The 70,766-nt window shown below is 52.8% G+C and overlaps 1 protein-coding gene and 1 long non-coding RNA gene across 2 annotated transcripts; both read right to left on the bottom strand.

Moving 5' to 3' along the window:
* Nucleotides 1-11,430: 11,430 nt before the first annotated feature.
* On the bottom strand, nt 11,431-63,482 carry LOC131278915 (disks large homolog 5-like). The gene is given in 36 exon segments (XM_058299552.1): nt 11,431-12,665; nt 14,143-14,252; nt 14,906-15,015; nt 16,030-16,157; nt 16,446-16,582; nt 23,476-23,679; nt 24,319-24,489; nt 25,306-25,454; nt 26,027-26,210; nt 26,775-26,921; nt 27,604-27,737; nt 28,038-28,200; nt 31,354-31,504; nt 31,779-31,868; nt 32,538-32,650; nt 33,905-33,941; nt 33,944-34,045; nt 34,443-34,566; nt 35,281-35,418; nt 35,421-36,139; nt 36,142-36,298; nt 37,104-37,196; nt 40,807-40,910; nt 41,227-41,252; nt 41,254-41,397; nt 43,310-43,437; nt 43,740-43,872; nt 51,067-51,192; nt 52,028-52,172; nt 52,175-52,211; nt 56,124-56,433; nt 57,739-58,079; nt 59,100-59,264; nt 59,594-59,664; nt 60,981-61,166; nt 63,386-63,482. Coding segments are annotated over 36 exon segments (5,523 nt in total). The 3' UTR covers nt 11,431-12,516.
* Nucleotides 45,391-49,952, bottom strand: LOC131278781 (uncharacterized). The gene is made up of 2 exons (XR_009186215.2): nt 48,540-49,952; nt 45,391-46,604 (listed from the first exon to the last, which is right to left on the bottom strand). It is a non-coding gene; the product is annotated as an uncharacterized lncRNA (long non-coding RNA).
* Nucleotides 63,483-70,766: the final 7,284 nt, after the last annotated feature.

The following is a 70,766-nucleotide window of genomic DNA, read 5'->3' as shown; positions in this document are numbered from 1 at the left end:
TGTGTCCTCTGGCCTCGAGAGGCTCAGGCTGGCCCTACAAACCCCGCAGGCCCCCTGGAAGTCGGGGAGGTGGGGAGACAACTTCTAAACAGATGCAGAAGCCCCTCGAGGGGCTCTGAGTCCTTGGGCCAACTCCCTTGGTCTCTGTAAGTCTCATTTTCTTTATCCCTACCTCGGAAGGCTGGAAGCACATGATCTCCCGTTTTCATTCCTTTAAGCTCTCACAGTTTAGGATCTGCCTTATGCTGAAAGGTCTCTGAGTAACCTGTGGATTTTAGAATGCACAGAACCTAAATTCAGGGACTGTGGAAGATACCCGATAGATATGGATTACTGTGGGAAGGCAAAACCTGCACTAATTAAAATCAGCATCATAAAAGGGCTGGTTTTCCAGATAGCTAACCTTCACTTTTCTAAAGCACCAAAACTTGGAACTCATTACAAAGGAAGACAGCGTGAATGTTTTCAGCATCTACTCTCTCCCATCCAACCCCCCCTTAAGGGAAATTTTCAGAGAAACCAAGTTACAAACTGAATTTTAAAAAGCTGTAAGTGGAGAGAGAATACTGAGGTGCATATGGAAGGGGCTTGTGCGGGGCTGCTTGACACAAACCCTGGGTACTCTCGTATGCTCACTTTATGATTTATTGGTTGTACAGTTGTATTCCCTCCATCCCCATGGTTCCTTCATCTGTCTGCTCATTGTGCCTGCTTTTGTCTGTTCTTTTTTTTTTTTTTTGTCCCTGCTCCATGTGCCCACTTATCTTCTTTAGGAGACACTGGGAACTGAACCCGGGACCTCCCATGTGGGAGGCAGGTTCCCAACTGCTTGAGCCACATCCGCTCCCTACAGTTGTATTTCTGTACATTACTATGCATATAATTCTTCCCAGTAGTAAAAGACTCAAAAGAGCAGCAAATAGGTTACTTGGGCAGTTTTGATAGCCATTGTTTGGTATAAAATACTTGGTGTGTGCAAAGTAGCACTGCTTGAAAGCCACTGACCTGGCCCCACCCTTGTTTAGCCAATATGTCGTGGTGGACAGGCCTTCTTCAAGAGCACAGATGGACAGCCCCCAGCTCCTGCCCCGGTTGTGTCCAGGCAATGACTGGGCATGCGGAGGTGGCAGCACCGGCCGCTTCCTGCCAGACACCAGACCCTTCTAAAGAGCTATTTGTGCTCAGGGCCTCCCCATTGGCCTGGGTGCCATTTTCTCAGAACTGCGCTGCAATCGAGGCTCTTCCTAGTCCGTCTGTCCTTCCCTCTCTCTCCCTTTGCAGGAGCCTGATATGGCTCCAGTGTCAAGCCTTCCTGGCTGTCTCTACCATTCACAGGCCGTGCTCCCAATAAACCTCTCATATGTCTAATCCCATCTTGGCATCTGCTTCTCAGAGGACCTGAATGGACTCCTTTGTGAATGTCAAGGTTTTTTCCCTATGCATATTTTTTTAAATTGAGACCATCCTGGTGTGTATTTTCATATAACATTTTGAGCATTTTCCATACTATTAAACATTCTTCAATATAGGCTTATAAAACTGGCTTAATATATGTTATGAATGCACCATTATTTATTCTTCCTATTTGGGACATTTAGATTTGTGGTGTACACATGTTGTGCTTGAAGCTGCCCAGCATCCTCTGAACATGTTCCTCCATTTGGGAAGTTTCCCACATTAACAGGCCTTGCCTCCCTACCTAGCAGCCCAAATTTGCTTTCCCAGACTCCTTTGCAGCTAGAGTGCAGAAACACGACTCTACCAGACATGCCTGCAGGGACCCTGAGTAAGAAGGAGAGCAGTGAGCTGGGAGTGGGGTGGCTTTTGTTGATGGTGGCAAACAGAGATGCGTGGCTTTCCAGGGCAGCAGTCCCTGTTTGTTCTTCATCCTTCAAAGTCACCATCTTATTGGTTGTCAGAAAGTAGCAGCCCCCTTTATAAAAAAAGAAAGTAAAATTTGAGGAGATAATTAAGGGTTCAAAGTGACCCAACCATTGTGAGCGAATCCAAACCAGTACTGAAGTCCTCTGACTCCTGACCAAGTGTCCTAAAATTATACACAAGGTGACTGATTAGTCTCTGGGAGGCTAAAAAGGCCAAAGAGGGGACACTAGAGGAGGCATCGGGTTTATGAGAACGGTTTGGCAACATGGTATTAAAAAAAAAAGATCCCATGGTTCTAGAAGCAACACGGTGCAGGCTTCAGACCTGTCTCTTCTCTTGGCTGTCTTTGGTCAAGGCACCGGCTCAGTTCCCTTTACCACCTCTCCATGGTTTCTTTGAGAATAAAATTAGATTATGCTTCTCATAGCAGAAAAGCTAAAAACCAACCAACCAACAAAAGCTAAGTCATTAATATAGAACTGACTAAACGACAAATTCATCCAAACAAGAACCGTGCACAGTTGTTTAAAAGAAAGAGGTAGAGCCACATGCTCTGATACAGGAAAACCTCCATGGCTTTGGGTGGGGACGAAATTATCAAGTAGGTTAACTATGATTTTGGTAGGCAAAAATATTGGGGGAGGCATTACACAAGTTTGTTTTTTTCCCCTTGCGTAGGCATAAAACTATAACAGTGATTACTTCACAATTGGAGCACAATAGACTCTTCCCTGAGCTTTACTATAAAACAGTCTAGTCTGATATTTTTTTGAAATGGAAACCTAGATCAAAAACTGACATTTTGCCAAGTCATATTTCCATTTTTGGCTGACCCGTTTCAAAGGAAATGGCATTAGCCAGTCCATCTCTGAAGAGTTGAGCACGCATCGCCACAAGGTATTCCCTACACAATTCCATAAGCACCCGAACATAGCAACCCCCTCGTATAACACCTAGTGTAGTACATAGTCAACTTCCCCCTCTTGTCCCCCGAACGTCCTCTGCAACTTTTCTCTTGTATTTGGTTATTAGTCTTTCAGGACTTTTCCAGTCAGGCACCAGTGGTGAAGAGCTTGCGCCTGCACCCGCGTGCCCTCCAAGGGCACACTGCATTCTGGGCGGGTCTCAGGAGGCAAGGAGACAGCTGCACTCGTGGCACCCTGCACACGGGGCAACAGCTTCCTTCCGCTCGACACACTCCTTTTTTTTTATCCATACCACTGAAGAGACCAGGTCACTGGTTTGTAGAACCTGTATTTTAGATTTGCCTGATTGTTTCTTCATGGCATCTGTAGTATCCTGTTCTTCTATTTCCTTAATTTCCTGTAAACGGGCAGTTGGACTTAAAGGTCTGGTGAGGGCCAGGTGATGGATTTTTTGCGGGAACACATTGTCTCATCTGATGCCACACCCCCCGGTGATTTCGTTATTACTGATGCGGGATGATCACAGGCAGGTGGAAAGCGCCAGACCGCTCACATTGTCAAAGATTAGGGCCTCCTTTACTTTTCATTTCAAACTCTGCTATACTGTTTGTGTTTTTGCCATGTGCCTATATTAATATTTGCCATAAAAGGATGATTTCCTTTTTAATCAGAAGTTTTTAATCTAGAATTTATTTTAACCTGAAATAAGTGCTCCCAAGGATGTAATTTTAAGTCGCGTTTTGAATACCTGGCTTGATAGATCAAAACAACCTTGTTTTAAAATGACAAGGTTTGGCCTTCTTCTCATTGTTCATTACATTTTGGTTTGAATAAAAGAATAGTATAAACGAATACTGATCATTAAAAAATTTTTTTAACCATGGGGAGATTTCTAGTATATGAAAGTCACCTAGTAAGTGGCACACAGTAGGCGTCTTACAAACTAGAGTCCATTCTCTTGGCAGTGCATACCCCACAAGACGGCCACTCAGGTTACATTTGGTTACGACCAGGTGTCCTAACGCCACCCCCCCACACACACACAGCCGTGGCATTGCTGAGCTGCCGTCAACTTGTCCCAGTCCTCGGTGGCATCGGCGCCACCATCGTCCTCCTTTTGCGGCCATCATACACCCTTTCCCTTTGAGAAGGAACACTTGGCGTCCCTTTCTCCAAGCCTCTTCCTGTCTCGAGGTCTCTCTGGCAGCTCCAGTTGCCAGCACAGCAGTGAACACAATGCTGGGGCAAAAGCCACCCCCAATATTTTGGTATTTTGTGTTATTGTGAAAAAATTAAAACACAAAACACCGAATGCTACCTCCGGGGTGGGAATTCATATTTGACTTGGCTTTGTACACACCAAGCAGCAAGAGGAGTGAAGAAACTGATTTTAAAATGTGTAACTTTCTGGGATGCAGGGTGGAAGAGAATCCTCTTTCACTGCTCATTTTTCCACATCTTTTTTCACTTTTGCCGCAACCCCTGCCCTTCCCCCCACCTACCCCCCCCCAAACCCTTCAGGGAGGTCTGACCACGAAATCCTTCCAGAGAGAGGTGTCCTAAGCCAAGGCGCAAGCCCCTCTCAGCTTGCCTGCTGAAATCGTGAGGGCCTCGATTCACCTCGCCACCGCTCCCCCCTGCCCGTGGCCGAGGGTGAAGGGAGACAGGACGGAGAAGGCCGCCCGCGTGCCTGGGCCTGGGGAACCAGCGAGGCCTGCCGTGGAGAAGCCATGACAAAGAACTCCAGAAGCCTTTCCTCCCAGCACCTCCCACAGGGGCCACGGGCTCCCCCGCGGCCCCCACAAGGGGACACGCACCTCCCCGCGGTCCCCTCCAGCTCTCCCTCGTCTCTGCATTTTTAAGGACGAATTACCCGAAGTAAGGAACCTGGCTTCTCATCTTCGAGGGTCGGCGCAAGGACACACACCTTCTAGATTCAACTCTCAGCGTTCTGGTTTTAAACAAATGAAGAGCCCCTCAAGCAGCAGCCTGCTGGAGGGTCCTGGGCATGGCCCATGCAGTCCAAAGATTTAATACACTCACGGGAAAGTTACAAAAAAATGCAATTTTCAGGGAAAGTTACAAAAAATGCAATTTTCAAAAACGCACTGGTTTTATGAAGAAGGAAATTGTTCAGAAGGCATCAACTATGTTAGTGAAAGTAAATGGTTAATATATACTTCAAACACAAAAATGTAAAACCATGTCACTGAACCTCAAGTTAAATAAATGTAAACTGAGGCAGCGGACTTGGCCCAGCAGTTAGGGCGTCTGTCTACCACATGGGAGGTCCGCGGTTCAAACCCCGGGCCTCCTTGACCCGTGTGGAGCTGGCCCATGCGCAGTGCTGATGTGCAGGGGTGTCCCCCACATAGGGGAGACCCACACGCAAGGAATGTGCCCCATAAGGAGAGCTGCCAGCACAAAAGAAAGTGCAGCCTGCCCAGGAATGGTGCTGCCCACACGGAGAGCTGACACAACAAGATGATGCAACAAAAAGCAACACAGATTCCTGGTGCCACTGATAAGGATAGAAGTGGTCACAGAGGCACACACAGTGAATGGACAAGGAGAACAGACAACCGGGGTGAGGGGGGGAAGGGGAGAGAAATAAATAAATCTTAAAAAAAAATGTAAACTTGCAAAATGCAAAAGTTAAACAATATTCTCTTTGTTCTAATTATTGAAGATAATTTTCCAAAACATGTTAGTTAAAAAACACACTGTCCCTTCCAGTCAAACATCTGACAATTTTAGTTTTATCATTTTTATATTTCCGTGGAGAACCAATACCAGCACACATTGTTGCTCAACTCAAAGCAGCTCTGGTTCTGTTCTTTAAAGAAAAAAAACTAAAAAGATCATTCCGTGCTCAGAGGGGCAGGGGATGTCAGCCATGACTCGAGATGTGCTGGGGGAAGGGGGACCCGGGCCCTTCATCCCACTGCTTGACGGCAGTCACAGAGTTCCCAGCATCTCTGTGCACCTTTACTTGTCTTAAATGGTGTGCATAAAAATAGCTAAGGTGGTTTACTTCCTCAGAGCAGCTGATGACTGCTGCTACGATTTTCTTGCAAGGATCAGCATCTGAGAGGGGCCAAAGAGGCCCACTCCAAAGCAAGCACACATTTTCTCTCCTCCCTAAAGGTGCCAGTACATCACGAAAAGGGCTTAGGAAATCTACCCTGACTGCTCAAAGCCTTGGCGTGCTTGTCTATGAACTCCTCGCAAAGTTTAAATTTAAATAAGTCCATCAACACAAAAACCACTTGATCCCAGTGCCTGTTTGTTGGGAACAGTGAAGTTGCTAAACCCAGGTGACGGCTGCTGGACGTGGGCCTTGCCAGGATCCAGTGCCCAGGTCCTCAGGCGCCAGGCTAGGGGGTGGTGGGGAGGCGCTGCGCAGTGTCGCTGGAGCCCCTCACCAGCAGACTCGGGGTAAGCGAGCATCCTGGATAACCTCGGTGAGCCCGATGCAACCAGGCGAAAGGCCTTCCGCGCAGCAGGGGGATCCCCGGGAGGAAGAAGTTCCACCCGGGGACAACAGCCTCGGCTGTGCCTGTGGGGCCCCACGTGGCTTGTGATCTGCCTTTTCTGACATCCTGCAGACAACAGCTTTGGCCAGCGCCCAAGAGCGCCACCCTGCCCGTCACCCTCCTCGCCTTGCCTGCCAACCCTCGGGGCTTAGGAGCAGCTTAGCCAGCACCCACACTCACGCAGGCCAAGTCCTCCAAGAAATCCACACGCATAGCTTATCTATGCTGTACAGGTTCTTACTGGTTCTCCTTCTCTGGTTGAACCTGACTGACACACCTTCCAACTGCAACAGGATGCTGCTGTTAAAGGAATGAGGCGTGCCTTCCAGCTCTGTCTAAGACCCCAGTAAACGATGAGCAAAGTAAATAATAAAGGAATATAAAGAAATACAAAACTTACTTATGGGTTAAGGAAGCAGATTGATACATAAACTTAATTTTGTGCCTCCTAAAACTCTATGAAAACACAGAAATACAGTAAAAGAACTGCTTTTAAAGAGACAAACCTAGAAATATGAAGACGGCTGGGGAGGCAATGACTGCAAAATCATTTCAGAAACTGAAAAGTAGATGGGCCAGTGATGAATTACTCAGCAGATCGGAGAATGCCAAATCCCAAGTCTGCAGAGGGCAAGGAACTGTTGCGTGGTTACTTCTAGAACTTGGGGGAAGAAATGAGGAAGAGCTGGGTGGGAAACAGACCCAGATTCCAAGCTACAGGGCTCCTGGGTCCCCCTCAACTGGGCAGAAGCATGGAGGGTTCTCCTTGGAGTGAGAGAGGCTTTCTGCAGTAGGGCGCCAGGCACAGCTGGCAGCGTGGGTACCACACTGAACAACAGGACTGTGACCGCACGCACCCCACTGAGCGCTGACTGCAAAGTGCCCACTGGGCTCACAGAACGCTGCCAGCCTGATCCTCCAGTCAGGAGCGGAAAGACTCCTCTGGGGAAACTGACAAACTCCAGAAGAAAAACCTAGAGAGACCTTCACTGAGATTCCCCAACCAACAGTGCAGCCAGGTCCTTAGCGTGAAAGGCAGAGACGACAACCCTACCGTGCGTTCTGGAGCTTCCCTCTCTCCTGCTTATCAACCAAGGCAACCCAGGAGTACCAGATACCTGAGGTTAAAGCTTCTAATAAAGAAACGAGCAATTAAGAAAGAAAACAACCTCGGAGGAATTAGAAATATGGTGGGAAGAGGAAGGAAACTAAACTATGCTCAGATGAGAACATGCCATAATTGAAACAATTACAAGATGCTAGAAAAATGGATATTCAGAAAATGAAAGAGTTCTTGGAAAATAAAAATGATAGCAAAACCAAAAAACCAACTGAAGGATTCAAAAGATGAAAAGTTGAGGGAATCTCTCTGAAAGAATACCGTAAAGACAAAACCTAGGGGACGGGAAAATGCGGGGACCAGTCCAGGGTCTCCAACACAAGCAATCAAAGCTCCAGATCCAGGGGCAGCTCCCCAGGGGTTGGCACCGAGGCCCTCGGTAGCCCGGGGGGGCCTGTGCGTCCTCTCCAGGGCTTCCCAATGCCCACGTACATACTGTAGACAATGGCAAACACTTGGCGCTGCTTTCTTCTTGGCCCAGAGCTTTCCCAGAAAACAGTCCTGGGAGTAATCACCGTTCCGTGGAGAAGGAATTTGGATCTGCGTTAACCTTTTGTCTTCACACATGATGCAGGCAACAGGAGTGTGACAAAGAAGAGCAAGAAGGGAAAATCAGAAACAGATGGTGAAAATTCCCAGTAAATTCTCAGGAAGTGGGGAGAAGTACCAGGCTGACAGCTGGCACCAAACCCGGAAGACAAACTAGCCAGTTTGGGGCAGGGCCTCAAGCCAGGATGTCCCGAGCTGCCTGCACCGTGGCCCCTGCAGCCTGGGTGTCTGCTTAGCATCAACGGTGAGGCGGCCGCAGCCCAGTTCTGGACTTCTACCATGTTGGCCTTGACAGTGGGCTGATGAACTCCCTGCTCTCTAAATAAATCAGCTGCAGGTCCTCCTCTCCTCCCACAGGAGAAACCTACAGGGTGGTTGTAGCAGGTGTAAAAACAAACAAAAGCAGCCCACTCCCTCTGACCATCTTTCTGCCAGACAACCAGTACCTGGTCTGGGGACTGTGCTGGTACCCGCCCCAACAGTGGTGGCCTTTTGTTCCCAGGGCCCACTCAATCCCCCGCTCACTGACTTCTCCGTTAGCAGCTCTTGTCAATTACCAGGGAAGCTGAAGTCCACTGTGACCCTGAGATCCCCTTGCCTTCTCTGGCAGACTTCATCCAATGGTGCCAACTAGGGCATTGTCCCCACATAGCTGGGTTCGTGCCTGAAGCTCAGTTTTCAAAACTGAGCAATATACTGCTCCAAGATAGCTCCACAGGGGTGTAGATGATACCCCTAAGTCAGGGCGGGGCTTGCTTTGGTGGAGAAGGCGGGAGGGCTCCCGAGGCAGTGACGGTGTTCCACCCCCTCACCTAAGGTGTTGGGTGCCCTGTTCGTTTCCTTCTTCGTGCAACTGCCCGTTTGGATTGTAAATGCTCTTCTGCACGCATGAGAATATCAGTTGGGGGGGTTCAGATCAAAAGGCATAGACCTGTACTAGCAAGAACTGAAGGGGAAGGTCTGACAGCAAGAGGCCAGAGAGGAAATCCCAGAGGGTGCGAGCAGGTGAGCGAGCACATGGGCTAAATACGCTGAGGAAACCCGCGGCAGGGGAGCCAGGGCCGGCAAGCAGCGACACGGGTCCACCCTGCTCCCAGGATCCTCTTTGCACGCCCCTGCCCCGAGAGGACTGTCATTCCAGCGCCAGGCCCTGCTCCGACTTTGAATCCATGCTTGCTCTGGCCCCACCCTGCCCTGCCTACCTCTCTCCAGCCTTGGCTCCCCTGGCCCAGGTGGCCCCCTGCACTGTCAACCCCCAAGGAGGCGCAGCTCGGCTTCCCAGTGCCGATCTCTGGGCTGGTCGGCTGCCGTTTGGCCTCAGTCAGGCCTTCATCTTAGTGGCCGCTCCTCAGCGTTAGGTATGTTGGCGTCTCCTCCACCTCACAAGAAAAAGTCAGGTGAGTCAAGGCTGCCGGGGTTTTCCTCAGCCTCTGCAAGTCCACTGCTGCCTCCCCGTACCACAGAGTCTGCTCGGATCAGCAGAAGGCAGAGACGCGGAGGCGCCGTTCGTCCAAGGCCTCGTGGTTAGAGCCGATCATCAGCTCTGCCTCTCCGACTTCTTGGCTGGGCCCTTCTAGAATGATCTAGAATGACGGTGTTCACCTAAGGCACACACCAACTTGGGGCAGGGCCAATCTGGCTGTGGAACCAGCACCCACCAAGTGCAGTGTCTGGGGGGTTCAGAGACGAGCCTCTCACATGGGTGAGGCAAACCCCTCCTCTCAGCACTGCCCGGCAGGGCCCCTGGCAAGGCCTCAGTGGGCCCAGGTGAACGACCTGTGATCTCAGTGATGTAACGGGCCCTCCATTTTAAAAAGCTGAGCATCTTTCCCCTTGCAATTATAAAATAAAACCAAGTTTACTGCAGAAAATTTGGAAAATACAGAAAAGTCTAAAGAAAATAAAATCTCATCCGCTGCTAAGGTTTTGGCGTTGTAACCGAGCCCTTCCTAAACAAGTAGCCATGCCCCCTCCCCCTGCACTACCCCCCACCCCCTAGCCCCATTTGCTGGGGGGGGGCTTAAAATCCGTGGAGCAGCTGCCCACTCTGAGGTTGGCCCTGGGTCATGGCAGTGCAGGGCCAGGCCCCACGGCCGAGGACACCCGGGCAAATGCAGGGGCTGAGGATTTGCCCCAGCTCCCACCCGCTCAAGAGCAGAGCCCAGCTCAGTTCTGTAGCTCCCGTAGCCCCCGGGGGGCCAAGGCTGCAGGTCCACAGTGGAGGGAGGGACGAGGGAGGTACCAAAACCAAATCTGCCCCCATGGGCCCAGCCACCACGCCAGCAGGTGGTTTTTCTAGAACATTCTGCCCTCAAGCCCCTCCAAGCCCAAAGAGCAGGGAAGGCGGCCTCTGCTCTGCCTCAGGCCTCTGTCCATCTGAGGCCAGTGCTGGCCTCCCAGGGAACATTCTGCCCTCAAGCCCCTCCAAGCCCAAAGAGCAGGGAAGGCGGCCTCTGCTCTGCCTCAGGCCTCTGTCCATCTGAGGCCAGTGCTGGCCTCCCAGGGGCCTCCCCACCACCCCGGAGCAGGGGCTTTTGGGTCCAGGTGGCTGGAAGCCCTGCTGACCCTGCCTGGCAGGCTGGGTGTGGCCTGGGCCTGGTCCCCTGCAGATGAAGCGCTGACTGGACAGCAGGACCTTGGCATCCTGCAGGGCCCCCAAGCACTCAGCTCACTGCCCCCTTTCCATTTTACCCACCCCACCCCCCCAAGCCCACACCTGCAGGCCAGAGGGCAGGCTCTAAGGCCCCAAATGCGCTGCCTGGGGCAACAGTGGCCTCGGCCACCATGCCTATTCAATGCTGGACAGAGGGGAAGGATGACACAGGCTGAGGACGCAGGTCCGAGGGCCTCCTGATCGTCCTGAGCTGGGAAGAACGTCGCCCAGCAGCCACGCTCTGCAGGGGAAGGAAACTCTGGCAAGTTTTAGGAAACCAGCGAAGCTGAGGGCGCAGGAAGGCACGAAACCAAGGGAAACACAGGTGTCTGCACACACAAGTTATAGAAATTGACCTTTATTTGTCGTACTAAAGTCTGTTTAACTTTTGATACAAAGTAACATTTTAGTACAGAAAATCCCAGTCTGCCAGAACAGTACCTGTCTGCTCCCGTGTACCACCCTCACAGCCCGAGGCAGCCCGAGGCTCTGAGAATCCACCCCCGGGGGGCCTGAAGGTAACACAGCGAGACCTAGTCTACAGTTTTTCTTAATTGCGTGAGCTAGAAAACTTGTACCTATAAAACAAAGGACAGCATTGAGGACTGAAACTTCTTTTTGAACAACTGTGCAAGAAAATATATCCCTTTTTTTTTTAAAAAAAAGTCAGTAATGGCTAAACTACAATCTAATGTCCAGAATTACAAATAAAATGAAATAGGATTTCTTGCTAGGAAAATGAAATTGTTAGGAACAGATGAAAAGGCAGGGCACGCTCCCACAGAGCCCCATACAGTACCTGGGAAAAGGACGCACAGCTTCAGGAGATACCTCAACCCTTCCGCCCGAGACACCCGGCATGGGCAGCGCAAACCAGGCCCAAATGGAGACACCTCCACAGGGCCCGGTGCAGGCAGGGACGGCTGCCACCTAGACTGGAGAGGCCCCCGCTTCAGTTTTAGTTTCAGCGTAGAACGCGCCAATGCACTCGCCACACTCTAGAATGTAATAGCTTACGAGGCACCCCGCAAAATCTCCACTGGTCAAGGCTGTTGCCAACTACAGAACCTAAAAAGGACCCAACGGTACACAGTGGCCCTAGCTGAACAGAACCTGTCACCGGGAGTCTATGAAGCTCCAAGGGACCAAATGCTTAAAGGATAAACCCAGATGGAGGAAAAAACGAGAGGCTGTGGAAGGCAGGAGAGGAGGAGAGAGGCAAGTTTACTGGACTGCTAAAGCAGTCTTCCCTCCCCAGGGGGGGACGCTGCCGCTGGCGAGGCGACTCCACAAAGGCACTGGATCTGCCACCTCAAATGGCCTGAGCACCTGCGGTCACGGGGCCCTCCCTGGACAGGAGGAAGGCTGCCACAGCTCTGGTCCCACCGAGAACCTCCCGGAGCAAAGCAGCCGCTAGTGAGGTTCCAGAGTCGTTTCGCTGAAAGCAGGAAAAGAAACAGATGGGGCAGAAAGATGGAGGGGAGGCGGGGCAGGGGCTCGGCACCAACAACGTGAAGCCGTTCAAGTAAACAGAAACCACCAAATACTTAGAAGAGGCTTGTAAACTTGTGATCTGGAAGGTTCCCTTTGCAGCATCTCTGATTGGCTGGAGAAAGAAAGGTTGGTGTTGAACCCCTCTGTCGAAAGTCTTTTGTGTGTTTTTGTTCAGTCGAGTCTTAAGCACACAGGTGGGAGGAGCGCGGTCCGCTGCCCAGGCCTGGATCCATTTGGCCGCCACCCTCCATCACCCGGGCGGGAGCTTCTGGAGCCTGTGCTCGTGGGAGCCTCCCCTTCACGCTCCCACGCAGTTTTCTGGTTTTAGTCACTAAAGAGAGCTGAGCCACGCATTCATGCGGGCAGAACATGTGCAGTCTCTTCACAGGACGAGGTTTCCCTACAACGGGAAGGCTGGGATCCACAGGATTTATTTTGTTCTTGATTGACTGTTGCCAGGATTTGCGTGCAGATGCTTGAGAGGGCTCCTCCCTGGACGACCCCTGCAAAAGAGCCCCCCAAACACACATTCAGCTCAGAGGGAGGGCCTGGGGTCTTAAGGCCCCTTTTGCCGCCTGCTCTGAGCCTCTGCGGCACCCCTGCCCCCCGCCCACCCCACTCTCCTCCACCAGGCAAGAAGGTGGGGAGGAGAAATAATCATAAAAAAATAAATAAAAAGATAAAAGACAAAAAAATAGAAGAGTGGAGCGCACATCAGTTCCACGTCCCCCCTGTCCCTCCAGCGGCATCTGGTCGGCTCTTCAGCAGGCGGCTGGAAACACGGGCTCCAGCAAGGCTGGGCTGGGCCCCAGTTTACCCTGCAACCCGGGCGGCCAGGGCCTGGCCCCGCACACACACTGCCCACTGCCCCAATAACTCCCCGGGCTGGGGGATCCCAGCACATGGAAAGCCGCTTAGGGGAGGAAGGGTGGGTGTTGTGTGGCCCAGTCGGAAGAGGGATTCTAAAGGGAACTAGCATGAGTTTAAGGGGTCAGGCTTCCAGGCCCAGAGAAGATTCCAGCAAAGCCAATGAAATGCATTCCACTCTGGCCCAGCTCTGCCCTGCAGCCTTCAAACACCACAGATTCGGTGGATGCGAATCGGGCGATGCACCTCCAAGCTCTGCAGAACAGCGCTGGCCACAAGTGGGCCCCGGCTGCCAGAGGTGAGAGTGGAAGCGGACAGCGTGCAGAAACCGCCAGAGCCTGGCAGGGCAACTTTGTGTCAATCGAATGCAATAAAAAAGAGAGCCTGCATTTTCCAAGTCTGGGGGATTTTTAAGGTTTGTCTCTAGTAACTTGCTTTTAATGTGTTTGACAAAAGGACTGGTCTGTGATGGACTGGAAATTAAAACACATGGATGCACCCCTGACCACGGGGGGGCAAGAGAAGGAAGCCCTGTTCTAGATCACAACACACTCCACGATGTAAGTTCACTGCCCCTTTCTTCCCACGACCAAAACTTTAACCCCCTACGAGTGTCTGATTTTACTGAAGAGGCTGAAAACCAGGAAGGAAAAAGGCAGCAGGTAAGTTGGAGCCATGGTTTTTTTTGTTTTGTTTCAGAGCCCAGAGATGGGTTTTCTTCACACAACCCCGTGGCCGAAACTGACCACTGGGGGGACAGACGACCACGGCGCACACGCTGCCTGCTCGCCAGGGAGTGCTCGGATCCGGGGCCGCAGGGACCCAGGAGCTGCGCTATGTGGTTCCCAGGCCCCGAGATGGACCCACGGCTGCCCACTAAGAAGGTGGGTGAGAAAGACCAGCTGGTGACCAGGTGCACAGCTCAGAGAACTTTACATTTTCATCTTAAAACGCCTGGTGTCGCCAAGCGATGGAAACTCCAACACCTCAGCTGCGGTGAGAGGTGCCTGCAACCAGGCCCGGGAGGCGGCCCATGAGCCCGGACTCCTCCCGCTCTCAGGAAAGATGCCCTGGTGAAGCCTCTGACTCCTCCTCGCCGCGCCTGGCACCTACCTGTGAAGTACCTGCCGTACTCCTGCTCGATCTTCTGCGCCGCCTCAAACTGCTCTTTGGAATGCCTCTAAGTCACCTTGTCCCTCAGGTAGATGGGGTCCCTCTGCTCCCTGGTGGGACATCCAGCATAGGCTGAGCCTCTCCCCTCCCAGGCCCTCTTTTTCCTCTCCTCATCCAGGGGAAGGGCATCCCCCAGGCTGTGGGGCACCCCAGGAGCGCCTCGCAAAGCAGGGCAACAGCCCGCGGGTCCTGTCGGGGCTCTAGGCAGAGGGAACAGTGGGGGGCCCAGTGCGTGCACAGAGAGCAACAACCAGCTGGCCCCCAATGTGTGGGAGCCCAGGAAGGTAAAAGGAGAAGCAGCCTTGGCGGGCTGAGGACACCCCGAGGAAAAGGCACCTCAGCGAGAGCAGAGCCGGCCTGAGGCCGATCCGGGTCGGCCTGGCTCTGCCGGCCCTTTGTGTCCTCTGAGCCCCAAAGTGAGCAGAAGAGGAAAGGGGGGCGGAGAGGTGGGAAGGGGCTGTGCAGACAAAGCTGGGTGTGCGAAGGCACTGTGCGGCCCCCGAGCAGGGCTGAGGGGCTGCCTGGAGGAGGAGGGGACACAGTTAAAACGGCCTGGCTGAGATGGGATGGGCCCATGAGGGGCAGGGCCCCTCCCTTCCTCCTCCAAGCACCTCCTGCCTCTCCTTCGCTGCCCGCCCGCAACCAGGGCCACCGGCCCCCAGCCCTCACCGTCCAGGCCGAGCCCTGGGGCGGCGGCACCTACTTGATCTGCTTTGCGCTCTTGTAGTGGATGAAGATGACGATGGGGTAGATGTGCATGTTGTGCAGCCACTCGATGGCGTGGGGCGCGATGTCCAGGAGGCAGTGCCGGTTCTGGGGGAGGAGGGAGGGTGAGCACCACGGGCAGGGGCGAGGGGAGGGCGGCGCAGCCCAATCCAGACTTCCTTCCCTGCCTTCGCCCAGGTGTGGGGAACTTCTGGGATCCCTACCACACCACCAGCCCGGAGGCCTTATTTCTGCCAGACCCAGCAAATGAAGAGCTGGAGCATCCTGGAGGGGAGTGTGGCTTTGCGTGGCTGTGACTGACGCGTTCCCCGGGTCCCCTGAGCCTCCAGGCCGAATGGGGGACAATGAAAGGCCACAGGCTTGTGCCTGGGCCGCCCGCCCCAAACACCCCTGAAGCTGCACCGGGGAGTCCCGCCGAGCCCAGGGCACCCCTGGCGGAGGTCTTCCGCCCCCACAGGGCAGTGTGCACTTAGAGCCGCAAGAGGCCAACTCCTTCAACAGGAGGAACCAACCCAAAGAGGCGGACTGGCCAGCCCCAGTCGCAGAGACTGAGAAGGACAAGTCCTAAGGGGACCCCGAGTCCCCTGCTCTGCCGGGGTCTTTCCAACACGCCTTGCAGAGCCACCAGTCTTTTTCTCGGGCTTCCCGACAAATGGACCTGAGGGCTTCAAATGCATACAGAGCTAGATAGCAACGGTATGGAGGCAGGGCCCCCCAGGCGGCCGTGCTGGAAGCTGCGCACCAGCCTCCAGATGAGGCACACAAACCTAAGAGTCTGCTCACAGGTTCAGCAGAATCTGTTTCAGAATTCCCTGCAGGAGGCTCTTCCCTGGAGTTCAAAGTTCTCATCCACCACCTTGGAGGGGGAGCGGCCACAAGCTTGCCCTGGCGCCAAGAGCCAACGAGGGCAGGCGGCAGGTAGGTGGATTCTGCCAGAGAGCATGTGGATGAGCTCCGTGAAGGTGTGGGAAGAGCTGGGGGTGGGGAGCTCTAGAGACACGCAGGGCAGGGATGCACAGGCAAAGGGCCCTGACGCAGCCAGGGGCGCCCAATCCCGACACACAGTTGGGCCTCTTCCCTGCGGCCTAACGCGGGGGATACCTTTTCTGTGATTTCTTTTATTGAAGCCACCGTGGTGACGTCGAAATGCCCGCTTCTCCGCTTGTAGTCGACAAACAGGCAGTCTTTGACGCCCCACTCAATGGCCTGCTGGGAGGCCTTCATCACCTCTGCAAGGCAGGCACGTGGCATCAGGACTCTGCACCCCGAGGCCCCTTCCAGGTAGTGGGCACTGTTAGCCCTCACAGCCTCCCCCGGCCCCGAAGGGGCAAAGAAGCCGGCTGTGCACCAGCGCTTCAGGGACACGCCACTGCCCTCGCCCCGGGGGAGGCAGGGCCGGGGCCGCACACTGATCTGACCCAGTCTGTGGTCGCCTGTCCTCTAGGGAGGGCTCTGGAACAGCCTGCTCTGGCTGACTCAGGGACAGACGTGCCCGGCAGGCGAGGGGCACCCCTTACCAAGGGGGCATCTGCAGAACTTGCCGGGCGCCTCGTTCACCAGCATCTCCTTCACCACGTCCAGCAGAGGCCCCAGAACCAGGACAGGCCGCAGGGATGTGCACTCGACCTTCTGCACCCGCTGATAGGCCAGGCTGCTCGCCGGATCTGAAGGAGAGAAGGCGGCGGCGTCACCAGGCTCCATCACTCCCCGATGGATCTGTGGGGTCCGTCACACGGATCCACAGCCCGGCTGGGGACCAACTCGTCCCTGCTGCCCGGGACTCTCCTGCCAGGCGGGGGCAATGGGGCCCCTCTGTTGTTCCTGGAGACCAGCACAGTTCTCTCCCCCGCATGAAAGCCAAGTGTCCCCCAGTCCTTCAGCTCTCACATGCTTCCTTGTGTGCCCCGTGCCTGCTTTCCTTCCACCCAGTATCCAAGCTCCTCTTGAGATAAAGCCTGAGCTTAGCCAGGCCCGGTCAACAGGGTGTGAGCAGCTGCAGCTCCCACTTTCCAGCTCCCTCCCCATCGGCTGGGACGGAGGGAGCTGGAGCCAGCCCCGACCAGAGCCAGCCCTGACCACCAAGGTGAAGAGAGGCCTTTGGAAACGGCCACAAGACAGAAGGGAACTGGGCCCCTGGACGGACCCCACAACACAGCGCCTCCCCCAGGCCACCCGCCAGCTTGGACAGTTAGAGGTGACAGAAACAAGCTTCCCATCAAGTTTAAGACACTGTTGTCTGGTCTCAGTGAAAGCAGTTGAAGCAGCATGCACTGCACCTTGCATCCCACATAATGGACATAAAAGCCCTGCAGGAGAATACTGTGCCTCAAAACCTGTAAGCACCTTCTTTGCATCCAGCTGGTTCAAGTCGCCGCGTTGGCATCTCAGAAGTACAGAGTGCACAATAGAAAGCTCAGACTCTGCCTGGCACCAGGAAATAACCGATGTGAAGAGACAACACGAGCTGCTTAACAGCACTAGGCAGCAGAACAAGGGCCTCCAGATAGCAGCAGGGGGTGGAACAAATGCTAGGGGTTGGAGTAGGGGATGAAGAGGCCACCAGAAGGCCCGGGAGTGGGCGGGATGACAGCTGGGCCCGAGGCGGAGCATGGAGGGATGTGCAGGGCGCCAGGTGAGGGCGAGGGCCAGCGCCAGGCTGAGCAGCAGGCAGGCCTGAGGGCGAGGCTGAGCAGGTCTCCCCGCTCCCTCAACCCGCCCCAAGCGCGGCTTTTTTGACGGCCAGTTGTCCACGCCCATCCACGTGGCTCTCTAAACAACCTAGTGTTCCACAGAAGGCCAGAGTCACAAGACAATCTGTTTTAAAAAAAAGTGAGGGAGGATGTGGTGGTCAAATAAGCTTGGGAAACGCCACACACATCACATTCATCACCTGAGAACCTCCACGCATTTGAGGAAAGTGTCTAAGGAGTCCCCGGAAAAAGATCTTCCTCCAAGAAGAGACGAACATCTTCTTGCGTAAAGAAAAAAAAAAATTACAGATAAAGCTAAAGTCCTCTCTGATGCCCGTTTCCCAATTCTGGTCCCCTACTGGCCTCTTCAGAGGTGACTAATATTATGGGATGGAAGCATATCCTTCCAGTCATTTTGTTATTCTCAAACATTGATTTTTATATATTCATAAAACTATATAATATATTGCTATTGCATGTGTTTGACAAAAATAGCATGATAATATATTCTGCAACTCTTTGACTTAGTGTTCTGTTTCTGGAATGCACCCAAGCTGATTCAGACATATCTCATTTACTCCTTTTGAGCTTCACGAATATGCATCCATTCCCCCGTTTCTGGACATTAAATCAGTATTTCCCTTAACTTACTTGAACAAGAACCATATTCTCTTAACTACTGTTAACACCCATTTAACAGATGCACGTTCCTCCCTGACTAATCCCCATCAGAAGTCCTCACAATTACAGAATCGTAGGGCTAGAGAGCATCTTTCCTATCACTGAATATAACCAGGTAAGTTAGAGGCCCAAAGAACTGTGGGCCATCCAAGGTCACAGCTAACCAGGGCAGAGCACAGGGGTGGTCTCAGGGGCTCCATCCGTACCGTAATGACCTCTTGAAAAGGAAGCACCAGTGCTCAGTGCATAGCCCTGAGACATGCCTGCACAGGTCCCTAAGGGGTCAGGGACAAGGCCAGCCCGTCCTCCGTGGCGGTGGACAGCCCATGACGGTGGGCGTGCAATCACGAGGAGGAGGTCTTCTGGGGACACATGCGGCAGCTGGAACCAATGAACTAAAGCAGGAATTCAAATGCCACATAAAAGAAGAAACACCTTTCTGGAGGCATCACAGAGCTGTTGAGGCAACCAGGATTTGAGATGCAAGATCCTGGGGAGAAGGGAACCCCGAAACAGTAAGCCTCCCTCCGACAGAGCATTTGCAGTTTTTGGAGTAAAAGCGAGAGGCAAAGAAGCCAGCAGAGCTGTTGGCAACCACCAAGCAGGTGAGACGAAATATAGTTTAGGACTGCCAAGGCAGCCAGGGCTTGAGGGGCCAGGATTCCAGAGAGAAGGGAGAGGCAAAGAAGTAAGCCTGATATTCACCCGTTTTTCCTTAAAGTCATTTGCCAAATTCCTAAGCAGAGAAAAGAAGCTGAGAGTTTAAGAAAGTCACTAAATTGCAGAACTGAGGTCCCTGCAGTCTCATGGTGCTGAGGAGACAGAGTCAGGGAGTCAAGGACAGCTAGCAAGGAGGGGCCTAAATGACACCCCAGGCTCAGACGGGACCACTGAAGGGCCACGCCTAGATTTCAGGATGAACCTCCAACTGCACAAAAGCTGCAGCTCAGCCTCAGGTCCATTCAGTGCCTGCCTGCAGCAAGGTGACCCGCCACCGCTCTGGAGGACAGGGCCCCAACAATTTCCTAACTGCTGACATTTCAACCAAAGATGACCAGGTATTCCAGGAGAAAAAAGAAAGACAATAGGAGACTCACAGATAACCAGGAAGAATGATGACCCAGTCTTTAAAATTAATGTGATTGATAAGTTTAAGAAAACAGATAACAAGAAGGAAAATTTCACCAGGGAATTAAAATCTACTAACGATGAAGCAAATGAAAACTCTAGAATCAAAAGATGCAATTTATGAAATTAAGAACATACTGGACACGACAGAAGAGGAGATTAAGGAACTAGGAAAAAAGGCCAGTAGAAAACATCCATACTGGAGCATAGAGAGAAGAAAAGAGACAGAAAATGGAGAAAAAAACATGTCAAAGATAAACGGGCATGGTCAAAAGCACAAAGGACAGGAGTAGAACAGAAAGGTAGGTAGTGGTTGAAGAAACACAATTTTATTTTAATTTTTTTAATGGTGGAAATAATTGAAAAGCCTAAAACCTGGGCCATTCTAACAAATAACCAACAATTATTTGAGTGACACTCTGCCAGGCACTGTCAGGGAGACCAACCTAGATCCTCATGATGTGGAATTAGGAAGCTCTGATGCTTATGAATGTGGGAAAGCACTGACGAAAACAGTAAATATTAAAAAGGGTATTAAACTGCACACACATGTATATATGTAGTTATGTATGTATGTACAAGTGTGTTTAATACATTACAATAACTATGCAAAAAAAAAAAAAAAAAACCTATGGAAAGAAGACACCGCAGTAAGATATACCAAAATATCACAGATTTAAAAACAAAAAGAAACGATGGCCAGAATTTTCCAAAACTGACCAAAGTGTCAAGCTACGGTACTCAAGAAAGTGTTAAGAACTCCCCAAGCAGGATAATCGTAAAGAAAACTGAAGACAAATCTTAAAAGCAATGGGGGGTTGGGGAGCAAAATATTACCTTCAACAATAAGGGTATGAAAAATGACTTCTCTCCAGAAACCAGAAACAGCAGGCTCTTCAAAACCATATTCAGGTCCCAATCCCCAGAACTTGTTACTATTACCTTACATGGCAAAAGAGGTGATGCAGTTAAGGATAGCAAGAGGAGGAGCTTACCTGGGTGAGCCCTAAATGCAATCACGGGTGTCCTTGTAAGCGGCAGATACACATGGCAGAGAAGATGGAGCAGAGGGAGAAAGATGCGGGTGCTGTGGTCACAGGCCACGGAAGGCCAGCTGCCACCAGACCTGGAAGAGGCAAGGAAGGACCCGCCCCAGAGCCTCAGAGGGAGACTGACTCTCCTAACACCGGATTTCAGTCCAAAGATGCTGCGTAGGACTTCTGGCCTCTGGGCTCTGAGAAAAGTGCGTATTGTTTTCAGCCACGTGGTTTGTGGTAATTTTGTTATGATGGCCCAAGGGAAATGAATGTATCATGAAAGCCAGGAGACAGTCAATAACACCTTTAAACTGATTAAACAAAACACCTGTCCATCTAAAACTCTATACTATCCCCAGTGAAAATCATCTTCAGAAATGATGGCAAAACAGACATTTTCAGACAAACTGAGAGACTTCATCAACAACAAACCTCTTCTACAAGACATACTGAAGGGAGGTGTTCAGCAGAAAGAAACAAAATCAGAAGTAAACACATAACTGCAAGAGGGAATGAAGGGGGAAACAGACTTGGCCCAGTGGTTAGGGCGTCCGTCTACCACATGGGAGGTCTGTGGTTCAAACCCCAGGCCTCCTTGACCTGTGTGGAGCTGGCCCATGCACAGCGCTGATGCGCGCAAGGAGTGCCATGCCATGCAGGGGTGTCCCCCACGTAGGGGAGCCCCACAGGCAAGGAGTGCACCCGTAAGGAGAGCCACCCAGCATGAAAGAAAGCACAGCCTGCCCAGGAATGGCGCCGCACACACTTCCCATTCTGCTAAGGACAACAGAAGCGGACAAAGAAACAAGACGCAGCAAAAAGACACAGGGAACAGACAACCGGGGGAGGGGAGGAATTAAATAAATAAATAAATCTTTTTAAAAAAAGAAAGAATGAAGGGTAATGGAAAGAGTAAATATAAGTGAACAGTTGGCCGGCAAATCAATAATACTCTCTTGTGTTTAAAGTATACATAGAATTATAATGCGAATACAAAAGGTGGGAAGGAGGTAAATGAAATTACAGTATTCTGATGATCTAGAATCTTTCCTTATAACTAATATCAGTAGTAAGTCAGCGATGCATGTTGTGTAGTCTACTGTAACCCCACAAAGGAATAAAATGAAAATGAATAACTTTAAAAACTAAGAGATGAGGAAAGGGGTGGGATGAAATAGCAAACATACTTGATTAATACAAAAAAAAAAAAAACCCAAGAAGGGAAAAGAGGCAAGAAAAATAGAAAACAAATAGACAATAAATGTAAATCCAAATGTATCAGTAATTACATTTCATGCAATGGATGAAATACTCTTATTGAGTGACCAGAACAATTACATGTATGTTCAGGCTGTGAAAACTCTCTATGTTGTTCATGTCTCAGTAAATGTTGTGCCCTTTTCTGTACATATATTTCAGTAGAATTTTTTAAAAAGACATATGGTCACAGTGGATTAAAAAAAAATCCATATGCTACTTGTAAGAGATATTTAAATATGAAAAGATAGGAAGAATTCAAAGTAAAAGGATGGGAAAAGATGACCCAGAAGAAAACTCGTAGAACTGAATCAGACAAAATAGATTTCAATGCAAGAAACATGACAGACCTAAAGACATTTCACAATGATAAAAGGGTCAATTTACCAGAAAGATATGTATTAATTTAAAATGTACTTAATGACAATTTCAAAAATTGTCATGCAAAATTGAAGGACTAAAAGGAAGATTTGACAAATGGCTGTTTTTCAAAGATATATACATATCTAGGACATACCCCAAATGCACTGGAGACGGTCCCTGCGAGAGGGAAGAAGGGGACAGGGGAGAGCAGGCAGCGAGGAATGAAGGAAAACCCAAAGAGGGAGAAGCGTAGCCCTAGCCCTAACTGAGGCGCTGGCAAACTTTTCCTGTGAAGGGCACGGGAGTATGCATTTCAGACCAATGGCAAAGCTGAGCGAGACTGGGGTAACAGTCCCCTTCAATTTTATATTTAAACATAAAAACCACCCTTAGCTCGCAGGCGCAGAAAAACAGGCAGGCAGACCAGGCCCCCGGGCTCTAGTCTTAACGGAGAGTAATGGGGAGCCCGGGACCCAGGGTGTAGGTAACTCCACTCTCTGAGCCCCAGGCCTCCATTTTAAACACAGAGGAGAAGGGACAGGAAAGGGAGGGAAGAAGGAAGCCACCCCCCCTTCTGTTCCCAGAGGCCCCTGCCCGCCCTTCCCCTGCATGCTGTGCCTGCCCTGCGCCATGCCTGCCATGCCCCGTGCCTGTCCTACCCCTGCCCGCCCTGCACCGTGCCCGCCCTGCCTGGCTGGCACACATCCTAGGGCTACAGGCCAAAATCAGAGCAGCCTTGGGAAGGGCCTGCTTTACAGGACAAATGCACCCTCCCCTCGAGGCCGTCTGCCAGGGTCCACCTGACCTTCCCTGATACTTGACACCAAGGACCTGTGGAGATGGGTGGCCCTGGGTCACCACCAAGCAGCCTGAAACGCAGCCATTCTGGAAGCAACATCCCTGAGCAGAGACTGCTTTCGGCCTCCCCACTGCCCATCTTTGTCTCTCCCTTACTAACAGGGTTTCCTGTAACGTTGAGGCCACAATGCACCCAGCCAAATCCCTCTTTTCCCATGTCCCTGGCAGATGAGAGTGGTCAGTGAGATACAAGTGGAAGCCACAGCATGGGGCTGTGATTTAAAGAGAGTTGTCAGGCAGAGGTCCAGCCTCCTTCCTGCCACCTGAAACAAAGACATGATGGCTAGAGCTGCAAAGACACACATGGTGACCACAGGGAAGCCCCAAGACCGGAGCCACATACTATGGGTGACAAGCAAAATGATCATAGACTCTGAAAACTGCAGCGCCACCCAACCAACCCAGATGCCTGCCACCAGCCTTCTTGCATTTGAAAGAAAAATAGACCCTGTCTTGCTTAAGCCACTGTCTTGAGGCTTAAGTGATAAACATCAACTCAAATCCTGAGAGTCCACTGGAAAACCAAGTTTAGCCACTTGCCTTCAAAGAGTGGAATGGAGTCATTGGAAAAGGCGTCCAAGGCCAGGAGATCCCTCCCTTCTTTGGACCCACTGCGCTTGTGCTTATGTTTCCTTCGAAAGAAGGACCTGCGTGCGGCGGCCAACAGCGTCTTTGCAGCGTTGTTATCATCTTTGACTTCGGACATGCTGAGCCTCCTGGAGAATTCTTGGTCCATCCTGTGGCCGCAGAGAATGGCAGTGCTGGGCAAGGCTGCTGGGACCATCTCCCTGCCCACACTGCTCGGTGAGGAAGGCGAGAGCTGATACAGGACCAGGGCCTGTTCCAGGGCTCCCCTTTGCAGGTTTCATAGCTACTTCACCCAGCCCACCACCGAGGACCCCTTCACCCACCTTTGCAGGGGGTTGCACAAACACCAGTGCTAGGGGCCAGCTCTTAGGAATTTCTACCACTTTCTACTCGGATCAGTGTCAAAGGAACTGCCACGAAAGCCCTCACTTAATAGCATTTTCTTGAGCCTGTTTTCCCTTTTTTTTTTTTTTTCAGGAGGTACCAGGGATTGAACCTGGGACCTTGTACATGGGAAGCAGGTGCTCAAACCTCTATGCTACAGCTGCTCCCCAGCTTAACAGCATTTAAAGTTATGCTTCCTGAGTCACCACTGTCTCTCTGCACAATTCTGATTTATGCCAGGGGCAGTTCCTTAGATAACTGATCTTGGCCAACCAGAGGTGGGAACGAGCAGCTTAGCCCTCCCCGCAGCCCAGCCCCTGCCCTTCATCCCTGGGACAGCTCCGTGGCTGGCGGCCCACTCTGCCCCCGCCCAAACCCCCGGCCCGGGGCTGGAGAAGACATACACATATTTTCTGGGAATCTGCCCGTGCTGGATCTTCTGGGCGTTCTCGTCCAGCTGCCAGGCCATCCAGTAGCCAAACGTGCCCTGGGGCAAGGTGTCATCAATATAGAGGATGTCATCCTTCTTAAAGCTCAGCTCATGCTCCACCTCTGCCAGCCGGTCGTACAGGGCCCTGGGTGGGTTGAGGATGCGATCAGGGGGAGCTGCACCCTGAAGGAGCCGCCCCCCAAGACTGCTCTCCTGCACTGTGCTTCCCCCAGACTAAAAAGTCATTCCAGAAACTGGAGCTGGGTCTTCCCACTCTGCAGCGGCTCCCCGAAGGCGGGCGCCCGTGCTCTGCACAGGAGGACGAAGGTGGTGCCTTCCCCTAGGACTAGGGCAGCACCGTCTCCTTCAGACTGAGAACTTCTGGCCAAGACCTGAGGCCCTGCCCTCCCCTTCCAAATGGGTCTTCTTGCATGCCTTCCCTCCTGAAGGCAAGGGCCATGGTTCCTACAGACTGGAGACCCCACAAGATGGAAATAGGCCATGGAGACAGGGAAATGCACCACATGGTACTTCAGGATCAGTGGTTCTTAATTTTGGGGGGGTCTCAGATCTGAGGGATCATGAAGAAAGCTAAAAGTCCCTCCCAGGAAATGCTTAATCCTGTGCCTGCACCCACACCATGTCACAAGGCACCCCAACGTCCACATGCACACTGCTGGGCAAGACGGGAAGGGGAGGAGGGCAGACCAGAGGGAAAGGGGGATCTGTGGCCTCCAAATCCCCCCAGGCCCTAAGCCCCAAATAAGGAAGCCCACCTGCTCCTCAAAGCCCGCAAGGGTGTTTCGAAGTCACGAGCACCATGCTGTGACTTGCAGATCAGGGGGTCAGGTAACAGCTACCATGGCCCTACCCTTAGGAGGCAGGAAGCACAGGGGCACTGATGAGGAATGGAGCGCCACAGGAGGCCGCTCCCCTGGCCCCGACCCCCCAGGCCCGGCACCTGATGTAGAAGCTGTCGCCAGGCAGGCCCTTGATCCTGGTGAACTCCTCGGGCCAGTACTGCACCTTCAGGTGGACGCTGTCCTTGGGCTTCAGCATCTTCACGTAGACCTCCTCCACCATCTTGCTCCGGATGTCCAGGGAGCCGTACTGCCCGGGGATGAGGGGGGTTGGGGTCAGAAGGGCAGAAACCAGGGGGCGGCCTGGATAGCCAGGAGAGGCCAGTGTGGCGAAGAGGCAGAGAACCGACATCCCCCTACCTGGGAGCCCCCCTGCCTCCCCTCTGGAGGAAGGGCTGAATCCTTGGGGTCTCCCCCAGTGCCCAGGAAAAGCCACGTTCGAGTCCTCGTGCAAGTATGAGATATTCGAAATACAGCACTCCCTCTCGTTGCACTTGAACCTTTAAATATCTATGCACCAACTCTTCATCAAAAGGGGACCCTGTGCAGGGGAGGTACAACTCTCCCTGTCAAATCTGAGGCTGCTGCGCACAAGAGCAGAGCATCTTCTCCTGGACCCCCACAGCCAGGCTGGGGGGCTCTGCCCACAGCTTCTCAGAGGCCTGCCCGGCTTCCCAGGGGTCTACCCAGAGGGTCCATGCAGCACCCTGGGTTTATGAGGGTTTAAAATAAAATCACCCAGGGGTCACCCGGCATCAAGTCTGCGCTGTCTGTCCCCGGGGCCATCTGAGACAGACCCCCAGGGTGCAGCTAAGGACTCACCTCAAGGAGGAGGTCCCCTGGCACGAGGCCGTCGGGACCCCTGGCAGGGCTGTCGTCCTCCACCTCGGCCACGAACACCCCGTGCAGGTTCCCGCCACATAAGTGCACCCCGAGCTCCAGCTGAGACTTTTTGATGAAGATGACTCGCGGCTCTGGGGTCTTCTTGTTGGCATCTCCCACCATCCTTTCGGGAAGAAAGACGAAGTTGCTCGATCACGCACAGACAGGGAGGCGGGCACGGGCAAGTCAGAACTGCGGCTGATCCGGACCCGGGCTCTACTTGCCTCACGGTCTCCCGCCTCCCCCTGCCACCCTCCTGCAGCCTTTCAACTGCGCCACTGAGCCTGTGCCCAGGACCACGCCCTCTAAACCAGGAGCTCCCTGGGGGTGAAACTGCTCTGACGGCCCCAACCCAGAGCCTGATAAACAAGTGAGGGATAAAAGGAAAAGAGAGAGGAGAGGTGGGGCAGAGAGGGAGTCAATGGGAAAATGAGAAAAAAGAAGGAGGGGGGAGGAAAAGAGCGGCTATGGCATGCACCTCCCCGCCCTACCAACACCAAAGACCCGGTGTGCGGCTGGGGTGGCTGGGGTGGCTGGCAGCCGGTGGGGACGCAGCAGCTGGGGGGTGGGGAGGGCTGGCAGCAGCCCCCATGCCCATGCGCTCAGAGGAAGAGCTGGGGCTCACAAGGACCCCCCGCCTGGCTGCCCGCACAAAGGGAGGGCTCCCAGCCCATGCCGGCTGGCCGACCTGGAGCTGGGCGTGCTCTGCTTGCACGGGGGCATGCCAGGGCCCTCGTTCTGCTCCATCAGGGGATCGATGGCAGAGGCGTGCTCCGGGGTGGTGGCACCACTTCCCTGGAGTGTGGAGTGGGTGCTCGCAGGGTCCAGGTGGGAACTGGAGTGGGGAGGGGCAGGGAGAATGAGGGGCAGCCGCCCAGAGCCACACCCCTCCAATGACAACGCGGGTCCTAAGGGGGGATTGGGTCCACGTGGGTCCTACCCCGAAGCCCAAGGAGATGCAGGTGCCTCGGAGCTTGGACGCGCGTGGCCGGTCACCTGCAGGAGGCGCCGGTCCACCTCTCCCCTACCCAGGGCCCACTATGTCCTCAACCCCGAGGTCCTCTCAGACCACCTCTGGCCTGATGCCTGCGGCACCCCGGTGACATGTGAATTCTCTGTCCCTTTTCCTTGGCTCATGTCTCGACCCCCCACTAAGCTGCAACGTGCTAGGCTACTGAGAACCCTGTCTCCCCCTTCTCTCACCTGCCCCACGGCCCACAGCCCGGGCTAAGACACAGGCAGGGGTGCAGGGTCTGCTCAGGACAGAGTGTGCCTGAGAATCCCGCCCTGGGCTTCAGCCTCTGGCTACCCAATGCGACCCTGGCCCACAGTTAACTCGCCCAGTTTCAGGAGGAGACATGTCCCTTTAAATGTCTCTCTCATCCAAAATCTAGGCTGGTCAACTCTCCTCCTCCCAGGAGCCGGAGGCCCAGGAGATGCAGCTGGTAGCCCTGCTCTCCAGCAGCTCGCCCGTCCCGCCCACTCCCCAGCCCACAGTCCAGGGCCTCCGGCCTCACCTGGAGCGTGAGTGGCTGCCCAGCTGGTGCATGTGTGGGTTGTACTGGGCCAGGATGGTGACAGTGTCACACTGCTGCCCGATGATGAGCCAGGCCTGCTGCTCCGTGGCACTCCGCAGGTTTATGCCATTGAACTGGGGAGACACCCACAAAGGGCTGGGGACAGGATGTGGGGGGTGGGCTAGGCAACAGGGGCATGGGGGGTGGGCTGGGGGATGGGCACATGGATGTGGGGGGAGAGCTGGGGGATAGGCACTTGGGGTGCAGGCTGGGGGATGGGGATGGGGATGTGGATGTGGGGTGCAGGCTGGAGGATGGGGACGGGGATGTGGGGGGTGGGCTGGCAGATGGGGAGGAGAGGAGGCCGAGGAGGAGAGGAGGGAGAGGAGGAGAATGCTGCCACGAACATGCTACGGAGGGCAGCCCTCTCTCACCTCAAGTAACTGATCTCCGTACTCCAGGCCGGCCTGGTGGGCGATGCTTCCCCTGGTCACCTTGGAGACGTAGATCCCGCCCTTCTCACCACTCATGATGGAGATCCCCAGAGGCTCCAGGCCCTTGTGCACCTTAACGTGGCGTGGCTCCTCCACGTAAGACCTTGGAAGAGAGCCAGCAGTTTGGGGGACTCAGATCCAAAGAGTTCTGGGGAAGGGTCTGTGCTCAGGCATGCAACTGGGCTATGCAGAAGAGGCCAGGGAGCACAGGTGCTCCTGGGGTGACACAGGCAGGTGGAGGAGTGGCTACCCCAACTCTCTCATGACAAATGATGCATGTTCCTGCAACCTCATGTAATATGAACATGGCAGCAATGGACACCAAAGCACCCCATCCCAGAGACACGAGAACAGTCCGTGTGAACTATAAACACTGATACGTGCAGGGGAAAACCCTGAGATTCTCCACGTGAGCCGAGCTGCCTCACACAGTATGCGATTTACAAACTCCAGCAGGGTCCCAAGAACCCCTTCCTGGGAAAAGAGATGGCTTCTGGGGTGACAGTCCCTTGAGGAAAGACAGTATAAAATATCAGTTTTTATATTTATTGGCTACCCAGGGTGATGCAAATTGATCATGGCCCCCTTTGGACGGCTTGGGTTTGCAGCGGCAGTCAGCATGGAAGCCATGGAAAGACCATGCCCTTGCTGCACCCCCGGGGAGCCGCCCCCCGTGCCCGTGGGCGTGAGAAGGACCTGGGCCCGGCAGGCACAGGCAGTCTCAGAAGAGGTCTGTGGTGGTACGGATCGCAGGAGAGCTGAGATTACACCTCTGCCAGCACGGCCCTTCCCCTGGTGCCCTGCAGCGCTTCCCTCGGCCTCCCCAGCTCAGACCAGGCCTGGTCCGTGGCCAGGTCATCTCCATGACTCAACCTGCATCCAAACACAGACGGTTTAGAGGTGCAAGACCTCAGAGAGCAGCCGCCCCCACGAGGAGGTGCTCCAGCCGGGGACGCCACAGTCCTCCCTTAACACGCCGCCCTCTGTGCCACTTCTAACCAGTACCCTTTCCTCAAAAGAGAAAAGGACAACTGTAAAATAACAGCCATTCAACAGAAGCCATGGAGCCATCACAACTGACGTATCGATCACAACAACTCCTCTGGAAAGACGAACAGGACACACTGGGAAACGAGAAGGCAGGTCCATACAGCACAATTCCACTTCCACAAATGTGCACGTGCAAACTTACATGTATGCACACGCATGACGACATCTCCAGAAGGCCACCGACATGTTAACAAAGTGGACCTCTAAGTGAGGGCATGTGTGGTGATTTTTGCTGGTTAATCTTCTGATTTTAATTTTTTAACATAAGCACAATTAATTTTTCTCAGGATAATGAGGTTGCATTTTTGTGAGCAGTTAAAACACTATTTCCTTGAAATCTTGTTCATTTTTTTAAGGTTCCTTTTAAATAGGTTTATACAGTATACTTCATGTGACGAGGAGCTTAGAGTAAGTAAAAGATGTGACTATGTATAACAAATAAATAATGAAACAGGAATAAAATACACAGACACACATCACAAACAGGTAGCAGTTATCAAATCTCTGGTTGATGAGATTAGTTTTTTCCTTCTCTCAGGAAAAAAAGGATTATTTTAAATAAGTGTTCTCTACTCTGATGACTTGTGTTTTTGTCCAATTTTCTATGAGTAGTTATATGATAGTATGCTTCAAAATCAGGGGTAAAAAGGATTTTTTTAGGAGTTACCAGAGACTGAACCCAGGACCTCATATGTGGGAAGCGGGTGAGCTACATCCGCTCCCCAGGATTATTTTTCACACCTGTTGTCTGTTCTGGTTGCTCGTGTTTTCACATTTCTCTGATGAGGCCGTAAGCTCACAACACTTGTGTCCTTCCCAGTGGAGTCCCCAGCTCTCTGCACGGCACAGGGAGTGAAGGGATTACTGGACTGCGACATGACGAAACCCCCTCTACTTCTAAGGACGCACTGACTTCAGGGGAAGGTCTTGGTCTCGCAATGACCAGAGCCGGGGTCGAGAACCTCCAGCCCCGGCCCCATGCCTGCAGGCCGTGTCCCTGTGTGCACACATGGGAAATCCCCGTGGGTGAGGACCGGCCCTCCCCGTGGACTCAAACTGCCCCTCACAGTGTCCCCTAACGGGCCAGGCGCTGGTGAACGAGGACACACCCCTCTCCCAGGCTCTTGGGCTGTTTGACGAGGTCACGCTTTCGAGTCAAATATGAGATTTTCTTAACGGAGCCCCCCTCCCCGACCCTGCCGGCAAAGGTCACTTGAGGCTCACGGCTACAGAGGGTCTTCAGCATTTTGGTCTCGCCTGGACAAGGGCAGCTGTGTTCTTTTTTACGTGATTAAATAAAGGCAAGTTCAAGTTTAATGAGATGGCCTAAAGACCCACACTCTGGACAGGACCTTCTAAATGTAAACACGATCCACCAAATGCCATTTGCAGGAATGACAGAGAGGGACGAGGTGTGTGTGGGCAGCGTGTCTGGAGGGGAGTACAGACTCGTAGACGGGGCAGCCTCGGACAGACATGAGGCCTACAGTGAACCTAAGAGTGAAGCAGGGACTGGCCTGCACTTAAAATGAAACCACGGCTGGCTTAGCTGTACATTTAGGCTTTATATTCTTTCTTTGCCCCTTTATGTATATTTCACAATAAAAGGTAGAAATAATAATAACCGAGAGCTATAGCTGTTCTGGGACCAAAGAACAAGGCAAAGAGTGAATCCCAATGCCCACTGCTAAGACATGACACAGACAAAACACTACAACTTCCCAGCCTCAGTTTTCTCATTTGCAAAATGGGGCTAATGACAATCATAACAACGTCACTCACACTGGGGTTAGTTTGAGGCTCTCACGACTTAATGCACTCACGGTGTTTACACAGAGCGACAGCCGCGGCCGTGGAGCCACCGTCGGGCTCGCGTCCAGCACCCTCCCCGCAGGCCCACCGTGCCCCGCGGCACTCCGTGGAAGGAGCCCACCCTGTTCCTTGCCTTGTCACCTACACGTGCCCACCCCTGGGGGCACAGCAGGCTGGGCTACGGCTCCCACATCCCAAGGCCCCGTGGGTGGCACTAGGGATGCACCAGAGCAAGACGCGACCCAGCACCAGTGGAACCAAAACCCAGGTGGCCCAGTCCTGGGATCAAATAACAACGGACCCCACAACCCCTGCTGTGCGCGCCCACTAGCCCCCGTTGAGGGATGTGCCGCCCACCAGTGTGGCCGTGACACAGAGCCCAGGTGGTCCTCACTGGTCCTTCCTGCGCTCCCCGAGGGACGTGGGGTTGACTGCGATCCTTGGCAGTATGGAAGCCGAGGCGTGGGACTGGCTGCAAGAGGACAGGGTGTCGACATTCAGGGGCGACCGAGGCGGCGTGCTGCACTCAGAATGCGACAGCGAACCTGCAAGAGAGCGCGGGAGCTTGTGGGCCACCATCATCTCCGGGGGCCCCGGCTGCCACGGTCAGGAGGAGGACGTGTCCCCACCGCTGCGTGCCACGGGGCCTGACCGCGCCACGGGGCCTGGGTCCATCCCAAGTCGCCAAGCCCAGGGCTGACTCGGCAAACGCTGATCAACGGAAGCAGGTGCAAGTTATCAGCTGTACCCAGACACTCAACAGTGAGGAGAAAGGGAAAGAGCAGGGCTGGCATGGAGGGGGCTGCGAGAGGCGCTTACCTCGATCAGAGTCCATGACAGACCGGGGGTATCAGGGCGTCGATGGGATTTTAATGCGTTCCGCCTTGTACTGCAAGTTACTCGAAGACCCTAGAGTTCCAAGGGGACGAAACTTTAGTCCTACGATTAAACACCAGCCCTCACCACCAATTTGGAAGACCAGAGAGATGTACAATCACAACAAAAACTCTGAGCTGAGCCTTGCCATTCACCCCCTAGAGGTCTAAACGAGAGGAGATGGAGAAAGATAGGCGCTGAGCCCCTGTCCTTGAACGAGCCACACAGGCGACGGCCACTCCAGACGGGACCGCACAGGCAGGGACAGTGACCCAAGCCATGCAGCGGCCGCTCCGTCTTCTCTCCCCAACACCGTGAACCACCCCCTCAGGGTGTCTAGGGGGGACCTGCGAGACCCTACGTGGGGCTACGGTCCCCACAAGTGGACAGCAGAATGCCTCCCCCAGGTCGCGTGCAAGCTTGGGTGCCCAGAGCGAGGCTCCCTAGCCACGGGATTCCTCTGGAGCTACTGCAGCAGGAAGGCAGCAGGGTCACTGAAGGAAGTGAAGAGACATGGGGAGCGGCTCTGAGCGGGGCGGGGTGGGACCGGCCCGCAAGGCGGTCAGCCCTGCGTGGAAATGAGCCGGCCTCCATGGGGGGTGGGCAGAGGCAGCAGGGAGCAGGCCACCGGGAGGCTCTGCCGACCGGGAAGGGGGAGGTAAGTGAGGGCGGGGGCCAGGCGACCGCAGCCGGCATGGTTACCGAGGCGGGTGCTGGAGGGCAGCGAGTTGGAGCTGTGGGAGGCCCTCATCTCAGGGTCGTCGCTGCAGACCCGGGGGCTCAGGTCCAGGCTCAGACGTCCTTGGTGCTGGACACTGGAGAGAACAAGAGGGGCGAGGGGGCTCAGGGAGGAAGGCCCGAGCGGGGCGCCCGGGGAAGACGTGCGTGCGACGGGCGTCACCGACACCCCCTGGTCAGGCAGAGGGCGGCCCGCAGCCCTGGGACTCTGCTGCTCACGGGCAAACCGCTCCCGGGCAGAGGGCCCCTCGAGCAGCACAGAGGGCCACACAGCCGGAGCCGCCAGCCAAGTGCACTTCAGCCAGGGCCCCCGTGAAAAAGGGACTTCCGTATGGGAAAAGAGGGGCTCCCGAAGCCGGCGGGCTCAGGCGGCTGGAACCACTCCTCCGAGGATGTGGGCCAGGAGAGGCTGGCCCGGAGAGGGGGCTCTGTGCCTTGTTCAGAGGGCATGGCAGGTCACAGAAGGGGGGCTGGCCTGAGTGCAACCCAGGGACGGCTTCTTCCAGCTGTGCAGAGAGGACGCCTCTTGCTTATGCCCTCCCTCCCACAGACCCCACCAGACTTGGGACAAAATCCAAACCTTTGCTTTCAAGCCCCTACAACCTGTGACCCCCTCCTGAGCCACTGTCCCCCACCACACTCCAATCACTCTGCCCCCCAAGCCAGTGCACTGCCTGCTACCTCCCACCCTCGGCCCAGGCACCTACCACTCTGCTCCCCCAGGGCGCTCCCCAGTCTTGGGACAGCCAGACTCCCCTCCTGCCTCACAGTCACTGCAGCACCCCCCCCATCAGGCGGCCCGCCCTGCCTTCGAGTCACAGTCCAGCCTGTTGCCATGTTTTCCCGTCTCCAGAGCCACCACCTGCCTGCCTCCCCACACGTGAACACAGAGCACTGCCGGGCCAGCAAGCTCATCCTTCAGTGCCCCGCTGCATCCCCTTGAAACTAGAACAGTCTGTGGCATCTAGGAGGTGCTCAGTAAATACTTGTCAAATAACTAGATGAATGAGCCCAAGAGTGGCCTCCACCCAGCCCCCTCCTATGCGGCCATCTCCTCCTCCACGACAGGGTCAGTGCTGGCACTTAGGGCACAAACACGCTGTGGACACAAAGCCAGACCTGTAGGGAGGTCTGAACCTCTGTGGGGTTCAAGAGCTTTACAGACCCCGTGCTGGTGGAGGGAGGGGCCACCTTTAAAGCTCACCTTCCAGGGGACCCCAGGCTGCTCTAAGCCCCTTCCTGGCCAAACTGCCCACGAGCTCTGGGTGCCTGGCAGCCCGGGTAGGCTTGGAAAGCAGGGGAGCCAGGGAGGCGTGGGGGGGCTCGCATACCTGGGGTGCAAACCCTGGGGGCCCAGCTCTCTGGGGACGGGGAGCTGCAGGGGCCGAGCCTGTGGCTGTGCACGGTGTAGATGGGGTTCCTCAGGATGGAGCTCACGGTGGTGCTCGGTGTCACGCTCCGGGGGATGGTGCCTGGAAAGGGTCTGGGTGAGAACCACTGCCCCAGAGCCCCCCGGTGGCCCCACGCCCAGCCCCTGGCCCTGAGCACCACCAAGAAGCTGCAGAGTAATTTGGGGAAAGGACTCACAAGTCCAAAAGGGCGCCAGCTGCCAATCCGCTACCCAGCAAAGAGCTACCTGCCTTTCTCCACCAGTAAAATGGACAAACCCACTTTAATGCTTCCACTTCCCGGCTCGCACAGGGGATAAAGTGCTTTGAGAAACAACTGTCACCGATGCCAGACAAAACATCACAGGTAGGGACCACCTCCAGTTCTTTGGGCCATAAGCCAATGCCCCCCACCCTCCCAAGTCTGGGCAGACCCATGCGACCACACGGACCTCTGCCCCCACCCGCCTCATCAGCTCACCCACAGACGCCCTGCTGGGGTAGAGCAGGGGGTTGCCGTGCTGACCGCAATGGCCTGGAGAGTAAGGGGACCACTCCGGGAGCTCTGGGGAGAGGTCACCACCTGCCGTGACACACTTCTGATCCTGAGGAAACAAAGGCAAGAGGCGACTGCTGGAAGCAGGCAGCGACGTGGGCGTGCCTGAAAGCTGACGTCTGCCCGGGAGCTCCTCCTGACACCAAGGCGCTGCTCGTTCACGTTGTGCAGACATTAGCGGAAAGGCAAGAGCTTCCCTTAAAACCAATTCGGAAGAAAAGCAGAGACAGTATCCCTGTTCTTTCAAATAAAGAGGGCTTATGTGTAGAAATGGTGAGAACACGGGTGCTTCCGACACAGTCACAACCCGGCTTGCACCGTGTCGTGCTTCCTGTCTGCCGGGAGCAGCACAGCTTCCCTGAATGCTGCCCGCCACCTGTGGCATTCTCTTCCTTCTGGAAATGACTACAGCACACACCAAAACAACCACACTATCCCGGGCTGGCTGACCAGGTATGCCAGCCTGTCTCCCTAAACCTTTCAAGGCAAGTCTGTGCCACCGTGTTTTCTCGCAGATGTTCAAAAGCTATTTGAATAAGCAAATCAAATGCTACTCCTAAGAAAGGGCTCCTCTTTTAGCTCCACATTCCCACCTCCCATTGGGGCTGCTTCCCCCCCCACCTCCTCCACCCCTTTCCCTCCCCTCGGGCGAAGGAGCCAGGGCTAAGCAAGCTTGGGGACCTGGTGCAGGATGCCTTGGTGTGGCTCTCGACTGCTATGACCCCCCATTCCCACCAGGCCCCACTCCCAGGCAGAGCTCTACCTCCAGGAATGGAGCAGGAATGACCACTGGGGCGAGTTTGGGCCGAAAACTGGGAGCAGACTTGGGTCTGCGGCGCTTCTGGCCCAGCTGGTCAGCCTTCTGGGAGGTGAGGTCCTCGTCACAGGACTTCTTGGCCTGGCCGGCAGGTAGGAGGAGTCCCCGTCGCCTTCAGGGTAGTAGCTGGAGGCGATGCGGACCTTCGCCTTGCAAGGGGGCGAAGTGCACGTGGGCTCCGCGGGGTCCGCGCCAGGAGGCAGGGCCGCCGGGGGGCTGGTGGATGGGGAGCTGCCCACCAGAGTGGCCTCTGACTCGGAGCTGGTCTCCAGTCTGTGCTGAAACTTCATGGAGTCGCTCCTCCTGGGAGGTTTCGGGGGTGTCAGGGGCCCCACTCTCTTGGAGGCCTGGGGAGAGTGAGCAGGGACGGGGAGAAGGTAGTCTATCTTGGGGGGTGTCTGGGGGCGTTTGAACGTGTTCGGGTCAAAGATGAACTTTCTTTGCTTTGGCTTCTTGTACACAGAGAGCTTCTCGGTCTCCACCACGGAGCTGAGCACGGCCTTGGGCCACGTCCTGCCACTGTTGGAGCTCTTGGACTCTGCCTTATGCAGGGGAGCCTCGGACACCCCGCAAGGGCCTGCCTCTGTCTCAAAGGGCAGCAGGGGCCGCCGGCTGCACACATCCACCAGCCCATAGCCGCGCTCCCCGGAGAGGTCCGAGCAGAAGGAACTGGGACTATGCTCCACGGCACCTGGGCAGGCCTGCGGGGAGCCCAGGAAGGGCCCCCCAGGGAACGGCTTGTGCAGGAAGGAGCCGCTGCCCCCAGGGGGGCCTGGCTGCTTCCTGTCCTCCAGCCTGTCCACAGAAAGATATCTGTCTGCGTGGAGTTGTTGTGCTGCGTCAAGTTCCGTCTGTTGTAAGCCTGGACCTCAGGGCCCTGCACTCGGAAACTCAACATCTTATCCGAGTCCTTGATATTTTCAAAGATGTTCTGGCCACTCCATGAGGAGCTCTGAGGGAACACCTAAAGCAGAGGAGCGAGAGCGAGGGAGATGAGACTGCAGGACCTGAAATGGGCCATCCAAAGACCGAGAGGGGCTGATGCACACACCTGCATACACACTCACACACCCCTGTCTCCCTCTGGCAGGTGCGGCTTGCACCTGCAGTTCTCAGTCCTGGCCCCTTGGAACTCACATGAGCCACATGGTTCCTTTGAATCTGAGCACTTTCTGAATTTACCTGTACAACATCCTACACATTTTTAAAAAAATTATTAAACATAAAAGCAAAATTGCAGAGTTAAAAATACACAGCTCTTATCGAAATGGACAAGTAATTTTGTTCTATTATAAATTTTGCCAACTATGTAGAAAAATTAATAGGAAAGTACAATGAGCACCCATAAACCTACCATCTGGATTCAACATTTTACCAAGTTGTTTTTTCCTGTCTGAAAGGAAGTTGCAGATATGACATTTTACTCCAAACAACTTCAGCAAATACCTCTCAAAATAAGGCTATTCCCTTACACAAGAAAATAATTCACTATTATCATCTGAATAACTAGATATTATTATATGATAACATCATATTAGATGGTATTCAAATATACCCTACTACCCCCAAAATATACTTTTGTATATAAATATACAGTTAGAGCTGCTTTTTGTTTTAAGCCAGGATCCCGTCAGGCCTCATGCACACCCTACATGTTGTGAAACAAGCTTCCAGCAATGCCGAGAAGTAGAGCTGGGGTCCGCAGAGCTGAGGCTTTGTCTGTGTCCCAGACAATGAGAGCAGAGCCAGGCACAGGGAGGGAGCCTCACCTTTAAGAGAGAGAGGGTCAAGGAGTCCTGGCAGCTCCGCAGCAGAGATTCACATTCATTCAGAGACTTGTTGTCCAGTGCAATGCCATTGATCTAGGACCAAACAGAGAGCCCATCAAGCTCACCCGCAGGGCGGCCCCGGGCAGACCCCAGGCAGGGGCATGGCCCGGCTGCCATCCTAGGGGAGCAGGCCTGGTTCTGTAAGGTCACACCTTCTGGAGTGGGCAGATGAGAGAAAGCCGCTCAGTGGTAAGACACAAGGAGCCAGGCAAAGGTTTCTGAGGCCAGTGAAACGCACACCCTTAAAGTCAATCCAGGGAAAAGCGCCTGTCCGTCTGGGGCCAGAGCCCCAAAGATCTTAGGGGGTCATTTCTGTCCTGCCACTTTCTGCTGCGTGATGCTGGATGCAGCTCAGAGCTTCCAAGTCCCATTCCTTCATATTAAAAAATGGAAAATAAACTCAAACCCCTCCCAGAGGCAGTGAGGAGACTGGAAACACGGTTGCAAAAGACTTTGTAAACAGAAAGGAGCCACGTGAAATGAAGGCTCATCTCTCAACCCTTGTCCCTGAATCTCTGCCAACAGCCCTCCAGGCATGTCCAGACCTATTTTTTTTTTTTTTTTGAGGTCCTGGAGCTGGGGATTGAACTCAGGACCTCAGGTGTGGGAAGCCGGTGCCCAACCACCGAACCAGACTGGTTCTCCTGAGTGCTTTGTTTGTTATTTTGCCCAGGGACCAAGCCCAGGACCTCCCTGGGCTTGTATGAGAAGCAGGTGTGCAACTGCTTGAGCCACATCCACTCCCCCGATCTTTTTAAAAGGGTATGTACAATGTGTGAATGGTTAAACAAACCGTGGTACTTTCATGCCATCAATTAACACTCGGCAATAAAAAGGAACAAACAGCCGATACACAGAGTACCCTGGATGGCTCTCAAAGGCATGAGCCTGAGTGGAGGGAGCCAATCTCAGAAGGTCACATACTGCAGTTCAACTGTATAACATTTTCAAAATGGCAAAATCACAGAGCTGGAAACCAGATGAGTGGTTGCCAGGTTTAGGAATGGTGGGAGGGGAGGGCTGGCTGTTACTACAAAGGGTCAACTCGAGGGCGAGCTTTGTGCAGATGGAACAGTTGTGTGTCTTGACTACACTCGTGATTCCATGCAACCACACGTGCTGGAACGGCACAGAACCACACCTACACATCGTACAGCTGTCCACCCCCTGGTCGAGATGTTCTAGTTGTGTAAGATGTAGCCCTGGAGGGAGAATGGGTAAAGGATACATGGGAGCTCTCTAGGTTCTCTTTGCAATTTCCTGTGACTCTATAATTATTTCAAAATCAAGTTAAAAAAAAAGTATATGCAGGGTGATTATCAAAGTGGAGGATTAATTTGGTTATTGCTCTCCTTATAACTTTTCCACGACTTAACATTTTTCACAATGGCCGTTTTAATATGCTTTTAAACCCCAGCTCAAAAGAAAATCTGAGAAAAATTGGCAAAGATGTGAAGCAGGGAGCTCTCTCATACACTGCAGGTGGGACTGAAAAGGCCAAGAGTGGGAAGATCCTATCAACTGCTAAATGCATAGGGCTCCTGGCTGAGCAGTAACACCAGGAATTTACCCCAAAGTACACTTTCCAGGACAGCCTGGAGCCCTCTCCAGCAGTACTTGTAAAGACAAAGATGTCTTCAAAGGAATGCAGAGTGCTGCAGGCACTATAGAAAACAGTAAAGAGATTTCTCAAAGAGTTAAACAATGAATTACCATGACTCTACAACTGCTCTCCTAGGTATACACCTAAAAGACCTGACAACAGGGACACAAACAGATACTTAGACACATGTTCACAGCAGCATTACTCACTGTTAGCCAAAAGGTAGAAGCAACGCAAGTATCCATCAGCAGAGCAATGGGTAAACAAATGTGGTCTAGACATACAATGGAATATCCTTCAGCCATAAAAAGGAATGAAGTTCTGACTCATGCTACAACATGGGTGAACCTTGAAGACATCATGTTGAGTGAAATAAGCCAGACACAAAAGGACAGATATTGTAGGATTCCTCTTATATGAAATATCTAGAATAAGCAAATTCCGAGGAACAGAAAGTAGATTACAGGTCACCAGGGCTGAGGCGAGGGGGTGGGGAATTGTCTCAAGCGGGCACAGAGTTTCTGTTTGGGGTGAGGGGGGAAAAGTCTTGGTAGTGATGGTGGTGATGTCAGCACAACATTGTGAATATGATTAATGCCACTGACATCTACTTAAAAATATTAAAATGGGAAATCTTATATATGTTACCAACATATATATTTAATTTTTAGGGAAAAAAATGTCCTAACGACCATCAGGAAGGGACTGGTTCCACAGCTCGTGCTGCTGCCGTCAAGGAACAGCATGAAGTTAGCAAAACGGGGAGGCAGACCGGGACATGCAAGTGTGCAAGGACCTCCAAGCCACGCCGCTAGAAACTAAAAGCAAGGCTGACACCTGAGCATGCTCTGATCCCATCTGGATGAAAAGGCAGAGTAGGAAATACCCATGTTTTAAATATTTCTGCAAGAAAACCCAATCAACTGTTAACAGTGGCTGCCGTGGGAGGTTGCCGAGGGAGGTTGGTAGATGCAGAGTCTGGAACTGGAGGAAGAGTTACTTTCACTGCCAGCACTACGACTGGAATTTTGTGGGTATATCATGAAAAAGTTTAAGACATTTTCAAGTTCAGAAAGTGAGTTTAAAATATTAAATGTGCATGCCCTACGACTCAGAGTAGAGTCACCAGAGAGAGAATCGTGTACCCAAAGCAGCTATGCACACAGGTGACGTTCAGTGCAGAACTGTGTGCAATTGCAAAAACTGGAAATGATGCCTATGTCACCAGCAAGTGAGGGGGCTTTACATTACACATAATCCAACAGAACATCACTGAGGGGATAGAAATGAGGCTCAGTATGGAAAGACAGCCACAATGTAGAGGGCAAATCATAGAGTAACACAGTATGAGCTCACGTACTCAGAAAGAAACACACACCCACCAGAGCCCTGTACGTGCACACGTGGGTTTGTATAAGCACTTAGGGTCTGGGGGCACACCCAGCAAGTGGGGGCAGAGATTAGCTCTGGGAGCAGGACTGAAGGAAGGAGTCAGACCACTTTTCACCGTGTGCATGTATCTATCACTTGAAGATTTTATAGCAAGTCTTACTTTGACAATAAAAAAATGAAACAAATAAAGGATATAATGTTTAGTATGAAAGATCCAAAAAGTTACACACCAATGACATCAACTTGTAAAAAAAAAGTTCTCCTAAATGTACATTCATGCATAGAGTACAGGCTGCAGAGAAATTCATAAAAATGTTAAGGAAGCTTTTCTACAGGTGGTAGCTATACAAGTGACTTTTATTTCCTCCGTTTTCTGTATTTCTTAAGTTTCTAAAATAAATAGAAACACATCATCAAGACATCAGGATCAAAAATCTTTTTTTTTTAGAGGTACTGGGGATTGAACCTGGGACCATGGCAAGCAGGAGCTCAAACCACTGAGCTATACCCGCTCCCCCCAAAATTATTTTTAAATGTTCACACGGAGCAATGCCCAAGAACATTTCTTTCTCAAACCTTCCAACTGTAATTCAACTGTCTGTCTGCAGCGGGTCACCCTGGCCCTAACCTTGTCCCAGCAAGACTTACTGCCACAATCCTGTCTCCCACTGCAAGAGACCCTTCCTTGGCAGCGGGGCTCCTGGGTACCACGGCGGCAGCGTACACTCCATTCTCCAGGCTGACGCCACTGTCTGCAAGCACAAGGCTGACTGTGGTCACCGCCTGGCCCAGCCGGTCATGGTCCTGCCTCATCTTTGCTAACCAGACATCAAAAAGGGGGGTGCTGTCCGACTGCACCCTGCCCGAGCCGGCACCCTGCCCAGGTCAGGCCCCGGATGCAATGCACATCTGGTGAACTGAATCAAGCATGCAAAGGGAGATCAGCAAGACCAGAAGGGGAAGGTGCGTGGGCAGCGCTGTAATGACATCCACGCCTTGCCCCTGCAAGGAGAACCATCGCCTGCCTGGGAGGATGCAGCGCCCTGCCCCCTCTGCTGGCCCCTCTACCTTTGTGTCCACTTAGGTTGATGTGGCGTGACCACCTTCCCGCCCAGGGACTTGCGCCGCCGCACGACCATGTTGATGGCCCCCCCTCCGTTGAGGAGCACCTTGACCGCCTGCTTCTTGTCCTTGTTGATAAGATCCTCATTGTTAATTCGCAGCAGCCAGTCATTGACCCTGTGGAGGGGCAAAGCCAGGTCAGCACCTTCGCTCACGCCGGACCAGCTGTGCCTGTTTGGAAAGCGGGGACCCCGTGTACGTCCAGAAAGATTTCCTCTTCCCGGCACATAATGGTTAAACTATTAGGTTGGTGCAAAAGTAATTGCAATTTTGCATTGCTGAAATTTGCCATTTGATACTGGAATACATTCTTAAGTAACTGTGGTTATGTTATACATCATTTTAATGTACATTTCTAGTTTTATGGTTTTTTGCTAATGACATTACTTGCTGTTTATTTTGTATTTATTTTGGCTATGGAAATGATGTTAGAAAAAAAAATTCAAGTGATTTTCTTACTTGAGTTCAGAATGGGTTGTAAGGCAGCAAAGACAACTCACAACATGAACACCACACTTGGCCCAGCAACTGCTAACGAACATACAGTGCAGTGTTGGTTCAAGAAGTTTTGCAAAGGAGATGAGAACCTTGAAGATGAGGGAGCATAGTGGCTGGCCACTGGAAGTTGACAACAACCATTTGAAGGCAATCGTCAAAGCTGATCCTCTTACAACTATAAGAGAAGTTGCCAAAGAACTCAACGTTGACTGTTCTATAGTTGTTCAGCATTTGAAGCAAATTGGAAAGGTGAAAAAGCTTGATAAGTGGTGCCTCAAGAGCTAACTGAAATTCAAAAAAATCATCAAAGTGTCATCTTCTCCTTTTCTATGCAACAATAAGGAACCATTTCTCGATGGGATTGTGATGTGCAATGAAACGTGGAATATATATGACAACCGGGAATGACCAGCTCAGTGGTTGGACCAAGAAGCTCCAAAGCACTTCCCAAAGCCTAATTTGCACCAAAAAAGGTCATGGTCACTGTTGGTTGGTCTGCTGCCGGTCTATCAACCACAGCTTTCTGAATCCCAGCGAAACCATAACATCTGAGAAGTATGCTCAGCAAATCGATGAGATGCACTAAGACTGCAATGCCTGCAGCCAGCATTGGTCAACAGAAAGGGCCCAAGTCTTCTCCATGACAATACCCAACCACATGTCGCACAAACAACGCTTCAAAAGGGAAAGAACTGGGCTACTAAGTTTTGCCTCGTCCGCCATATTCATCTGACTCTCACCAACTGACCACCACTTCTTGAAGCATCTTGACAACTTTTTGCAGGGAAAATGCTTCCACAACCAGCAGGATGCAGAAAATGCTTTCCAAGAGTTCATCAAATCCCAAAGTACGGATTTTTATGCTACAGGAATAAACAAACTTATTTCTCATTGGCAAAAATGTGTTGATTGTAATGGTTCCTATTTTGAGTAATAAAGATGTGTTTGAGCCTAGTTATAATGATTTAAAATTCATGGTCTGAATCACAATTACTTTTGCACCAACCTAACAGCAGACTTAGAGCTGGGCTGCCTGGACTGAGTTCTACCCAACCTTGAGTGACCTTCTGCAAGTGACATAGGCCCTCTGTGCCTCCGTGTCCTCATCTGTAAAAGGGGAGTAATAAAGCATCTTCCTCATAGGATGGTAAAGATTAATGAATTTATTTATATACATGGAGCAAACAGTAAGGACTGTGGAAGCACACAGTATTTTCAGTCATTCCTATTCCAAGGCATGAGCAGGCATGCCCTATGCTTTTACTCATTCCACCGAGACCTTTCCTAGTCAGAGGAGCAAGTGGCAGCACCTTGGTGACAGGGGGAAAGCAGAGGCAGAGGCAACTGAGAGGCAGGGAGGTTCCTACAAGAACAAAATTAGCAGCCGCGCCTGCAGGCCTTGGACGGACGCCCCGTGGGCACACGGGTTTAGTCGCTGCCTGGCGCTCTCGGGGCCCGCTGGGAGATGGCCCCTTGCATTGGGTTGGAGGGGACCCCTTCCCTCCAGGGCCTGGGGCTCCTCGGTTCTTACCTTAACCTGCCATCAGCAACACTCCCTTTGTCCACTTTAGTGACAAATATGCCACAGTCCCCCAGGAAGCAGGGCTCGTTCACACGTTCTGCCATTTCAAACCCGAGTGCCTTTAAATCCACATTCTCCTGTCAAAGCAGCAGCAGCACCCTTGACTGAGTGCCAAGGAGGAAGGTTTGGCTCTCAAACCCCCAAGTCCCCTCACCGTGCCTGACGGAGCCCGGGGCCCCGGCTGGAAACCTGCGAACAGCTGCCCCTGCCTGTCAGCCACTGCAGACAGACACATGTCCTCGCGGTGCCACCTCCCCCCTACTCTCTGCTCCTCCCTCTGCCTTCTGCATGCATGCTGGCATCTGCCATGTGACACAGGGGACCGACGTGTTGCCACCCAGCTTGGGCGCCACCCTCACACTCCCCAAAGGCAACTCACCATCTCCCTCTCAAACTCTACCACTTCCATTTCCCACTCCATGGAATCCGTGTCGATGGCCAAGTCGTGGGAGCTGTGGGCCATCAGCTGTCGGAACCAGGCCTCCTTCTCTAACTGGGATTCCATCTGCTCCCTGCGGAGAGGGTCCTGGGGCAGCTCTCTGGGCGGGGAAGCACCCAGCCTGTCCCAGCTCCCAGCCCAAGCCGAATGCACTCCTTTCCCCCCTCCCCTCACACTAGCTTCCCAATCAATCTGGAGGGTCAGTCATGGCCCCTTCAGTCTCAGTGGGTTTTCACGGTGGTTGGTTACTGTGTTTTTTTAAGGAAGACTCAAATCCTTTACAAATTGATCTATACATTTGATGCATTTCCTACCAAAATTCCAGCAAGATTTTTTCTTGTAGGTGTGAATGAGACTATCTAATATTTATAGAGAAGAGAAAAGGAACTAAAATGACCAAAACAATTTTGAAAAGTGTGGCAGTTTGATATTACTGAGGAATTCCAAAAAGAAATACTGATTATGTTTGTAAACTGGTCTGTTCCTCTGGGCTAGTGATACCCTTATAATTGTGTTGAATTTAGGTTTCACTTTTACTTGATTAAATTATGATTAGGGCTTGGATTGGGCCAGTAGAATGTGGAGGCAGACTCACAGAAAAACAACATGGCAGAGGAGGCAGTTAAGAGTTTTGGATGCTGGAGCCCTGGGAAGTAAACACACAGGAGAGGAACAGAGAGGAGTAGACACAGTAGAGACCCCAGGAAGAGAGAGAGCCTGACAGTCCATAGCTGACCTTGTGGAAGGAAGAGAGCAGCCGAGACTGGAGAGAGAGATGGGACTTATCCCAGCAATGCTGAAGGAAGCCAGGACACCGAGCCTTGGTGGGGTAAGGAGGCAGAACTCGAAGACGATGGCAGCCATCATGCTCCACCACATGGCAACTTTGGTGAGGGAAGTACCTGATGCTTTATGGCCTGGTGACTGTAAGCTTCTACCCCAAATAAATACCCTTTTAAAAACCAATATATTTCTGGTACTTTGCCTCAGCATCGCTTTGGCTAATACAAAAAGGAAGAATAAATTGAGGACTCACTACCTGACTTCAAAACATATTATATACTACATTGATTGAGACTGTGTGGTATTGACACAGATCAATGGTATGAAATAGAGAGCCTAGAAACAGACCCTCACAAGCAAAGGGCAATGGATTTTTAACAATGTGGATGAAACCAACGCCAGTAGTGAAAGGATGGTCCGTTCAACAAACAGTGCTGGAGCACCTGAACACCACAGGCAAAAAAGTAATGATCTAAACCTCAAAACTTCTACGAATTAACTCAAAATGGATCATGGGTTCAATTTTTAATTTAATTTTGTAGATTTAAATGTAAAATTTAAAACCACAAAACTCTGAGAAGGACATATAGGAGAAAATTTTCAAGACTTGGGCTAGGGGAAGATAAAAAGGACTTTGGTGAAATTAAAAACTTCAGTGTTGGCCGCCGCTGCGGCACTGCAGGCGGGTCACTGCAGGCGAGTCACTGCCGGGGATCGGGCCTACGCCACGGCCGGACCGGGGCGGCAGCGGGCGGCTCAAGGCTTGGGGGACGCGTGGTTCGATGGAAGAAGAACCACGGAGACGAGGTCTATGCGCAGGTCTGATTTTATTCGGGAAGTACATGAGGTTTTATAGTGTCATGGAGGCGGGGAGGTTGTGGGAGGGGCATGTCCGCGGGGCAGCTGAGGATTGGCTGCAGAGGCAAGGGCGGACCTGCGGTTTATGACGTAAGCCATTGATGGCAGGGGGGGTTGTTTCAGAGTTTGTGCCGGGGCGGATACGGGATGAGGGCGGTTGAAATGAGGCGGGGAGAACAGCGATCGGCTGGGAGGGGGAAGATAACAGTGGCTGGGAGGAGGGGCGGAGGGAGGCAGCAGCACAAACTGCTGCTGAGAAGGGCCATAATACAGAGGGGTTACGAGGAACAGGCGGGCAAAGTGTAAGGAAGCGAAAGGCAGGGTGGGAGCAGGGGACAATTGTTCCCTCTTTCGAAAATAAGAACGCACAGGTTTTGCGGGATTGACATTTTGTGGGGAGGAAAGATGAGGGGGGGGTGAGAGGAGGGGAAATAGGAGAGAAAGGAATGAGGAGGGGTTGCCGGCAGGGGGCGTGGGGGCACGAGGGGGGCGTGAGCAGAGGGGAGGGCGGCTGAGACGCCAGATTCCCCATGCGGAGGGCAGAGAACCCGTACCCGCAGCTCGAGGTGACCACGATGGGCCCTATCGATGGCCGCCTCCTGCCACCTCCGTGAGCCACACCTGGGCGTGCCGGGCCTCCTCGGGAAGGGGATGGCTTTGGGAGAGGACTAGGACAGCTATGGAAAGGTTGGTGACGAACTGCAAGGCGTCGAGGGGAATAGGGATGGAGACATTTGGCAACGACGAGGAGACAGGAAGGGCGAGGGGGTCGCAGCTTTCTGGGAGGAAGTCGCAGTTGGGGGAGTACATGGTGGGGAAGGTGGGGGAGTGAGGGGAGAGAAAGAGGAAACCAGGCGGTTGGAGAAGGGCGGCCCAAAGGGGTGTGGCCTGGGCTGAGGAGGCTAAGGAGAGCATAATGATGAGAAGGTGTAGGAGGCAGGGGGTGGTAGGAGGGCGCCGGGCAGGGGAGGCGCGAACACGACGGAGAAGCTGGAGAATTTGCTGCTTGATGGAGGCATCTTCGAGGGAGAGATGGCTCAAGCGGCGGACAAGAAGACGATGTCGACGTCGCACGCGGCAGGAGAGAGCTGGCGTGGTCCCTGCGGGTGATGGCGCAGGAGGGGCAGACTCAGGCGGGCTCGACTGGGCAACTGGAGGCGTCATCTGCAATGACAAGAGGAGAAAAACCTCACGGGGGGGGTGAGATGCGGAGAAGGGCCATCATTACGGCAGGGGGGAGTCATCAGGGGGAAGGGGGTCGGGGGGTGGAAGGTCGGCAGGGCCGTGCGGGGTGCCTTTCCCGCATCGCGGTCAAGGAGTGGAGGGCGCGCGGGGAGCGGGGGCTGCTGATGGCGGCTCCATGCCCCGAGGGGCCGGGCGCGGCGGTGCCGGGAGGTTAGGGCACTCCCGTGCGAAGTGGCCTAGCTCGCCACAACGGAAACATGTATTGATGGTTTGGACGGCGGCAACAAGGGCGGGAGCGAGGGCGGTGGTTTGGCCGGAGACTCCGGAGCAAGCAAGGACCCAGTCTTGGAGGGGCCTGTCACGAAGGGGACGGATGATGGCCTTGCAGGCTGGATTAGCTCCCTCTTGTAGGAGATCTTTGACGAAGGACTCGCGGGCTGCGTTGCCGACAACTCGCCTCTCTGCAGCGGCCTGCACACGAGCTACGAACTCGTTAAACGGCTCCTCGGGTTTTTGGAAAAGCTTCACGAGGGGCTCTGGGGCGGCCGCGGCGCACGAACGGAAGGCTCAAAAAACACAGTCACGGAGCTGGATGAAAAACCCAGGCGGGGTGGCAGTGTAGGCGCTGGGATCGCCGTAAGGGCCGAACCCGAGAAATGCGTCTGCAGGGTAATGCACACCCTGACGAGCATTGTCGGCAATCTGACTGTCGATCAGGACACCGAGATGGGCTCGCCAGTCAATGAATTGCCCCGGGGAGAGAACCGCTCGGGCTAGAGAGATCCAGTCGTAAGGGATGCAGCGAGGGATGGTCATACGCTCGAGAATGTCTTGGGCATGAGGGCTGGCAAGGCCATCTTCCTTGATTGCATCACGGAGCATTTGGATGTCTTTGGGCGAGAAGGGGATCCACGCTTGTGGGTTTTGCGGAGTGCGAGCGGGATTGAGGGGGAACATCTGAGCCAGAGGCGGAGTGGGAGAGGTGAGAAAGGCGGTGTCGTACGCTGGTGGAGGAGGATTCCCGATGCTCCCGCTATTGCTGGAGCAGGCGGGAGGTGAAGCGGGCCATGAAGGTGAGGCACTGGTGGTGCCACTGGGCGCCGGCCAGGAGGGCGTGGCGGCAACGGTGCTTCTGATTGGCCAAGATGGCGGCACGGTGACGTCACGCCTGACATCACTTCTGGCCTCGGGCCAAGATGGAGGAGTGGCCACGTCATTTCCAGGTACAGGCCAAGATGGCACCGGAGGCTCTGCCGGTTTAGCCGAAAATGGCGATCGGCAGGCATCCGGGACGGGACCGGATGGCGATGAGACAGGAAGAGGTGGGTAAAGGCGGGAAGAGGGCGCCGAGGAAGAAGAAGGAGGAGGTGCGCCATGTTGGCATTGTTTGCAGGACGCGGTGGGGGGGGAAGAAGGCGGGGGGTCGCCATGTTGGTTGGGGTCCGGATCAGAGGCTGTGGGGGGATCCAGTTCGAGCGCGGCCTCTAGCTGGGCGGACAGAGAACGAGTATCATCGTCTCCATCAGGATCGCATGTGAGAGGGTGGCTAGGCTCACAAGCGAGAGCAGAGGCAGGGGAGGGCACACCTTGGAGACAGGCGCGGATAGCGACGAGGGTCGGGATAAGGCCGGGGGGAAACTGCTTGCGATCGTGCTCCATAGCGGACGTCACCCGCTGAATTAGACGTTCATAGGTCTCTGGGCTCCAGAGAGCACAGGTGGTGAGCCAAGGATTAAAGGGTAGGAGAAGGTCCCAGTACCGCTGTAGCTGACGGAGAGAGACCTTCACGTGGTGAGTCTCTAAAAGGGCAGCGAGCAAGCGGACTTGAGGAACCTGACGGGATGAGAGGGAGGCCCCCATCGCGGCAGAGGGCTCAGGAGGGGGGTGAAGGGAGCAACGCCGGAGAGTCCCTACCTTGAGCGGCGGCACGGGAGGACGGCGATGGGTCCCGTGCGAGGTTCAGCAGCGGACTGGCCAAGCGAGGGGCCGAAGCTGGGGTCCCTGTTCCGGGCGCCAACTGTGGCCGCCGCTGCGGCACTGCAGGCGGGTCACTGCAGGTGAGTCGCTGCCGGGGATCGGGCCTACGCCACGGCCGGACCGGGGCGGCAGCGGGCGGCTCAAGGCTTGGGGGACGCGTGGTTCGATGGAAGAAGAACCACGGAGACGAGGTCTATGCGCAGGTCTGATTTTATTCGGGAAGTACATGAGGTTTTATAGTGTCATGGAGGCGGGGAGGTTGTGGGAGGGGCATGTCTGCAGGGCAGCTGAGGATTGGCTGCAGAGGCAAGGGCGGACCTGCGGTTTATGACGTAAGCCATTGATGGCAGGGGGGGTTGTTTCAGAGGTTGTGCCGGGGCGGATACGGGATGAGGGCGGTTGAAATGAGGCGGGGAGAACAGCGATCGGCTGGGAGGGGGAAGATAACAGTGGCTGGGAGGAGGGGCGGAGGGAGGCAGCAGCACAAACTGCTGCTGAGAAGGGCCATAATACAGAGGGGTTACGAGGAACAGGCGGGCAAAGTGTAAGGAAGCGAAAGGCAGGGTGGGAGCAGGGGACACTTCAGCTCTGCAAAAAGCCATGAAAAAGATGACAAAAGACTCGATATCCTGATGACTTGCATGTGATGCCTTTCTTCCTAAAACCCAAACCCCCTTTCCGGGTTCATCGGTGTGACCCTTCAGCCCCAGGGACACTCTTTTGTAACCTGCTCATTTCCTGCTCAAGTGTGCCCTCCCCCAAGCCCACAGCTCTGGCCGGCCCGAGGTCTTTCTGGCCATCTCCAAAGGCTGCTTGGCCTTCCTGGGACACCGCCAGTCCCCACCCCAGACCAGGTGAAGGGTGCTTCCACCAGGGTCCCACAGCCCTCGGCCAGCGCTCTGCATTTAATGCATGCTGCACTCACCCCTGCTGTCATCTGATCGGGTGCACACCTGTGCTCCCACAGGCTGGGGGCTTCCTCGGGAGCAGCACTGACCCCTCGTCAGCATCACGGGTTAGAGAACTTAGGAGCTTAGCAGAGAGAAGGTACAAATCCAAGTATGCCAAAGGAACAAATGGAAGATGCTTGAAAGTTCCTGGCATCTCTGGTGCAATTAAAATGCAAAACCTTCTCCCAGGTTCAAGCTCCAGAGGTTCCAGGATTTAACTTAATTTAGATCCATTGCTCATGAGAGCCAAGGTGGGCGCCTGGCAGGGGGAGTTGGACACTTAGGTTCCAAACGCCTGAGACTTTTCTTAGAGCACTCAAACCCTGGAGATTCTGGTTTGATTTTTCAGAATAAATATTAGATTTTACTGAATGGAGGAGGAAGCACTGTCAACTCCCTCAAAGGCACTGCTCAAGTGTGTGCAGGCTTGTACACTCACACAACACACCAGCTCTTAACTCCCCTTCCCCACACTATCAGCATAGGAAAACTTCCAACGTACAGAGAACCACTGCTTCTCAAGTTCAAGTTCTCTCTATTACACTGATGAGTATTGGGCTCTGCCACTTTCTATGGTTAAAGTGTGATCTTTCTTTTATCAACCACTGCTAAAGGCTATCATGCCTTAAATGGCTCTCCTGGGAGCAAGCTGGAACCACAGGGAGGATGTCTGATACCCCAAAGATTCTCCTCTAAATGGACAGCCTCATAACACAAGCAGAGTGGACGGATGAGCCTGAGATATGCTGCCTTGGAAACATTGACTCACAGTCATGACTATTTTCATTGTTGACATATTTGTCTCTCTAACAGCCCCATTTATCCAGCTCCTCCTAGGGACTTTGCTGGCTCAGCACTGTCTGCCCACGGTTGTCCAGAGGGCCTGGCCCATACTGAGGACATCCTCAACCAACATCACAGAATGAATGAATGGCTGGCAAGTCCCCAGGCAGACTGCCTGGACAGACTGCATTGCAAGGCTTTCCTCCTTTGTGACTTCACACATGGATCCTGCTGATGGAGGGGTTGGGGACACGTTCTGCAGTGCTCTAAAGAATTTCTAGTGAGGGATGCAGATGTGGCTCAAGCAACTGAGCTCCTTTCTACCACATGGGAGGTCCCTGGTTCGGTTCCTGGTGCCTCCTAAAGAAGACAAGCTGAAGTGATGGGCAGGTGCAACAGAGTGACGCAACAAGGGACACAAGAAGAAAAACATAATGAGAGAGACACAACAAAGCAGGGAACAGAGGTGGCTCAAGCGATGAGGTGCCACCCTCCCACATCGGAGGCCCTGGGTTCAGTTCCCAGTGCCTCCTGAAGAAACAAGGAAGACAAATGGACACAGCGAGTGCAAACAATGAGGGGATGGGGAGAAATAAATCTTTTAAAAAAAAAGGCGGCACTGAGACCTGCCCTACGGACTGACGGAGCGGGGCAGAGAGAAGGACACGGTGCCCAGGCTGCACGCGGGGAAAAGCCCTTGCCTCATCCCCAAGGCGCCCACCCCAGCGTACTTGAGCTCCTTGAGCTCCCGGCTGATGTCATTCTTCTGCTTGCGCGTGTCGTCCAGGCTGCGCAGGGCCTCAGCCAGCTCGCTCACCGCCCAGTCCCGCTCCCGCCGCAGGTTGTCACACAGCGTCCTGGCAGAGAGGGGGCAGTGGGCAAGGTCAGCACAAGAGGCGTGGAAAGCTCAAGGGCCTGCAATGGACACTTCTAGATGCACAGAAGGAGGCTGGGGAGCCGGGGGTGATCATCCAGGCCGGGTCCATCATGAGACGAGGGGACAGGGAGGACCCCCGAGCAAGCAGCAGCAGGTTCCAGGCTCTTCCCACTGTTTCCCCCTCAACGTGCCTGGAGTTACAGACCACCCTCCTCCCTGCCCCACCCTCCTGCAGATGCTCACTCCCACCTGGCTCAAGACCCACCTGGGAGGTCTCCTCTTCCATGAGCCCCCTGCCCACCTGGCAGCCTGTGCTGCAGAGCCCACGTGTCTAGGGGCTTTCTGGAGCCACCCCCCAACCCACAGCCAGGCAGGAGCCCCAGGCTCACACCTCTGCAGGTCTGAGCCCCTCCAGGGCACAGGCCAGGTGTGGCATGGCTCTCCTAAAGCGACCTGTGGCTTTGAGGACCCTAGGACTACCTCAGCTGTTCCAGAGAGGAGGTGGGCATGGGCAGCCTTGGCAACATGGGAGCCTGGGCTCTGTGCCACTTCCGGAACCGCCTGATGCTGCTGTGCCCAGGGGCTGGTCCCCACCTCTCTACGGCCCCAAACCCCATACCCAGGCCCTGAGCAAGGACTGCACCCCGGAGAAACCACAGAGAGGGTCAGAGCAGGGTCAGAGCGGGAGCAGACAGGGAGCCCACCACTCCTTCCCCACCCCTGCCGGGGCCTCCCTGGCCACACCCTCCAGCCCACACTGCGCACTAAGGGGCTCGCTACCGGCAGGGTCCCCAGGGGGGGGTGGCGGTGCCTACCGGATGCTGTCACGCTCTGCCACGATCTTGTCTCGCTCCTGGAAGGCCCAGTCCTGCCGGCACTTGGCCACATCTGCCTCCTGGAGGGCTTCCTTCAGCTCCTGGCACAAAGCCTTGCACTGCTTTCGAAGGATTTCAACCTCCTGTTGGCTCTCCCAGCGTCCATTGTCACTGTGTCTTTGATCTGGGGGGGGTGAGGGGACAAGCAGAGGGGACTTTTGTGGGGCTTTCTGGCTCCTACCAGGATCAGGGCTGGAGCCGAAGCTCTAGGTTTGGGGGAGGCGCGGATCACAGCTCTGCTCGGGATTTTACTCAATGCTCGGGATTCATCGAGTTCAGGATCTGAGAGGTCTTAGTACCTAGTTCCACTCTGGTAAGGAACCATCTCACTTTGCCATCCAGAGGTGGAGACCCCAAGGGGAGGCGGCTTTGCCCTTCCCCCTCTCCCTCCCCCTGGGCCCCTCAGCCCTGTGGGTCCCAGAAGTGAATTCATCCAAAAAGACTATTTCCTTGTAAGCAGCACAGCAGCTCTGCACTTAGGTCTGTGGAGGGGCAGGAAGGCGGTAACTCATAAGGAGTGCTGCAATTCGGGAGCTGAGAGGCCCCGAGAGGGCCCTCTGTGGGAGCCTGGTTTGCTGCCGAGGAACCTCAGGATCCGAGAGGTCCCCCAAGGCCCCCGCTGGTGGGAGCGCTGAGCCCGGACCCCGGCCTTCCAACTCTCACTCCAGAGTTCCTCCCTCTACACCATGCACCCCCCAAGGTCTCTCCCCACAGCCCCTGGGCGGGGCTGGGGCCCCAGGTTGGGGAAGAACATGCTGGTTTTCCCACCACTCGCCTGGCCCAGGCATGAGGCCAATTCAAAAGGCCCCTGGGCTGCAGCCCAGCCCCCCAGATGCTCCTCTCAGAGTCCCATCTCCTGCTGCCTTCCCTGCTCCTGAATAGCTTCAAAACTCCTTCCTGCTCCTTTCCTCTCCCACACTGCTCAGGCTCTCTCCACCACAGCTGAGCTCCGCTCCTAAAGGGGCACTGCGGTTGCCCGGGTGATGGGGGGGCAGGGACGCAGCAGCCACTGTGCCAGGCAGCCACGCCATCCTTTCTGTGAGCTGGGGGCTTGGTCGGAGGGGCCTGACCTGGGAAGCGACCCAGCACCTGGGGAGAACTTGTGACCAATGGCAGTGCCCACCCCACCCCCCGCTGCCCCAGGCAGCACCTTGGTCCACCAGAGGGCCACAAGCCCCAACTGGACCAGGTCAGCTGATGGCCAGAGGCTGGGGGCGTGGTCCAGGACAGGCCCACGCAGCAGCTGGGAAGCAGAAGGGAAAGCAGAGGGATCTGGTGTCCAGAGCTGACCCAACACCCAGAGCAGACCCAGATTCTGGAGAGGACCTGGCGTCCACAGTGGGCCTGGTGCCCAGAGCAGAGCTGGTGCCAGGGCTGGGCAAAGGCCCTGATTGGCATCCAGACCTCCTGGGCCCTTCCTGCCCATTCAGGAGAAAGGCATGGGAAGGGGAGTGGACCAAGGGAAGGAAAGCAGAAGGGAGGGAGGGAAGAGAGGTGCAGAGAGAAGGGCAGAGACTGCCAGGGAAGCCCGAATTGCACTAGAGACAAAAAGCAGCTGATTCTGAGATCTGGGGAGCAGGTCACCATGGCTGAGGCCCTGGACAGGGCACTGTGGCAAGGCATGGAAAGCAGGGAGGTGTGCCCAGGGAGAGGGTCCGACCCAGGAAGGCCCAGGCCACTGGGTGATGTGGTGCATCTGGAGGCCAGGCAAAGTGCAGAAGGGAGCCGAGCATTTCAGCCCTGGAAGCCCTTGGCTGCCGGGGAAGGGAGAGGCTCTCCTCTCCCGCCTGCCAATTTGGAACAGAGCCTAGAAAAGATTCCAGCTCAGCTGGCCGGCAGGCTCCATGCCCAGCCAAGACCCCCCACACAGTCCAGGAAGCGCACTCTGCTCTCGAGTGCACTGGGCAAGCAGCCAGCGGCAGTGAACTCGTTCCTAGAGCTAGCACCCAGGGCAAGGTGGGCATTGATCTGCCCACACTCCCTGTGCTTTCAGACTTCCTCAAAGGGCACAACTCCTCCAGCGGCAGATGCCCCCCAGGCAGCCCCGCCACCCCACTGCACGTCACCTGCGCCATCCACTTTTCTGCATCTGCTCTTCCTTGACCCTTTTGTTTACTTACTGACTCAGTCATTTTCAGTTTTCTTCCTAGTCATTTTGTTTCCCTTTCTGATATGGACAATATCCACTCGCCCCCACCCCCAAAATTAATTACTTAAATCCCAGAAGGCGAAAATGAGTTGATAGTTTTCCTGGGACCATTACGGAGTTCTAATGCATTAACTTTCCTTATTAGAAATTCCTTCAACATCTTTTCAAAAAATCCATCAACATAAAAAGTATACCCTATTGCTTTTCTTTTTTCTTTTTTTTTTTTTAAAGATTTATTTATTTATTTAATTTCCCCCCCTCCCCTGGTTGTCTGTTCTTGGTGTCTGTTTGTTGCGTCTTGTTTCTTTGTCTGCTTTTTGTTTCTTTGTCCGCTTCTGTTGTCGTCAGCGGCACGGGAAGTGTGGGCGGCGCCATTCCTGGGCAGGCTGCTCTTTCTTTTCACGCTGGGCGGCTTTCCTCACGGGCACACTCCTTGCGCGTGGGGGCTCCCCCACGCGGGGGACACCCTTGCGTGGCACGGCACTCCTTGCGCGCATCAGCACTGCGCATGGCCAGCTCCACACGGGTTAAGGAGGCCCGGGGTTTGAACCGCGGACCTCCCATATGGTAGACGGACGCCCTAACCACTGGGCCAAAGTCCGTTTCCCCTATTGCTTTTCAACCACCAGCTAGAGAAGTCTCAGTCCTTTTGAATGAAATTGCCATTATGTGACCCTCTTTTACCTACAAAAACACGATTTCGTATGGTTCAACCTGATATACACAGGGCAGTAAGCTTCCGATGAGAATAATACTAACCTTAATAATAAAAGTAGAGTCAAGTTGTTCCTAAGTCTCATGGGGCCCACTCTACGTGCTTTTTCTACATTCAACCATTTGATTGTCACAGCCCTGGGAGGCAGCTGCCACTGTCTTCCCCACTTTGCAGGTGAAGAAGCCGAAGCATAGAGCGGCCCCCGGCTGCGGAGGTCCCCTGCAAGCACAAGGCTGTGTCCCTCGCATGCCCGCGGTCCCTGGCACCCCTGGCATCCCCGGCACAGGAAGAAAGCCTCGCAGGGCCCTGGACGCCTCTCAGGCACCAGCCCTGTGCCATGCTTGGTAGAGGGGAGGGGTCTGGCTGTGACCACCCAGTGCCCACCTCCCCCTGCCAAGCTGCCCCACCCATAAGACCTTGCTTCTTGTTTCTCACAGACCAACCTTAAAACCTACATTCTGACTGAGCTGCCAAGGAAAGCAGCAACGTGGAGAGGCATAAACAGATGGTTTTGATGGGGAGAACATTCACTACGATCAAGTTCAGCAGCACACAGCAGAGCTGAAAGATGTAAAAGGGAAGCTCAAATACGGGGGGAGCTCCTGCTGGACACAGATGGCCTCGGGGTCAGCAGTGACCATGAGGAAGGCCTGGGGTGACCAGGTAGGAAGTCTTCAAAAACTCCACACTGAAGGCACAGGATTCCAGCAGAGTGGCCCCATGCTGGTGCTAATGAGCAAGCCTTCCCTTGACCCTGGAGGTAAGGCCCCCAGGGAGCAAGGCTTGAGGAGAAGGGTCTTGGGGTCAACCCAGGATAACATCTTCCCGGAAGAACGCTGACCACCCCTTTAATAAGCAAATGCCCACGACTGAGGGAACACTTCCAGACCCATCGACAGCTTTGGGGACTTGCTCTCAGCATCTTTCTCCTTCACGAGCAAGCCCTTGCTCTAGCCCCTGACTTTTCAAGATTATCTACTATTGCTTCACCATGGGTCTGGGTGTGAGGGTGCCTGGGTAGCGTCCGAAACTCAGCCAGCGTTTCAGGCGAAAACGAGCAGGCCTTCGTGCCAACTCGGAAGGCGGCTTCTGACCGGCCGCTGTGCCCACTGCAGCCCCCTCCTCCCTGGCTGCTTTAGAAGATGCTGGACGGCCACCGTCCCCCTGCCTACCTGTCGCAGTGCCTCCATCTCCTCACTGGCCGCCTTCTTCTCAGATGTGCTCTTGAGCTTGGACTTGGCCAGCTCCACCTCGGTCTGCAGCTTGTCCAGCTCAGAGATGACCTGGTCCCGCTAGCTCATGATGAGCTTGTACTCGCTGTACACTGCATCCCGCTCCTCCTTGTACTTCTCCGACTCCTTGGCGGTCTTCGCTTGCGTGGTCCGCAGCTCCATCAGCTCCGACTGCAGCAGCTCCATCTCCCACTGCAGGTCCTTATTCTGGGTCGTGGCCTTGTTCAGCTCGTGGTGGATTGCCTTGAACCTAGGGGAGTGGTGCCCAGGGCACCGGGGAGGGGCGGGGGGCCTGCCCAGTCAGCTGCTAGGCCGAGGCCACTGCGCTAGACCGCCTTTCTCCCACACCCCTGACAAAGGAAAGTTATGGAGTCCTGGTGTCCGTGAACCTGGAATCTTTCTCAGCCTTTAACAAATACCAGAAGCTGAGCTGAGGATTTTATGCCTCCCGTTTTACTAGAAATAACACCTTATATCTTCCACAGCCAAGCCATGTTCTTTAAAAAATAAAAATAAAGGCTGCAGCAGCCCAGCACACGGGAGCTCAACGCAGCTTTGATCTAAGTTGAGTCCGACCGCCACGTTTTCACAGACACTAAGGCCTCAAGTCAGTCAGCACAGAGACCACAGCTCCGGCCAGCCCCGTGCAAGGCAACCTGCAAGTCAGGGCCTGCAGCGCGAGACTGGCATTCTCAAAGGCTGTTCCTTGAAACCCCAGTCCTGCACAGGGTCCCACTAAACATGCTGGGTGCTCTGGCGGCTTATGTTTGGGAACACTGCATCCTGTGCCCCACTCTTGGCAAGTCACATTGCGCAATACCAGAGTAAAAGGCCCGGAGAGGTCCTGATGTAAAGAAACCTGTTTGCAATTCAATCCAGCAATTTCCAAACCTATTTATCAAGAGAAAACGTCTACTTAAGAAGCCCAGGAAGACTGCTGAGAATTGGCGTTGTGCAGGAACGTTCCTTACGAAACACTATTTGGAGGAAGGGAGCACAGCCCTGAAGAAGATCATATTCCTTAATTTAAAAATAAAACTTTGGAAGGAACAATGCCTAAGACAAGTGGCTGTCCTATTCTCTGGGTGGGTAACTGACACAGATGGAAACGCTTGTGGTGAAACCTGGATGAACTGCATGCTTTGTTGATATGTATCAATAAAATAGATACGTTTTTTTTTAAAAAAAAAGAATTACCAGCATTAGAAGAAAGAAAGAGAGAGAGAGAAGGGAGGGAGGGAGGAAGGGAAGAAAAGGAAAGAAAAGGAAAAAAGCAAGCTCAGAGCACTCAGAGCTACTCAGGGGAGAGGAAGGAGCCACAATTCATGAGACTTACTGGGTGTCAAAAACAACGCTTCCTGGAGACCAGTAGCCTGTGCTGGTTTTAATCCCGGAAGGCGCTGGGAGCCTCGCAGATAACCACCAGCCCAGAGGTTAGCCCCCTTCCCCCCCACGCCCAGGGGAGTTCAAGCAGCTCCCCCGCCCTTCTCAGAGAAGGTGGGGCAGGTGCAGGCTCTGCCCGTGCGTGCCCCCCTCCCAGCCCCCCGGCTCCTACCTCCTCAAGGAGAGGGCGCACTGGTGCTGCAGCTGGATGGCGGTGTCCCTCTGCTGGGTCAGCATGTCCGTCTGCTTCAGCAGCCGCTGGTTCTCCCGCTCCAGCTGCTCCAGGAGGTTCAGTTCTGAGCTGTGGATGGCCACCTTCTCACTGAACCTCTTCCGCAGGGCGTCGTAGTCCTTCTTGACCCCCTCCAGCTTGTCCATGGCCGTGTCGTACAGCTTGTTGAGAATCTCCGAGGACCCGCTGCGCTTCAGCACTTGGAGACAGAGACTGCCTGGCTCACCCAGGGCCTGTGGGGGCTGGGGGGGCTGTGCCCAGAGCACAGCACACCCACACTTCTATCTGGGAGGGAAGGCCCCACCCTCTAGCCTGGGGGAATCTGGCTGTCTCATTCACAGGCCCTGCCATCACATGAGGCTGATTCATTCAGATTTATTCATTCACAAATCTCTATTAAGTACTGTGCAGAAAACCATAAACATTGCAGACGTAAGGCTGTGTTTAAGGACAGAAATCCAGAAAAAGGCCTGTTTGCAAGGCTGGCCCTTGGCTGGTATCTAGGAACTTGAAGGGTAAACCATTCCCTACAGTGACATAAAACCTTCCCTAAATGATCAAAGTGGCTCATGGTGCCTAAACTGTACAAATAACATGTTACACTCTGAGCACCTGCTCTTCTTCTGGGAGTCACACACTTAGTCAACAGAAAGCCCTCATGACTTTTAGATCAAGCAACACCTTGTACCCAGGTCTGGCAAAGTTCCAGTAACTACAAAGTATTGCCCTTATTCATGGGAAATAACTCAAAACTTCGAAAAGAAAGACTTCAAATATTCAATTACCAAACATTCCCTAAACCAGGTGAGAACCCGATTAGGTCCAATCTGGTTTACTGTGCAGCCCTGGCACTGCAGTTATTCCCAAAGTAGCCCACAAGGGGGCAGTCCGTTGCAGACCAGCCAAATGCTCTCCAGATTTGTCTCACAAGCTTCACTGAGAAACAAAATAATTTAAAAGGCCATCTGGAGGTGAATGAACACAAACCTGGTAGAGCCCAATTTCACATGTCTGGGACAGAATTTGGAGTCTATATGATGGTTTGGCATCTCTGCATTGTAAGTCCTTCAAATACCCCAGCCTTGAGTTTAAACCCTGACAGTCCGGGGACAATTCAGGGCCAAGTGAATCACAAGTTCACAGTGAGCAAGGGCACGCAGGGACAAGCCCAGGGATAAGGAGATGACAGAATCTCAGGGTCACAGGGGACCCCGAGGGGCCACTTCCACCAGTGTTATAACCACGCTCATGCACAAGCAGACTGCACAAGAATGCCTGGCTTACTCTGAGCTGAAATCCACCTCCTCTAACTTCAAAGCCTGTTCTTCTACCCCTGGAATCATATAGAACAATCCTTTCTCCACAGGACAGTAGCCGAAGAGGTGCTCATGTGCCCACATGCTCCGCAACCTCTTGCCACAGGCAGGTGCGCCGGGGCCGCCTCTGCGCATCACCATCGACAGCCTCTGGAGAAATCGGGGGGAATCACTGCCTCAGCGCAGACCAGGAAATTTGAAAATTTGAAAAGCTATCCTAGTAGTCCAAACTTTTTCCTTTACACCGTTAGAAGACAGTGTTCTTAGGAGCTAGTTTCCCACACACTGAGTCGCAGTCAACGGTGAGACGTACATAAACGCACACGCAACTGCAGCCAAACATTCAGCCTGCCAGCCCAAGGGCGGTGGAGGTCCGAGGGAGAGCATTTACACCCAGCCTGGGATCCTACCATCCTTCTCGTCCCAGGCAGGCGGTGGAGGTCCGAGGGAGAGCATTTACACCCAGCCTGGGATCCTACCGTCCTTCTCGTCCCAGGCAGGCAGCGGTCTCCAGAGATGACTCCCCAGGCCCGAGCTCCCGACAGTCTGCCTGGGAGGACGGGGTGGGAGTGGCGGGAGGGAAGGACCAAGCCCCGCATTCCGCTCTATCCACGCGGCACGACAGCCGCGGCAGGAGCGGCTCCAGAAGGCAAGCAGAGCAAGAAGAGAACGCACCTGGGTCTGCACTCAAGGCGGGTCAAAACGCTCATTATCTGCGCTTCTCCCCAGACGTGTCCTTCAGGGACCAAGAAACCCCTTTGCCCCTCCCTCTGGGCCCATGACAGGGCATTAGCCTGTGGTTCCTGGGAAAAGAAAGTCAACTTTCAGGAACTACAGAAGAAAAATACTGTATTTTAAAGACAGGGGCCAGGGCAAGAAAGAGAAGAGAGAAGGCTCCAGGGGCCTTATGAGTTTCTCAAATAAACTGGCAGAGCCTATAAAAAGAGAAAATGTGCTTTGCCTTGAACCCAGCAATTTTATCTCTAAGAGTCAAACCTAAGAAAATGTGGAAAAAAGAATGAGGGCAGACGTAAGCATGTCCCGGGAAAGATTATTTGTAACAGGATGAAAGTGCAAACAACCAAGGTGCTTAACACACGGAGAACAGGGTTAGGCCATCCCTGACAACGAAACCATGGAACACTTGGCTGGGAGTTCCGAACTGAAAGAAAACTACAAGGAAACCCACGGTATATTGTTGGGTTAGGAGTAAAGGCAGGTTGCAGGAAATGAAAATGAACTCTGTGCATATGTTAAGTATGACACAGAAAACTATCTACGAAATTAGATGTCAGGGGTGACCGGAGGAGTCCCCTTTCAGGAGGGAACCTGGGGCTGCAGTAGGGGTTGGTAACTGCACGGCTGTTGAAGAGGGTGTTGGTTATTGTTCATGGCCTGTTTGACCAAAGAAGACGTACAATTTCAGTAAAGAAAACAGACAGGCACACATCCTGTACCTGCTTCCCCAGCCAAGGCTCGGCAGCCCCTGCCCTGGTCACTGGGGCATCCCCAAGACAGCCAAGAAGAACCCAAAATGCCGCAGCCCCCTGTCCACATCCGGGCCGCGGCCCTCCCCGTCCCCTCCACACACTCAGAGGGCAAAGCGCCCGTCTGCCCAAGAGGGAACGGGGCCCGGACCCAGGCCCACGAAGCCCCGCCCACCAGGGCAGCCTCACTTCCTGTGAGATAAACCGTACCGAGGGCAGGAGGGCCCCACAAATCCCTCGAGTAAACACACAAGTCAAACAGCACCTTTTACCCAGCAAGGGCCTCTTCACGTTGACAAGGCGTGGGAGGAAGCGAGCCACAAAACCGCCTTGTCCCTGGAGACCGACCTTTACCCCCCAGGCCCCGCGGGGCACAAACCTGGGGCCTGCTGCCCGGGTGGAGGGGGCACGGGCAGCCCCGGCAGCTGGACACAGTCCCCGCGGTGGCCAGGCCACTCCTCCCCCAGCCGCCAAGGCGGCGGCACTTGCCCGGTGACAGCCAGTGCCAATGAAGGACCTGTGGAGCCTGGAGCACGGGCATTTAGTCCTGCCCCGCGGGACAAGCCTTCAGGAAAAAGAAACCAGGGGATGGGCAAAGGGGCCGACAGAAAACACCCCCACTTTATTTGGGAGGATGGGGACAGGACAGGGAAGGAGGCGAAGAGAATGGAGATGCAACTCTCAGTCTGGCTGCCTGTCAAAGCCGTGTACCTCCGGAAGAAAGAGTCAGATTTGGAGGCAAAGAAGTTTTATGCTTCATGAGGGCAGATTTTTTGTGTGTGATGGAGCCTTTCTGAGATCTAATTCACCCTTTTAAAGTAAAACTTCAGTTGGTATTTAGTATCTTTATGAGGTTGTGCAATCACCACTGCCACACAATTCCAGAACATTTCCATCACCCCGAAGATAAATCCTGTACCCATGAAGCAGGGGCTCTCTGGTCCTCCTCCCCTCAGCTCCCGGAAACTGCTCATCTGTGCTGAGTCTCGACGGATTTACCTCTTCTGGACATTTCATGGAAAGGAATCCTGCAATACGTGACCGTCTGTGTCTGGCGGCTTTCATTCAAAATAATGGTTTCCAGGCTCATGCACATTGCAGCGTGCACCAAAACGTCATTCCTGTTTCTGGCTGAATAGTACGCTGCTGTACGGGTAGACCACATTCTCCTCATCCATCCATCCGTCAGTGGACATTTGCGTTGTTTCCACCCTGCGGCTACAGTGACCGATGCTGCCATGAACGTTTGTTCACAGTTTTGTGTGGACAAGTTCTCGGTTACCTTGGCTTTATACCTAGGAGTGGGTCGCTGCGTCACCAGGTAACACCCATGCTAACTTTTTTTTTTTAAGATTTATTTTATTTATTTATTTCTCTCCCCTTCCCCCCCACCCCGGTTGTCTGTTCTCTGTGTCTATTTGCTGCGTGTTCTTTGTCCGCTTCTGTTATTGTCTATTGTCTATTTGCTGCGTGTTCTTTGTCCGCTTCTGTTATTGACGGGAATCTGTGTTTCTTTTTGTCGTGTCATCTTGTGTCGCTCTCCGTGTGTGCGGCGCCATTCCTGGGCAGGCTGCACTTTCTTTCGCGCTGGGCGGCTCTCCTTATGGGGTGCACTCCTTGAGCGCGGGGCTCCCCTACGCCAGGGATACCCCTGCGTGGCAGGGCACTCCTTGCACGCATCCGCACTGCACATGGGCCAGCTCCACATGGGTCAAGGAGGCCCGGGGTTTGAACCACGGACCTCCCATGTGGCAGACGGACGCCCTAACCACTGGGCCAAGTCCGCCACCCCATGCTAACTTTTTGAGGACATGCCAAACTGCCATCTAATGGTCCCACTAGCAATGTATAAGGGTTCCAATTTCTCCACATCCAGATCTGAAAGGCCCAGGACAATAACAGCAAACATCACCAAGTGCTTCAGACATGCCAGGCCCCTGGTGCTGTGCTCTGCATGCAGGCCTCCTTTAATCTCCTCAGCAACCATGAGATGAACTCAGCCAAAAGCCCACTCTGCCACTTCCCAGCAAGGCTAGAAAGGTAGAGCTGCAAACTCTCTCGAAATGATGAATCTCCCAAAGAAGAATAAAATCTAAATTAGACTCCAAGGCAAAAGGTTATCTGATAATTAAGGTAAGCAAACTCACAGAGACAGACTCTAGATGTAAGTTATGAGGGGACGGGGTAGGGTAAGGAAATGAGGAGTGAATGCTTAGATTGCCCTGAAGTTCTGTTTGGATTGATGGTAAAGTTTTGGTAATGGACAGTGGTGCTGGTAGCACAATGCTGTGAACATAATTAACAGCCCTGAAATATATATTTGAAGGTGGCTAAAAGAGGATTTTTTAGGTTGTATATACGGAACTAGAATAAAAATTGAGAGGAAAAAAAACAAAGATGATCTGAGCCAAGGTCAGAGTAGGCAATGGCCAGGAAAAAAGGAGAAGCAAAGGGTGAAGTCAGGGAGGGCCGCCCACCCCTCAGACCAGGAGTCGCCCCTCGCAGTAGAGAGAGGCACGAGGCCTTGGCTGGGGCTCTGTGACCGACTGCCAGGCAGCTCCCGCTCATACCAGGAGCATGGGGGCAGGCCGGCCTGGATCGGCCAGAGCTTCCGACAGGTGAGGCCCACAGTCCTACATGGCTGCTCCGGGAAGCTCGGCACACAGGCAGGGCAGGTGCACGGGCGCTGGCCTCAAGGCGGCACTTCCTGTCAGTGGCACCTGCCTCCTCTCATCCTTGCAGCAATGCTCCAGGAGCATCGCCCCTCCCTCCTGGGACTTTTACCAGGACAGGGGAAAGGAAGGTGAGGGTGCTGCGGCAGCCGCTCTGGGGTCATGTGTCGGGTCAGCCATGGAGGTGGCATGGGGACCACGTGGTCCATGGCGCTCCCCATGGGGCCCGGGGCCTCTGGCTGCTGTCCTGGCCTGCACCTAACTCCCCTTCCTGGGAGCCTTTCCTCTTGCCAAGAACCAGCCAAGGCCTACAGTTAAGTATCAGCCCCCACCCCAGACTCAGGCCTGACCTCGGCCGGCCATATCCCCCAGCAGGGGGCTCATGGGAGGGATGCGGGGGCATCTCACAGCAAGGCTGTCCCAGGGCCCCCCACCCAGTCTGCTCCAGTATGCCACACAGGACCTCAGGAGTTATCAGCCAAACAAAATAAACCACAGAAGCAAAATTTTAAATAGAATATAGTGTATAATGGGAAAATACTGAAAATAGCCCTAGGTTTAGTCAATAGGAGACTGGCTGAATCATTTAAGTACTTCCATGGAATGCAATACTCTACGAAGTTAAAAACAATGAGGTAGCCTTGTACCGAAATAGAAAGAAGTACATGACCTATTAAGCAAAGAAAAAAAAATTCTGGCCAGAAATTGTATCGTTTGATGCCATTTCTGTAAAATAAATGGAGACAGAAGGGTTTGTGTGTGTGTGCAGATAAAAGTCTCAAACCTTCCACTGGTAGTAGGCTAAGTACACTAATGGCAGTTATTTCTGTGTAGTGAGAATATGGGAAGAATTCTACTTTTAATTTTTGACATTCCTGTATCACCTGATTCTTTCATTATTCAGTACAAAATGTTTATTAATTTTGCAATTGGAAAAAATAACCATAGCATAAAAAAAGAAAAAAGCGCCCTCCCCCCCTTTCTGAAGAATTGGACCTGAAAGCCATTAGGTGTGGCAGAGCAAGGCAGGCACCCTGGAGGGGAGGCGCCCTGAGGGGGCTCAGGGCCTGAGTGGGATGGGGAGGGGTCCCCATGGAGGTGAGGCCCGGAGCAGGAGGGCCCAAGAAGGGCAAGACGGGCCTGGCATGGGGAAGGGGACAGAGGAGCTGGAGACAGGTTACAGAGGCGGGCACTGATCAAGGTTAACAGCTCAAAGAATAACAGGCACCAGGTTTCTCATCGTGTGAGGACTGGGGTAAAAAAAAAGGGGGGGGGAATGGGAGAAACCAGGCCAACCCCATGGTGTCAGTGTAAACTCATGGTGATAATCAATCGAGATGCAAATGTGTGTGCATACACATGTATGCATATACAGATATTCCCTACTTCTATCCACTGAGAAGGCCTAGGAGCAGTGACACCCCAATACCTATGAGCATAGCTGGCATTCAGATCTTGCCCCTAAGTACCGTTCTCCACTAAAAGGAATGAAGGCTCCTTGGAGAAATGGCTAATTTCCAGGGCTAGGGCAGGAGATGTATAAAATAAGCCTGGAGCATCTTGTACCAGAGAGCAAGGAAGTGCTCAAATAATGATAGAAAATGTCAAAAAAAAAAAAAAAAAAAGACATAAGTGCAAGGCCGAAGAGGGGGTTCCCACTGGCCTCAACAGATTGTAGCCTAGTGACTAAAACAGGAAACCAGAGATGGATAGGTAAATGGATACACAGATGGAGGGATGGAGGACAGGTAATTGAAAATCTGATGACAAATGGGATATCTGCAGTTTCAATGGACAGCCCTAAAAACACTTCTGAATCACGAAGAGGAACTTTACAGTGGAGAAGCTTGGAGACATCACCACAGTCAAGTGATTCTAGTGAACAGTATGAGGAGTGGATCAGAGGGCAGCATTTCCCACCGACAGGATACAAGAGAAGAAGGCAGGATCCCTTCTGTGACACTCCTACCAAAAATACACTAACCGATTCTAACCGTGAGGATCAGAGAACTCTACATTGAGAGCCACCCTACAAAATAACTGGCCTCACGCCCGGGTCAAGAGGATGGGGTGAGGCATGCCAGGGCTCCACCCCGACACAAACTCTGAATAACCTACAAGAACTGGCAGAAACATCTTTCTCAAACAAAGCTCAAGAAAACGGTTAGACAACAGTACCAGGACGAGAACCGAATCAAGAAAAAAAGCTACCTACAAAGTTTTGGCTCTCATGGCACCCTGGCCGGCCCCTCACCCACCCCTCACAGCTGGGCATGGGGTCAGCAGTGCTCCCAGGGTGGGTCCCTGACCCTGGATGCAGAGGGAGCAAAAGAACCCTCGTGCATATCCTGGCAGCATGCACGTCCGGCCCAGCCTGCCTGGCGGTGGCCTGAGGGACTCGCTGCCCCAGAGCGTGCCCTGCCACGGAGGGCAGCTTGCCCAGCTCCCCTGCAAAAGGCAGAAGGCAGCTGGGGGGCGGCAGGCTGTCAAGCCATGCTGCCTGGGGCAAGGGACTGCTGGCTGGAGGACACAGAGGGCTGTGCTGTGAGGAAACTGCCTCCTAGGAAAGAGGGACATTCCTATGTGTGTAAACGGGAATTCCCAGGGCCACAGAGCAAGCCCAGGGAAGACCTAACCCGCAGAAAGGGCTCTGAAGGAGAGCACAGGTCAATTTACAAAGACTGGAAACAGTACATTCTTTCTCCTTTTTTAGCTCTTAGGCTAGCTGTTTACTAGCTTAAGGAACAAACACCTCAGACTCTAAATTCCAGCAATAACACATTTTAAAAAATCATTTAAAATATCAAAACATCCAGCTTTTAATGAAAGATTACAAAACATACAAAGAAAAGGAAGTGATAGGCCAGGCAAAGGAGATGATTAAAGTATTTGAAATTACCCAGGAGGAGGGGCCAGATCTGGGACATAACAAAGATTCAAAAAAAAAAAACCCTAAATATGTTGAAAGAGCTAAAGGAAATATGGACAACAAACTAAAGGAAATCAGGGAAATGACAGATGAACGCAGAATAGCAATAGAGATGGAAAATATGAAGGGAGTGGATATGGCTCCAGCGGTTAAGCACCCACCTCACACCCAGGTTCGGTTCAGGTGTCTCCTAAAAAAAAACAACAACAACAAGCAAAACAAATGGAAAAGTCAACCCAGGGAAGCCGATATGGCTCAGTGGGTGGGCACCCATGTCCCATATACAGGGTCCTGGGTTCAATCCCCAGCCCCCATATCTTAAAAAAAAAAAAATTATGAAAAGGAATGAAACAGAGCTGAAGACGAGAGTAACAGAAAAATTTAAATTCCTTTAAGGTTTGGTTCAACAACAGATAGGGGCTAGGGAGAATCAGGTAAACTTGAAAATAAGACAGTTGAAATCATCCAGTCTGAGGAAAGACAAAAGAATGAAGAAAAGTGAACAGAGCCAGAGGGAACCTGTGAGACACCATCAAGCACTGTGGGAGTCCCAGGAGAAGAAGGAAGGAAAGGGGCAAAGAGAAAATTCAAAGAAATGATAGCTGAAAACTTCCCAAATTTAACAAAAGACATGAATAACATAATAGCAATATAACAAAATATATCCAAGACGCTCAAGGAACCCAAAATAGGATAAACCCAAATAGACCCACAGTACGGTACTTTTTAATCACATAGTGCAATACCAAAGATTAAGAGAGAATTCTAAAAGCCCTGAAGAGATGTGTCTCATAAAGAAGCCTCAGTAAGATTAAGTGCCTATTTCTCATGGAAAACCATGGAGGCAAGAAGGCAGTGAGGTAACATATTTAAAGTGCTGAATGCAAACAATTATCAACGAAATTAAAACATTTCCAAATAAACAAAAGCTGAGGGAGTTTGTCTACCACTAGACCAGCCCTACAAGAGAGACTAAGAGTTTTGAAGGTAGAAAGGAAAGGACACTAGACAGTAAATGGAAGCCACATGAAGAGCATCTCCAGCTAGGGTAACAGCTGGGGTATATATAAATACTAGCACCCTTGTGTTTTTGGTTTGTAACTCCACTTCTCACTTCCTACAGAATCTAAAAGTCAGATGCATAAAATGTCATGAGAAATCAGTGATTTTTTATAAACAAAGTATATAAACCTGTAATTTACAAGAACTACATGAAATAGTTGGTACATACCATTGAAGTTAAGTTGGTCTCTACACAAACAAGAAAGTTAAGGATAGTGGACTTGGCCCAGTGGTTAGGGCGTATGCCTGCCACATGGGAGGTCCATGGTTCAAACCCCGGGCCTCCTTGACCCGTGTGGAGCTGGCCCATGCGCAGTGCTGATGCACGCAAGGAGTGCTGTGCCATGCAGGGTGTCCCCCACGTAGGGGAGCCCCGCGTGCAAGGGGTGCGCTCCATAAGGAGAGCTGCCCAGCACGAAAGAAAGTGCAGCCTGTCCAAGAATGGCGCTGCACAGACGGAGAGCTGAAACAACAAGATGATGCAACAAAGGGACACAGATTCCCAGTGCTGCTGATAAGGATAGAAGCCCACACAGAGAGCAGACAACTGGGGGGGGGAGGGAGAGAAATAAATAAAAAAATAAATCTAAACAACAAAAAAAGAAAGTTATAGACTTAAAACTATTTATAGGATGTTTACACTTAAGCTCCATGGTAACTACAAAAAAAATCAGTGAACCGCAGTCTCACAGAGATGGAAGTTACAATACGGGTAGTCAGGGGTGGGGAAGGAGGGGACAAGGTGAATGGGGAATTAACACATAACAGGCACAGGGTTTCTGTTTGGGAAGACAGGAATGGCAGGTGGTAAGGGCACCACAACAGGGAAAATGCGAGTAATCCCACTGAGTGGTTGAGATGGAAACATCTGCTATATGTGTGTGTGTGCATATATTCACACACACACCAAAAAGAGCAACTGAAGAGACAAAGACAACTAAATGCAATATGTGATCTTATACAAGAGGAGAAAAGGCTCAAAAGGAAATCTGGGGGACATATGAAAAAATTAGAATATAGACTGTAAGCTTTATATCAATGTTAAATTTCTTGAACTTGAACACTGCACTTAAGGTGATTACATAAGTGAATATTCTTTTCTTAGGAAATGTGCACAGCACTATTAAGTGTTCAAGCAGCATGATGTATATAAACAATAAACAAATGTTAGAAAATGGACTGATAGACAGATAGATGATTATAAGATAGACAGACGGACCAGTAAGTTGCTGCATAGATAGAAGGAGAATGATAAAATGTTAAAATTGGTGCACCTGGATATTGGGGCATAGGGTTATTTTGAAATTCTCTATATGGTCTTTATTTTATTTCTGTAACTCCCTTGTATATTTGAAAGTATTTCAAAATTAAAAGTTTAAAAAATAATAATTGGCCTGTAAGCTTCAAAAGAGTCAAGGTGACAAAGGTCAAGGGAGGCCTCGTCTACAGAGCAGACCTATTGTCCTTTTGAAGACAATGATCATGATCCTATACCAGGCACTCTTATCAAAATGGGTAAAATAAAGAAGTGACAACATGAAATGCCAGCAAAAGTGGAAAAAGTAGTAAAATTGCATGTTTAACTTTATAAGCTCATTGTTGGTGAGAAAACAAGATGACACAACCACTTTTGAAAGCAGTTTAGCAAGAGCTTATAAAGTTAAACACGCACTTACTACAGCAAACAGCAATCCCACTTCTGGGTAATTTACGTGAGAGAAATGAAAACTTATGTTCTCACAAAAACCAGCCTGGGTGGGAAGCGGATGTGGCTCAACTGATACAGCTTCCACCTACCATATGGAAGGACCTGGGTTCGATCCCTGGGGCCTCCTGGTGAAAAAGAAGATGAGAAAGTGTGCCTGCATAGCAAGCCGTGCCCACACAAGTGCCTGTGTGGTGAGCCAGTGCCCACACAAATACCCACATGAGTGCCTGCGTGGTGAGCCAGTGCCCGGCAAGTGAGTCACACAGCAAGATGATGATGCATCAAAAGAGAGACAAGAAGAGAGTCAAGGTGAAACGCAGCAGAAACCAGGAACTGAGGTGGCACAATTGACAGGAAACTTCTCTCCCCATCAGAGGTCTCCAGGATTGAATCTCAGTGAATCCTAGGAGAGAAGATGAGAAGACAACACAGACAGCAAAAACAACAGGGCAGGAAGAGGGGAAGGGGGGGTAAATAAATCTTTAAAAACAACAATAACAACAAAAATTCCAGCCTGGGGGGAGCAAATGTGGCTTAAGCAGTTGAGCACCCACCTCCCACATGGGAGGTCTAGGGTTCAGTTCCCAGTGCCTCCTGGGGGGGAAGGGGAACAAAAAACAAGGGAAACAGATGTGGCTCAAGCGACTGGGCTCTTGTCTACCATATGGGAGGTCCTGGATTCGATTCCCAGGGCCTCCTGGTGAAGACAAGCTGGCCCACACCATGGACATGGAGAGCTGACGGCCCACACTGTGGAGAGCTGGCGCTGCAAGATGACATAACAACAAAAAAAAGGGAGACTCAGAGGAAAGACCGAGACACAGCAGACCAGGAAGATGAGGTGCGCAAGCAACTGAATGCCTCTCAACCACATGGGAGGTCCCAGGATTGGATCCTGGTACCTCTGAAAGAGAAAGAGGAGAAGAAAAGCAGACATGGAAGAACACACAGCGGATGGACACAGAGAACAGACAGCGAGCACAAACAACAATGGGGCGGGGGGACACGCACAAACAAACAAGCAAAGCAAACAAACAAACAACAAAACAAAAACCAACTCAGAGGAGCCAACATGGCTCAGTAGTTGAGTGCCGGCTTCCCACATAGGAGGTCTTGGGTTCAATCCCCGACCCCAATACCTCAAAAACAAACAAACAAACAAACAAAACCAGTCTGCCTCTGGTGATAGCAGAGTATATGGACAAACAACTGTGCTATATCCATACAATGGACTTCTACTCAGCAATAAAAAAGGAATGAATTACTAGTATGCACAGCAGTATGGGTGAAACTCGAATGCATTATGGTAAGTGCAAGAAGCCAGACTCCAACAGCTGTGTACTATGTAATACCATTATGACATTCTGGAAAAGGCAACAACTATAGGGATGGGAAACTAAAGGAACTGGGTGGAGGGAAGCGCTGACTACAAAGCTGCAGGAGGGAAGTTTTCAGTTGATAGGAGAGTTCTGTATCTTAATTGTGTTGGTGGTTACATGACTGTACATCTGTCAAACTCACTGAAATTTATTTTTTAAAAGGGTAAATTTTACTGTATTCAATGATACCTCAATAAACCTGATTTTTTTTTTAATTAAAAGTAAGACAGTGTGGTGCCCTTGACTGACGGCATCATTCCAGGAGTTGGGTGACTGGTGAAGAGCTGAGGCTTGTCACCCTCCCTCTGCCAGTGAATGCAGTTACAGTAACCATTAAACAAAAAGCACAGCAAAATAAAAACGAACACCAAGTCAACCATCAACAAAAACCTCCAATGCCTTTCCCACAGCTCCT

The sequence above is a fragment of the Dasypus novemcinctus genome, chromosome 6, assembly GCF_030445035.2.
Source record: "Dasypus novemcinctus isolate mDasNov1 chromosome 6, mDasNov1.1.hap2, whole genome shotgun sequence".
NCBI lineage: Eukaryota > Metazoa > Chordata > Mammalia > Cingulata > Dasypodidae > Dasypus > Dasypus novemcinctus.
This window is presented reverse-complemented; position numbering and strand designations above follow the sequence as displayed.